Source organism: Lutjanus erythropterus, chromosome 8 (assembly GCF_056507025.1).
Source record: "Lutjanus erythropterus isolate fLutEry1 chromosome 8, fLutEry1.hap2, whole genome shotgun sequence".
NCBI classification, from domain to species: domain Eukaryota; kingdom Metazoa; phylum Chordata; class Actinopteri; order Lutjaniformes; family Lutjanidae; genus Lutjanus; species Lutjanus erythropterus.
This window is the reverse complement of record NC_139324.1, coordinates 16,548,180-16,620,268: the sequence shown is the minus strand read 5'-3', so window position 1 is coordinate 16,620,268 and position 72,089 is coordinate 16,548,180. Positions and strand designations below refer to the sequence as shown.

Genomic DNA, 72,089 nt, shown 5'->3' with positions numbered 1-72,089 from the left:
GAAGAGTTTTGATAAGTGGTTTTAGAGTCTGCCAGAGAAATCTGTTGTTTTCAGCCCGGGGTTGTAACATAGTATGACCAAGATTATAACCATCCGTTTGAGGCAATAACAGACTCATTTTTAGAGGTGTGCGTATGTGCTGAGGTGGGGATATCATTATCAGTTCTATAACTAGATTGTGAGGTCCGGGGCTTTGGTCATGGTGTTCACCCGTCTGTCCCATGAGTACAGGCCAGGGCCCCCGTCACCTCCACCTGCTCCAGCCTCCAGAGGGGACCGGGGCTAAATTTAGACCAACAAGGAAGCACGTCTGTGGACACGAAGTGGGATAGAGATCCTCCAGATTGTTGGAAAACTGGCGCCCTCATCTTTGTGCCAAGCATCGAGGGAGGGCATTTACTGCAAAAAATATTCCCCTTTAAGACCGTAAATGTACCATTTTTACATTTAAAAAATATATTTATGTGACATCATGAATTAAATTTTTAGCCATGCTAACGGCATTGGTTTTCAGGTGGCGATGTTGGTTGGTCGTTCCATCACTGTGGTCCAGACTGAAATATCTCCGCAAATATTGGACTGATTGCCATGAAATTTGGCACAGATGTTCACCGTCCTCAGAGGATAAATCTGTGACAGTGACATTTCCTCTAGTGCCACCTGCAGGTCAAACATTTTCACTTAGCCATGAACTTTTCTACCAACATTCATCATTCCCAGATGATCATGACTTCGGTATTTCCCTGACTTTTCAAGAGCCCCAGTGGGGTTGACATTTTTAGTTTTGCACATTGCAAACACATTGTCTCACTCTCCCCTTCGAAGCATGTAGGTCAATGGCTCTCAAGCAACAATATACCCCCTTTGAAATATTTTTCAGCCAAGTAGCCCATGACCAGCACAAAACATATTTGGTAGAAAAAAATACTGATGTATTGAGGTGTATGTTGCCGCATCCATTTTTATTGGGTGGACATAATTTAAAGTTGAGATACAATGAACCCTTTTAGATCACATCATCTGCCATATTGTACACTTATTTAACAATAAATGCAAAAAAAAATCCACTTCACTGTGGACTGCTTCAGCAGCTAACGTTAGCTAGATGGACCATATGATTGTCTGAGTCCAGGCCTCATTGACCTGGACCATTGACATTAACATAGAGTACAAAAGTAGTGAAAAAGTACAAAAGTAAAACTTAATAACTTGTACAAATACACAAATCATTGGCTCTGTTGATGATTTGGGTGAAATTGAATTATGTTTTCAGGAGAAAATGCTTTCTTGTTTTCCCTCTGATGTCCTCTAGGTGCTCAGTTTCAAGTCTGTGGTTATGGTGCAATCAGACAAAGAATACAGTACTGAGGTCATTTACTGAGTCTTCTGATGTTTTGTAGGGCATCCTGAGAGTTTTACAAAAGTTTGCTAAATGTTAACTGCGGTTACGTTGATTAGCTGCACACAGCCTCATGATGCTAGGACCCTACTTTATACTGTATTCCCTGTTGTCAAACCTTCGTCATTCTTGGAGGCAGTGTTTGTTCCCAGTCTCGCCATGTTCACTGAGAGCCCCCTGCCCGGAAATCATGTCTGCGAGGTTTATAATGGACTGCTGTCTGTAGCTGAATGGCTGGGGGTGGTGTTGCATTAACCGTCATTCAGCGCTACCTCATACAGTGACAAGTCCCCCCCCCCAGCTATCTGTTTTTACAGGAAACATAAATATGCAGAAGCAAACAGAATTCTCATTTCCATTTTATGTCGATTTTAACTTTATCCTACTGACCTAAACTATTGTAGCACCAGTCAGCTTATGGTGTTTTGTTCTTTGTAAGAAATAAAAGAAAATTACTTGGAGCAAAGCAGGAAAACAGGATTGTAAGCCTTGTTTTGAAGACCAGGTGAGGTGGACATTTTTTGCAGCACTGAGAGGGCTGGGCAAGGAGTTCACCCAGAGTGAGATGTGGACCCCAGCCAAAAGCTCACACTCTTTCTCTCTCTCTCTCTTTCTGTTTCTCTGCACTTCTCAAAATAAAGACTCATAGTGTGAACACGTGCACGCACACACACACACACACACTTACACACACATGCACAAGCGCATGTGCACTCCTGCCTTGCATGCACCTGTTGTCTTATATGGAACATGCAGCTCTCCCTTGAACAGGAGGTAGAGCACTAAGAATTTCCACCTGTGCGTGGGAGGTGTGTATGTGCGTGTGTGTGTGTGTGTGTGTGTGTGTGTGTGTGTGTGTGTGTGTGTGTGTGAGTGAGTAAGTGACAGATAAAGAGGGAGGCAGTAAAAGAGGGAGGAGAGCAACAGTGGTGTTTTATTAAGGGATGACTTGAATGAATTTCCCCCTTTTAAACACACCCTCTTTAACTCACTCCTCTGCCCTTCAGCCGCTCTTTGTCCACCCTTCGAACTCCCTCCTCCTCATCCTCCCCCCACGCCCCCCCCTCCACCCTCCGGGCCCAAATGTCGCCCTAACATTGACATGTTTTGGGTCATTTCATCTGATGGGATCTCCTGGGAGGAATTAGCATGTGCAAAAGAAAAGTCCACAGTTTTAAAAGCTCAGTGTTTCCAATTTGCCGCCACATGCTTCAAATTAGCCACGTATTTACTAAGGTCAGGCGCTGGGCACGGAGCCCGTGGGGGAGCCTGTGTACGGGGTTTGAGAGAGAGTGACAGGGAGAGTGGGAGAGAGAAGCAAGTTAGTTTAATTCCAATCCACTGCTGCTATGGTAATACCACAAACTTTAAGCTCAGTCTATCTAAACAAATGCACAGAAGCATAACTATTTCAACAAATTGTCATCCGAATGAAGAAGCTGAGTCAAAGTCCAGATAATATGGGCACACGTGGCTCCTTTCACACTCAGAGGGAGGGTCCTGCTGTCAGTACATTTACTCAAATACTGTTCTTAAGTGCAATTTTGATTACTTTACTTTAATAATTACATTCTGTGCTGCTTTATGCCTCTACACTCTAAGAAATAAGGGTTCCAAAAGGGTTCTACCAGAAGGGCTGAGGTTCTAGCTACCCTTTTTTGAAGAAAGGGTTTACCAATGATTCTTTGTAAGACTAAGGGTTCCATGAAGAACCCTTTTCATTCAAAGAACCCTTTATATAAGGATGAGCTCTTCAATACCTCTTTCATCAAGAGTTCTTTAAGGGTTCTTTGTACCATAATATAAAGGGTTGTTGGTAGAACCCCCTAGGTGTGTTCTACATAAAACCCTTGGAATATAAAAAGGTTCTTGGTAGATCCCCTTTGGTGGGTTCTAGATAAGACCCCTGGAATATAAAACTATAACCCCTGGGGGATTCTACATAAAATCCTTGGAATACAGCGAAAGTTCTCAGTAGAACCCCCTCAGCGTGTTTTTGATAAAACCCATGAATATAAAAAGGTTCTCAGTATAACCTCCTGTGCGGGTTCTTGTTGGCACCCTTAAAAGGTAAAAATATTATGAATTGAATCTCTAAAGAGAGTTCTGAATGGATCCATTATACTATTTATGGGTTCTCTGTTGAACCTCTATTAGGGGGTTCTGAGTGGAACCTTTCACAGATGGTTCTAAGGTATAACTGTTTATGATGGGTTCTAGGTAGAACTCTCTGAAAGGTTTCCAAGTGAAACCTTTATAAGAAGTTATATCAGGAGCCAAAAGGGTTCTCCTATGGCAAAAGCCAAATAACCCATTGATGGTTATAGTTTCTAGTTAGCACCTTTAATTCTAAGAGTGTACTTCACTACAGTTCAGAGTGAATCATTGTACATTTTACTCCCCTACATTTTATGGTGACAAGATGTTCCAGTTTTTCAGGGACAGTCCCTGTTTTTTGGTGGCTTGTCTCCAGCTGGATCCTGACCCTGAACATATCCCTGTTTGGTTTTCTGTGCGTTAAAAACAAAGCAAAGTGAAAATAATATTTTACGTGGCAAAAGGGTAGCAGACGGGGTAGCAGAGCTTACTCTGCCTTTCACTGTGTCAGAGAGTTTTGTCTCTGTTACTGTATGTCAGGTATTGTGGCAGTCTGGTTGTGATTCTTCTCTGTCTTGTATGTATTTATCAAAACAATATCACACAAGAGGGAGAGCTGTTGGCCTTTGTTGGCAGGCCGAGTCTTGAAGATAATCACAGCTGTACTTATTATTCAGTACAATAGTATGACTTTGAGTGTTATCTTGCCTTTATACAATTGTATGGGGGGCATTTATTAGTTAACAGTAATTAGCGACAACTGATTGATGAATGATTTCTCTGTTAGCTGTTTATTATTATTTTTTTTTGGCTCCATCACTGGAGTGGATTGATGCCAAGCACCACAAACAGTTTCCTGTACACTAACATTAGCTTGCTGGCTACTTTGAGTAGATCTACATGTTAGCGCTATAGAGCTTTCCAGCTTCGTTGTCTCAGTGGATCAATAAAACTGCCTCAAGGCTGTATTGAGCTTGGATTTCTTAAGAGATTGAGGGCCCCATCTTGGGCTGCTGAATTTGCTATCTTTCTTTCAGTTGCCATTTTTGCCATGTTTCCAAGATAACCAATGAACTTGCACCTGGTTTGTGCGGCCATGGGTGGGAGGTCTAAAAATTAAGGCAAAACAAAGGCGTGGCCTTCTGTGTTTGCTATCTTGTGCTCGGCACATTGGACTAAAAACCACTTGTGCCTTAAACGGGCTAAAACCTGGTCAAAGCGCAAAGTCTGTGGCGTAATTAGTCTGTCTGCAAAAGATTTCATCCAGCACATTTGACCTGAAGCACAAACACACGTCTCCACAATCACAAAACACCTTAATTTAAGTCTTCTCCCCATAAAGAAGTTTGGATTAGTAAAGTGTCCTTTGAGCATATTTTCTATCAGCAATAAAGTGTAAATACCGAAGTTAATGGTATGTGTGTGTCTCACGCTTGGCTGAGGCTCACACGCATCTCCACAATCACAAAACACCTTTCATTTATGTTAAAAAGCTGTGCACGTGTGTGTCTCAAATTATTCTCATTAATAAGAAAACAGGATTTATTATTATAATTGTAAAAGCTAATAAATCTCAACAGGCCTGTGGGTGCGTGACGGGATCACAGCTGTCAGATTGTCTTTAACAGATCAGTCAGCGTGACAGCTGAAGCAGTTGTAGTGTTTGTGTCTGCATGTTTATTGGAATCCAGAAAATCAATTATGATCTATAACATACAAAATGAACAAGACGGTATATCTGTCCATGAGATTGGCCCGACCTGAGGAGAGAAAGGTCTGTATGTTTCTCTCAGAGTCTGATGCTGTGTGGATGTACCCAGTGAATAACCTGTGCACAATTTTGCTTCAACCACACTAGCGCTCCCGGTGCACCTGCTTCTTAAAAGTGATGAAAGCTGACTTTCTGATTGGTTTATTGCATGTTCGGCCTAAACTCACCCATGAATTAATCAAGGCACTTGGGCACAGATGATAGGTGTATCCCACTGTGTGCTGCTTGTGCAAGGGCTGGATGCCCCTTTGCCCCTGGTGCAAGACAGCAAAGGTGGAATTGGACATACCTTGAATAAATTAAATCCATTGTGCTTTGTGCTTTCAACTTGCACTTCAGATCAGCATACGATAGGGCTCTGAATGTCCATGTCCAATCTTTTGAGACTCAACCCGATTGCGGACCAAACAACCAAACTGAGAGTGCTTGATAAGGCGGGTCTCAGTCCGCTTCCAGACAGACTCTGGTATAGTTTGTTTGGAATTTTAAGCCTCAGACCAGCCCACCTTCCCAACCTGTTATACTGCAAATATGGTTTGTAGAAAATGTTTGTGCACATACATTGTATTGTGTTTTGCGCATAAGAGATCTTTGCGCTGTAACCTAAGCAAACATAGTCTACCTGTCTCATCGTCACCATCACTTTCTGGCATTCGTTCTGTACCATCACTCTCAAGCTGCAAGCTTGTTTTTTTTTTTCTTAACCAAGTTGCTGAATTTGGCACATTTGGCTACATCAACATGTGAATTTTTTTTTTAATTCTGACCTTTTCAGCTTCCCCTTTTCTCTTTCTATTTTCCATCATGCCTTTTTTATGTCTTACTTGCATCTGCTACCATGTACCCCTCACTGTTTTGGGGGCACTGTTCATTGATCTCTTCATAAAATGATTCTATTTACCAACCCTGTCATTGGCCCTTGTAGCCCAACAACCAGCCCAGCCCGTCAGGAATCGTCCCGTTTCTCCAGATTAGCCACTCCAGGCCTGATTTGATGCATTCGTTTCAATAATATTTGGAAAGCCCAAAAAAGCTGCATAATTAAATCATTTCATCCCTATTCAAGTTAGAGCAGGGCCAAACTGGAGGTTAGCTGGCTTGGATGGTGGAAATCTGCCACTCTGGCCCATAGAGCATGTGCTGTATGCATTCATCTGGGTAATTTCTTTACAGTGAGAGTTGGCTTTTTCAGATTCATGAGCCACTGAGCAGCTTTCATAGAAACCAACACTGCATCCAGTTCTTGTTATAGATCCATGATGTAAATGATTAAAGTCAGACCTATTTTGGCTGTGTGTGTGTGTGTGTGTCAGTGTATTTTTGGATTTTCAAATGACAAATTACTTGTATTTGAATTAAATACACTTTCTATACCAGTAATTTGTATTTCATTTTGATAGGTTACATTTGAGGTAAGTATATGTAATTTTTAACAAGATTTTTTTAAATGTATTTGTGCCCATCTCTGCATCTAAGAAATGCAGAAGTCCATTTTGTGAATACACATGGCTCCTTTCACACTCAGAGGAAAGGTCCTGTTTTACTGCCAGTTGTTTTATTTTTACTTTGTTAAGAAAATTAGCACACTGGCTTATATTACTATTTTGGGTCATTTTAAAGCAGGCTCAATGGGGCTACATTTAGAGTTGGATTTTTTTTTAAGTAGTTTTTTCCTGGCATGACGGAATATGGGAAGCTGCAGTCTGGCTTCTGTCAGAAACCTGAAGTTTTACAAGCATATTATTAGGCATTTTTAGTTCTGGAGGCTTGATTTATTTGTTCTGAAGCCAAATGACATCCTTATCGCATCTGTTGTGTGCTCGTCTTGTTTATATCACGACTCAGTCTTGGGTGAGGCTCCTCGAGTGGGTTTTATGTGTGTGCATGTGCTCTGCGTGTGTGTAAACATGCACACGCTCTAGTGTGAGTGTGTGTGTGTGTGTGTGTGTGTGAGTGTGTGTGCAGCCAAGCCTAAAAGCATTTAAGCTGGAATGGGAGAGGGTCTGGAATCCTGGGATGACATCATTATCCATGATGTCATTTCTGCAGGGTGACTTTGGCACATGTGATCGTTTGGGTGAGGTCACACTTTCACTTCTAACTCGCTGTAATTGACAATGAAACAGCAGGTCAGTGCCGCAGATTGAACAATGTCAAATTTAGCGGTCAATTAGGTAGTCAGAACTAACCGAATTAATCATTTAATCTGCTGTAAAAAACCCCCACAGAATTCATTCTGTTTTGTAAAAACTCCTGGTCTGAGTCCTTCCACCATGAAATCATTAAACAAAATCTGGATTTGATACTTGTGTATATACATCATAAAGACTGTTCTGATGTGAGAATTTATGATGTGCTCTGTGCTCTTGAGCCTACTGCTTGCACACACTTATTGTATGCAAGTGAGGTCAAAATTCTGTTACAAGCTTGCAGATGGTTACTGTGAGCTTTATAGAATAGCAGTCATTTTCTTATTAAATGGTTCAGAACTGAAGCAATTTTTGTCATCCTTATGTGTGAAGTAGAGCAAAAAAGGAACATGCACAAATGTTTTGGCTTTGCCCTCTTACTTCAATTTCATGGTAAACTTTTCACTACAATGTGTGTCACCTAATATGTGGAAAGGAAATTCATATACATTAAAGTGGAATCAACTTATCTTTTCTATAACTTAAGTTAAGTTTTATTTATTTGGATTAATCAAACTTAAAATGTAATATTTATTTTCAGAAAACTTAAAAACATGACTTCTTCTAACATGAAGTCTTTTGACTTGAAAGGATGAGATGAATGAGTTCAATCAACTCATTAAAGAAGGTTTCTGAAGAAACATGATCCACACTCTAATTGCACAAAAGTTGGGACGTCAGAGTGCTATTTTTTTCAAATGCTTTTTGGACTATATTCAATTAATCACAGTGCAAAGACAAGATATTTAATGTTAAAACTGATTGACTTTATTGTTTTTCAAACAAAATACATATTCATTCTAAATCTGATGCCTGCAACATGTTCCAAAAAAGTTCATGACATGGGCGTGTTCCATCACCGTTTCTTTTAACAGCACTCAGTAACCACACATTTTCAATGGGAGACAGGTCCAGACAGCAGGAGACAACAGGCCACATGCAGGATGTGTGCTGGTACTGTCTTGCTGAAATAAGCAGGGACGTTGTCTGGATGGCAGCATGTGTTGCTCCAAAATCCTGTATGTACCTTTAAGCATTAATGAGGCCTTCACAGATGTGACAGTTACTCTCTCATCACAGATGCTGGCTTTTTAAGTTAGCTCTGATAACAACATGCATAGGCCTGGACACCATGATGTCCATGATTTCTGGAAGACAATCTGAAATATGGACTCATCAGGCCACAGCACACTTTTCCACTTTGTGTCAGTCCATCTCAGTTCAGCCCCCAGAGAAGTCTGCAGCGTTTCTGGATGTTGTTAATGTATGGTTTTCTCTTTACATGGTGAAGTATTAACTTGCATTTGTAGAAGCAGCGACAAAGTGTGTTTACTGACAATGTTTATAATGCTGTTTTTAATGTATTGCTGCCTGAGGGGGTCAACAGTCACAGGCATTCAATGTTGGTTTTCAGCCTTGATCACCATGTGCAGAGATTTCTCTGGATTCTCTGAAGTTTTTAATGATACTATGGAATGTAGATGGTGTGTTGAGAAACATTTTTCTTAAACCTGTTTGCCCATGCAGTTTTTGAACCTCACCCAATCATACCTGTGAATGACTGAGCCTTTCAAAGACCTTTAATACCCATTCAGAATTGGGGTTTGTTATTTGAAGAAAACATACATGATGGAAACTTGCTGTATGTCTCTAATACACTTAAAGATAAATTATGGTTGCTTTTTTACAATAATGAAAACAGTGCAAACCATGGTGAAGCTTATATTGAATTCAGTCACTACTTCCTTACACTTAAAATTTAAATTCACTAGGAGCAGTTTGATGTATTGTCTTTGTGTAAATGTTGGAACAAAGTAGCTCTAACAGGAGCAGCTGCAGCTTTAAGTTCTTATATGAAATGAAGATCAGACTCTTCAAAACAGAGAAAACATAATAATATGGAAATCAATTTTGCTTGTAATGTTCAGTTTTTGATTCAACTTAATATGTTAAGCTTATTAAACATGTTTTCTTAAAAACAACTGAATAAATCAGATTTTTATTTGACAAGAAAAGTTTATCTGTTGGAATCATTACAAAACTAACTCTTAACTTGTCTTTTCAAAAGCAGAAAACTTAAACTTTTAAAGCAGCCCGGACACTAACTTTTGAAACAAATTGTTTTTTTGTTTTTTTTTTACAGTAAACAATTTTTATTTTATTCCCCCTTTTCCCCTTGGCTGGTTCTCTTATTCAGAATGAGTAACAATGAGTCCAACAGTAAAATAAGCTTTGATTGTTTTATTACCAAGCTAACTAGCAAAGAGAAATCAGGACGGCAGAGCCACTAAAGCCTAGTCATTAACTTTACAGCACTATTACAGCTGGATGGATTATGTGTGAGAGATTGTGGTGATTGCTCAGACCACAAAGTGTAAATTTGGAAATAGACTCAACCTCTGGTCATTCTGACTGACTGAGTTCACAGTTACACTCATCTGAGTGGTTTTGTGTTGTCTGTAGCGTTGCCTCATGAGGACATTGTCTAAAAACTGTGTGTGTCAGTGGAAACATGAATCAGATTCATGTGAAACTTGTTGGCTTCAAAACTACTCACATGTTTTCCTCATGCGTCCTCCTCTGCAGGCGTGTACCTGTGGGTCATTTGCATGAACCTTTTCTTGACTACATCATTCAGCCAATAACCATCAATTTATCATAGCATGAATATGTGTACTCTCTCTCTCTCTCTCACACACACACTCACACACACACGCACTCACACACAGGCGCACATGGATAGCTTAAGGCGGGCCATCCATTCTCATTAGTACCCTGTTGCAGTCGGCTGACGGTAAACTGAGCGTGTGCCAAAGTCATAAACTTACACACCCCTCCCGCCATTACCTCATAATTATGATATCACACAAGTGTCTCATAGTGATGACATCACACCACCAGATTCACGGTCTTGCCTTTTTCGATTACATTACACTTGGTCAGTTCATGCCAAGACCCTTATCCCTGAAAAGCCAAGGACAAAATGCAGACTGTGAGTCCAATCTGGAGAGTAATTACCAATTTTACTATTGAGATGAAAGCGTCTGGTTCAGCCATTGTTGTCCAGTTAGGAGAGCTTGTTCACACTCTGAGATAATGGTGTTGGCAACCAAAGTTGTCATTACCTATAGCATGGACATTTGCCAAAACCCTCACACTGCATGAATAACACTTTCTGGTCACGAATAATGAAGTCACTGGTCTTACACACTGTCTATTCATTCATATCCCTATATAAATATTTGCTGACATACACCATTTCATGCAAAATGATTGTGTTTAAAATGCCAATGTGTTTATTGAACATGTGCGCTGTGCACCGCTGTAATGTGAAGTCCTTCAGAGCACATGAAATCATGACGAGAGTCGTTTTAGTTTAGTGGAAAAATGACAGTTCTGACATAAAAGCATAGATCCATCATGGGAACAATTTCACTAAAAGACTGACTGGTTATTTTATGAAGCAGCTGGGTCAATCCATCTTCTGAGGTAAGTTAAAGGCTACACACTGGGCTCTCAGCCATCCGGTACCTGTCACTGCTGCGTAGTCACTCAACACCAACACCATCATACAGTATGTTCGCCTTTCTGTGTGTCCTCTCATCCAGCATCTGCTTTTCTGTTCCAGCAATGATTCTCAGATTATGGAGTGTGAGAGGGCTGAAAAGAAATGAAAATGATTCAAATGCAAATCTGCTTATAAACACTTCAAACCTCATGGTTAAATTATTCAGCATCCTTGATAAGAGATGATGTGCAGTCATTTGGTATCAAAATCAAAAGTGTCCTCCACAGCTGAGAATTTTCCAAAGACAGGAGAATTTATGTCTTAAGTGGGAATATGAATTAACCACAAACATAAACATGCATGCACACAAACACGCTGTGTAATAGACTGTTCTCTTCCAAATGTGTCACCCTCCACCTTGTAGATTTATATGGAATGAACATAATGACTTTGCTCCCAAATTATCCCAGTATGCCTGTGAAAGATCCAGATAATCTTTTAATGGCCTGAGTTGTCGACCATCTCATTGCGCAGCTCATAAATCTGGGAGTGGAGAAAGCGCCCCTCGGCGGCTCTGGGTCCCCTTGACTATTTTGTGTCTGAAACTGGATCCCTTCAAAGTGAAATGGGAGACATACTTCTATCAGTGACTGAGAGGAGGCAGTGGGTCTTTGCTCTGTCCGAGAGTGTCAGTGACTTTTGAGAGTCCCAGCAGTGGACTGGTGGCCACAAGAAACAGTTGCTATAGAGGTAGTGAAAGTGGAGTTTGCAGATTTGTCTTTGTGCAGTGTTGATACATGAGATGTTCTGAAAAAACAGTAAGATATTTTGAGCTGCATGTGTATGTCCAGCCGCCTCCTTTGCACTGTAAACCCCAGTTTGCACACACATCTTAAAAGTTTATGGTAAATGGCTCGCACACAAAACTTTATTGTGTGCAGTATGTCATTTTTAGCTGGTTCAACTCAAAAATGCCAGTTACATTAACTTTGATTGAATAATGAGTCTAAAATATTTGAGTTGTGTCAAAAACACTTTGAGTTAAGTTAACTGAACTAAGTGGTGTGTGAGGGGCAGGGGCAAAAAAAAAAAAAGTCATGATGCAGTTTATCACGTCTGGTCCACTAGAAGGGCACCACAGAGAGCATTTCACCACATCTTGTCCACTGGAAGGGGGCTCAAGTGCACAATTTATCACATTTTGTACACTAGAATGGCACTCTGGAGGGCATTTGACTGTGTTTTGTCCACTGTAAGGGCACTAGAAGGCACTTTATCATGTTGTCTTGGACTATGGACCACTCTAGGACACTTTATCATGTTTTATCTACCACTGAGGCATCTAAGAGGGCACATTTGGGGCATTTGCCGCCTTGCTCCCCCCGTGAACTCGCATAAACATATGTTCAATAAGCTTTAAAGTGATGAACATTACAAACAAACCTACTTCAAGTTGAAGAACTGATAGCTGCACAATGATAATATGTGAAACTGTTCTCAGTGAATGTATTTTTTTTTTTTAAATGTAAGTGTAACTGAGACACACAGCTAGTTTCCATCATATATATTTTTTTTCAAACTATAAAAAAGATCACTCTCAGGAGAATTGTAACTTTAACAGAATGCATGCTGGGAAGTCTGCTAAAAATGCTGTGCCTGCTCTCTAAAAATAAATGCGTAAAAACACTGCAACTCTTGCTGTAATGCTGTGTTCTTAGGTTAAGTGAAAACAAATGATTTGTTTTACAGAACAAGAAATTGACAGTATGTCAACTTAAAAACACAGTGCATATTTCTATAGTCATTTTTTTTAGTTCATTCAGCTACCAAAATATATGCTAAGATATGCTAAGTGTACAATGTATGTGTTGTTAATTTGTCTTTAAGTAATAATCTGCTTTATAAACTTTAGTAAAATGAACGAAAAATCAAAACTTTGACTTAAACTTTGACTCAGTCTCACAAAGGATGAGTGAACATAAAGTTTTCATGTCATTTTGGCAATCTTAAACATCTGTATGGACTATCTACACTAACACTTTGTGTCATGGATGATTTGGGGCTTACTCTTGTAGGTGTGATGGGAATACAATCCACATTTTCTTATAATGAAGTGAAGTAAGTTTAACTTAAAAAGCCCTAAAACATTTCACCTACAGATCAGCTGATACCACCAACACTACATGAAGTTTCTGAACATTTTTAAAGAAATGTCAGTTATACCAAAACAATACCAAAGTGACACACATACTATCACAATAAATACACTGGTACTTGAGAGAGGAGCTTCCACCACAGCTCCATACTCTCATAACCGTCCAACAGGCTGCACATCCCCTGACATGACCCAACCATATAGAGCAGAAGCAGAGAGAAGAAGTGCCCTGGAATTCAGGGCTCTCATAAATAAACAAATAAACACATTTCATACACAGAGTACTTATTCTAATTACAGCCCTGGACATGTGCTGAGCACTCTCTAATTTCTCTCTGAGCAGAGAGACTTGCGGAGCCGTCTGCGGCAGACCAGCAGTCGGCAGATGTAATTACCACATCATCTCTGGTCCCTGGTACACTGAGAGAGAGGGAGACAGGCAGAGAGAGATTGATCCTAGTAAACAATAATTAGGGTTGGGGATGGTGTATTGTGGGACATCTACTCGGCGGGACAGAGTAAAGAGAGGGAAAGAAAAGGGAGAGAGGAGACAGGCAGGGATCATGGGCACATGAAAGCCTCTGGGACAGACAGTCCCCCCTGAGAGGGTGAAAGTTTAGATTTTTATCAGGACCCACACATCAGAGTCCCACATAGGGCTGCAACTGACTAACCAGTTGATTCCACTGAGCACGGCACATCTGCACCACGATTTTGATCAGTCCTCAACACAGCTGCAGCCCCCGCCAGCAGTATTTCAGAAGCGTTTCAGCAGTGGTGTGTTTTTCCCGCCTAATGCTGTCTACTCAGATTTTGTTGATTTCTTCCTCTTTCCTTGCTTTTTGTGCTTCAGCCATAAGTAGGTTAAGTAGTTGAAATGTTTCTTTTCTGTCTTTCTTCATGTTCGCAAGTCTGCATGGGGTCTTTTATTTTGAAAACTGACCGGATTCTCTCTGCTCTTGCTGTGTCTGACTTCCTGCCCACTTCATCTGCCCTGTGCAAACTGACACAGCATCTGTCAAAAATAGACTAAATGTGTATGTAAAGCGGAGCAGAGATGCACTGAGGCACTGCTGGTGGAAACACAACAATTATGTAAAATGGCAGCGATCAGTTCTGGCTGACGTGATGCACCTGTAACGTGACACAGTGGTGCCTGGAGGAATCAGGCTGTAACACTTAGTTTCCATTTAAATTCATTAGCCACTATGTTTTTCATGAACAAAGCAATCATTTAATCAAGTGATCTTTAAACTGGGGTCTGGGACCTACAGGGGTCCTTCAGTGGGTTCTATGGAGTCACAAGCAAAAGGAGAAATTAAAAATCTCAACTTTTATCAGATTTTTGGTTTCTGGAACAACAAGAGTCTTCCCTTACAGCATCTTCTCAAACTGGGGGTCTACGGTCAGTCAACAATCCATACTTCAAATGTTGTCAGTTAACAATAATTAGAAACAGGAAAAAAAGCAGGAAGTCATCACATTTGATAAACTGGAATAAGTGATTTTTGGTGTTTTTGTTTGATTGATGACTCAGATACAAAATTCCTGGTGATTACTTTTCTGCAATTTGGCTAATCAATTACTTTCACAATTAATTTCAGCCCCTGCTCTGTGGTTATCAAACTCAAAGTTGTTCAAAAGCAGATAAACAAACGATGCACAAATCTCACTTGCTAAAAACTAGTAATGCCTAATTGGTAAAATAATTTGTTCTTAATATAAAATGTTTTACAACACATTTACTGTACACATTTACAAAAGTTCCTCTCCATTTTCAGTAACTAAGATGCCTCATGGAGTTTTCTTAAAAAAACAAAGTTCTGTCTTTTGTCTTCAGTTTTTCTCACCCAAATGCACTGTTTATTAGGGCGGGTTCACACCAGCCTGTTCAGTCCCATTGAACTGAACCCTGGAGTGGTCAGTTTGTTAATGTTGGTGTGAACGACAGACTCGGACCAAACAACAGCACGAGGGGTGATGATGGACTGATGTTGGCTGAACTCTGGAGCCATTTGTTTCTGGTATGAACACCATGCAAACCAATCACAGTAAACCAACCATTGTATGAGTCATTTCATTGGGTAAAAAATGTTTAATCTTCCTATTTTGGTGACTGGTGAACTAGCTGTGTTTGCAACCAAAATGTGGACTGGCAGGGGACAAACCTGGACTCGTGTCGAATTGAGAAATGCCTGCATTATTTAATTATCCAGTTTCAGTTCTGCTGATGTGCTCTCTCCAGACAGCAACATGAACAGAATCTGACAGATATCTAGGTAAAAACTGGGCCATTTAACCGCCAACCATGAGCCTAGTAATGAAATGTCTCGTGTTGAAAGTTTTTTAGACCTTTTGAGTTTTTGCCTTTGTGAGTGCAAACTGGATCAGTTAGAAAATTGCAACAGTGCGTTGTCCTCGCACCAATTTGTTTTTGGAACTGTTCTCAATTTGTAGTAAACTGTTTAACCTGTTCAGTTTGGTCGGCTGTTTTGTTTGGATTTATTTAATCAGTGTGCCATGGTCAGTTAGTTTTACCTTCTAAGCCCATAACACACTGATCAAACATTCTCCAACAACAGAGAACATCCTAATGTTGGCAGTTGAATTGGGATGTGTGTTAAAACTAACCAGCCAAATAAATCCAGACAACACAGTTGACCTGCTGACTTCAAAAAAATGACCTCAAAATGGAGAGTGAAGAGGATATCTACTGCCATTTAGAGACTCCTTGTACTACTGCGTTTAAAGATATTAAGATATCTCCAAACACACAAGAAACATTAGAAATATTGGAAGAAAACTTGGAACTGATGGTCATTAAGATGACAACACAAGGGAGCTTTTCATCTTTGTGGTGAGCTGGAAAATGAAGACAGATCTGGTTTTGTAATCTTCTCTGGAGTTACACCAGAGCAGACGTACAGGCTGTCGGAGAAAGTTACTTATAAGACGTCCATATGCTAATTACAGAGTCTGCATGTTTCCAAGGGGCTGATTGATGGTCACTTTGAGGTTTTTGACAACAGGTGAGTATCAATTAGACCAGCTTAATCACATCACAGTCCAGTGCGTACTATATGCGTACTGTTGGGGTAATTGTCCATTTGAAAGCAGGGCAGACTGTTCAAACTTCATTAAACACAGACAAACACGGACTGAACATGTTGAATCTGACCAAACATCTCCAAACAATTTCAAACAAGGACAGACAGCCATGGCACACCAAACAAACATCTGTTTTTTGGAGAGTATTTGTGCAATGGGCTTTAACAAACATGTTGAATGTGTTTCCTGTCTGATTAAAACCAAAGATGATGCTTCTGAAAAAATTTAAAGACTAATTTGTTTTCATCCATGTTTGCTAGCCCGTAGCCTTCTTCTACCCTGGAATTTACTGCCCCAGTTCCACTTCTCTTGGTACAATATAATCAGTGGAATAGTGTGAAACCATTGGCAGGAATGTATATCGTGTGATTTGTGTCCCCAGTGGTGTACATGAGATACAACTAAAATAGGAACCTGCTCATCAAAATGTTGCTTTATAGCGCTACTTTTATGGATTGTGAATTAATTGCATAATTTTTGCAATATATATATGCATATATGTCCAAGCACAGGCATGCCCTGTTCAAACTCAACATAGGAATGTGAACAAAAGTTAAATTACATTATTTTGAAGTTGTAATAAAATTAAAACTAACTACTAATATATTAACAAATACTGGTAATTCATTTTAGATGCTTACTATTATGTACATAAGAACCTATAATAAACAGTTAGAAGGCTGCTATGGATTTGAGTTTCAGATGCTTTAAAGGTAACAAGTGTGGCAGTGGGGCCCATGGCCCCTTTATGCCCTGGAGCCATGTAGAAGGTTAATCTGGCCATGTTTAGGTGGTTCATACTTATATGAGCTCATTTTGTGTTTTGCATATGTTCTGCAAATTTTCTACAGTCAGATAAATGTAGTGGAGTGAAAGGTAAAATAGTCCCCTTTAAAGGTCCAGTGTGTAAGATTTAGGTGGATCTATTGGCTGAACATGACAGGAATGGAATATGAAATTCATAAATACGTTTTCCTTAGAGAGTAATTACCTGAAAAAAAAAAAAGAAATGTGTTATTGTTACCGTAGAATAAGCCATTTATATCTTCAGAGGGCCAGTGAGGCTGCTATGTTGCACTGCCATGTTTCTACAGTAGTCCAGAGCAGACAAATCAAATATTGGTTCTCGAGAGGGATTTTCGCGTTTGTTTTGCGGCTTTCACTGCCACCATATTTCCTTGGAGGGGAAAGGTGAGGTGAGCAGTATTTAGTTGGTTGCAGCCTTCAACCCTACCACTAGATGCCACTAAATCCTACACAAGTGTATTAAAATGCCTCAAAAGTGTACTAATGCACTGTGGCAAATGAATATTGTGATTTCTACATGAGTGTAAAATTGCTATATATTAAAAACACAACTTTTACTCCAAGCAACACAACAGTTTATGGTCAAGCCACTACGCCTTTAGGGAGAGGGGAAATACCACATTCAACTGGAGGCCTCACGCAAAGCAACTGATGCTGGGAATAAAGAGTCATCACCCTGTGGGGCGGGTGAGGGGAAGAGGAATATGACTTTACGGGAAGGCATATCTCCCGAGTGAGAGGACTGGACGAAAGAACATCATGTGTGTGTGTGTCTGTGTGTGGGTGCACATGAGGCATGTGTGCTAAAACTCAGATTTTACAAACATGCATGTGGGAATAGCATTTTGGTGATTCTTGCATTCCCGACATTCCTTCCTGTGAATTTCCAGTCAGCGTGAGGCTCACTGTTCCAGAGCTCTGACATCACGAGGGGGTTCCACTCTGCCTTCCACATTCTGCCTCCCGCTCGCTCACAATCCCACCCATATTTGGAAGTGAGAGGAAGGGAATCCCAGATGATGACTCAAAGGCGTCTGCTGCCAAGGGGAATTCTCTCCACATCTGTTTCTGTGTGTGTACGTGTATATGTGTGCATGTCTATTATTAACGTGTATCAATGTGTAGATTACCTCCTCGAGCTCCAGACGGAGTTTTCGTCTATAGGGAATTCAAAATGGTGATGTGGCTTTAACAGCTATGTAAAATGCGTGTATCTATACAGTAAAAGTGGCACCCTGAGTGATGCTGTGTTTCTATTTATAACCTGATTCTCCTGGCAGCCATGATGGTTAAAAATGCACTCTGGTGAATATGTTTGCTCTTGAAATCAGCTCTTTTCACCCTATTAATCTTCAAGATTGATGATGAACAGTGTAAAAATGCTCCCTTGGTAAAGCACAGCACATGGTGGTGGCATGACAGCTTGAGGCTGGGTCCATGTCTAAGCTGTAACTAGTCACCCTGGGTTGGACGACCACACAAATGAGGCCACAGAGATAGACACAAGGACCACGGGCTGCTCAGTGTGCTCAGCAGACTGTGACCAACCGTCTACAGCCTGCTGGTTGCAATAAACTCCTACCTCCATGGAGAAGTTTATTGGAATCATCTTATTTCTAACAAGAAATCACAAGCTGAAGATTGAATTAAATAAGGAAGCTGGAAGCAGAGCTCAAGTGGGAGACAGAAAGACCAGACATGACTTTGGTTGTATTGAAATTCTCTTTGTCGCAGTGGTGGGTAAAGCAGTGAAATTCTATAGTAAAGTACTGCCAAAGTCTAGTAAAAGTACTCCCACAGAAAATGACTCAAGTAAAACTGAAAATTACCATATGAGATACCTACTTAAGTAAAAGTAAAAAAAGTATTTGGTTAATAATTTACTCAAGTATAAGTTCATTTCCAGTTTAATATTCCTTATGAGTGTACTGCAATTATGAATGTAAAGCTAACACTAACTTAGTATCACATCAGGCTAATTGCTTCTTAAAGCACACCAATTTAAAATGCAAACAGACCACTGGTGACAAAATAAGTTAAACCTACTACTAGATGTTATGATATTAAGGTCACCCGTGAGAATGATTGCTGTGTCTTTAAGTTTATTCTTAATGGCTGCCACCATGGTTGACTGTCCTTTAAATTGGATGGAACAAGCCCATGTTTACATTTTCCCAGTCAAAGTTGCAGTAAGTATTACATTAGCAATTGAAGCAAAAAAAAAAAAAAGCAGAATTATTATTTATTTAGTTAATTTTATTTTTGATGTTGTATTTTGTGTTATGGAAACACAATGCTTTTTACCAAAGGATCCTCAACACAATATGAAAGCTCCTTCTAGGTGCTTTAATGACAATAACATCAAAGACTGATGTTACACATGAAAAATTAACATAGACAATGTTTGCTTACTAACTACATTTTCACCCACAGTGTGTGTAACTTACTTCAGTGTACTTGTGGAGGTTACAGGAGTTTTTGAAGCTATAATATATAACATTTCCACATTAAAATGTCTGAAAACTTTCATAGTCGTATGTTATACATTTTGTTGAGTTGTATACTTACATTTTCCCAAATGTTTCCAACAATGTTCAAATGCAGAGAAATACATAACTTATCTAAGGTATCGCGCGTTTCCTGCTAGCCACTGCTAGCTAGTTGGTAGTTGCTATAATGGCGCGTTACATTTACCTTGGAGGTTGGAAGTTGGAGTTGGAAATGACAACAACCGAGTTGACTATGGTCCATTTCAACAAATTGAACAAAAACATTTTTGTGCTTGACAACAGCATATCCCAGAGTATTTTGCGCATACAAACACCATAGCAACATATGCACAGAGAGTACTGTGTGTATGACCGATTACTGTAACTGAGGCACAACTGCGAATAAACAGCTTTCACTACTGTTGATATATGGAGCACCCATATTGGAATTTGATGTCAGAATTGGTGGGGTTCTCCAACTTTCCAGCTGTGGGGGGGGGGGGGTCCAGTTGAAATTTCCATGAAAAACTTTCAAGTTCCCAAACTGAATGCTTCTGGGTAAAGACAGGATATACTGGATATGTCAGAGAGTGAGGAAGGAAGTCGGCAAATGTGACTAAATGTAACATGAAAAAAAAATTATATTTCCTCGTCTGTGAACATGATTTCCGCAGGAGTCATTCAATCCATATTTTCATCTGTTATGATGGTAGTTTAACATTGAGGACGACAACTCTCATGATCCCATGCCACTTAATGTCATCAAACTTCATCTTTTGTCATGGTTATAAGATGAGAGAGACCCCTGTTGGTAAAAAATTCACATTTTGTGCATTTAAAAGCAGAGACGGTGATTTTTGGACGGCAGAGCAAGCATGTAATCATGTAACTGTTCGTTGTAGATTTTGGTTTAAAAAGTGTGGTCAGACGTGCCATGGGATTGTTGCCTCTTGTTCAGGGTTTTGCTCTGTCTTCTTTGCATCATGGTCAAAAAACAGGTGGTGATTATTTTCCACCAGCAGCTAACAACTTATAGAGGTGCTCCAACAACCCATTTATTCCTGGTGTTAAAATGTAATCTGTATCTGGATACATATTCCAGATGACAAAAAACGCATGTTAATGCAAGGTGTAAATTGTGATCAAAATGTGCTCTTATCTGCCATATCTGGGGATAGTCTGGCTTGTATTGTATTTGGATGTGAGATAGGTGTAAACACAATCTGTACAACAATTTGGATATCTGGATACAGATCCCCATTTTAGTACCAAGTGTAAATCGGGTTTAAGGTATATATGACAAATGTTGTGAAGTAAAGAGTAGTTGCTAAAAAATGTATTGTAGCAAAGAGTAAATGTACAGTTTAAAATTGGAACATGAAAAGTACTTGCTCCTTTTATAAAAACCCTACTTTGTATTTGTGTGTTACTTGTAACACATTATTACGCACCCCTGCTGTGTTGGCTGTAGAGGATAGAGGGGTTCTCGGACTGACTCTGGATTTACGAAGCCATATCGTAGCCTAAATTTAGATCCACTTTGTTCTCATGCTGGTGACAGAGGACTCAGCTCTCTGGGGTTGTCTGTGGTCCAGTGTATCAGAAAGGCTGCTGTTGTTCTCCCTGGCAGACAGAAACACAGACGTTCCCTCAAGCAGCCCAAAAAGAAAGAACGCTTTCATGGAATATTCTGTTTAGCTGCACAGACTGTTGTGTATGATACTCCCGGGACCCATAAAACAAGTAATTCACAGACAATATCTCACCCACGCTCTCTTTTGCCACAGACTACAGCAACATAAATCTAACTGATTTCAAGGAGGAGTTGAGACAGTGTTCAAAGGGTTTAGAGCATGTGTTGCTCAAATCTGGGCAAATGGGCCTGCGAGGCAACATTATTTTTAAATGTACAAAAAAAAAAAAAAAAAAGAAAGAAAAGAAAGTGATACAACTACAAGACACAAAAATGCAGAAAAAGGTGACATAAATATAAGCAAGTCTGAGAAAGATGAACCCATAAGTCACACTGCATAGACTCTAGTTTTCCTTTACATCATGCTGCTCCCCACAGGGACACTGTATGGTGATGTTTCAAAGCTCAGTCACCCAGCACGCAAATCCCTCCCTTCCTCATTACCAAAACAAGCTAATTAAAAACCTGTTAATGAGCTGTGTTGTGGGTGTCTTTAGGAGAGAGAGAAATCAACAGCTCAAAAAAAGCTATATAAACATATCAGAGGGACCCCTGAAAAGTTAAACAAATTGATGACACAGCTATAGTCATCTAGTGGGGATGGAAAGACACACGAGCATCCTACACATCCCTGTTTGAACATGCACATTAACGGTGCAGAAGGAAAAAAAAAACAAAACAAATGACTCACTGAAAACCAACTGGGACTCACAGTGTCACATCCTGAGAGAGAGAGTGAGAGATGCCCTCCTCTTACCGAAGGACAGATGGATCCCCCAATCTGTTGTGTGCCAGTCTGCCAAAGGACAACTGGTCACCAAACATCCTGCACCTGAGAGTAGAGACCTTTTGGCTCTCCGTGAAGACCAAACCATATTTCACAGATATAAGTGCACAGGAAGATAAACTGTGTGGGACGAACCCAAATGTTACCATGTTAAAAACTACCAAAGTTCTTGAGCGACCTCTAGCGACGTAACCGAGGAACTGCGTGTATTCGCGTCTACATGGGAACCCTTGATTTGCAAAACCCTCGCGCGATTTGTACGCGTCGTTTCTCCACGAGACGTGTTGTACGAAGTAGTCGGGTTTTATAATGTCCCAACACCGTGGTTAAGATTCGGCTAGTTTTGGGAACAAAACACTTCGTCAGGGTTGGGAAAAGATCGTGGTTTGGATTAAAACGATCACTCTCGCGAGAGTTTTCGCGGCTTTGGGGTTCTCTTTTATTGCATGCTTACATGACGTCACAACGGACTGTTCCATTATATTAAAAACAGTGAGGACGGGATTAATTAAAAGACTACCACCGTGTCTGTTTCAGTTCCTTTTGAACTTGTTTCGTCGGTAGAAAGTTAATATGTTTTTAAAAACGTGTTTGGCATCGTTTGTTTAAAAAAACGATGAAAACGAGCTGACGGCGCAATAATAAATATCTTGTTTTGTCCTGTGGGACAAACCCCAGGAAGAGCACAGGGAGATAGCGGCGCCTTTTCTGAGCTCATGTCGTTAGGCAACAAAGTAACCATCACTTCAAGTAGGCCGACATTGTTTTTAGCCTAAATAAGCTTTAAATTTTACATGATTAGAAAACCACATCAACAGAAATCCACCTAGTTAAGCTGCACGACACAACATGGCTACTAAAAAGAAGCGAACGCCTAATGTACAAAATGACAGTTGGGTTGTCGTTGCTGCAGGTAGGTGAAGCAGTGGGATACTACACTCAGTTTGAGCCAAGCTAGTTAGCTTGTTATGTACCTATAGCAAAGTTATTAGACCTGGGTAAATTTGTCACCGTCACATAAGTAACTACTTAACTAGTGGTAGAATTGTTAGTCATTATGCCAGCATGCCCCTAACATGTAACAGGAAAGAACACGTTGCAATGGAGTTAATTGATAGATAATTTAGTTTTTAACATTATTCAAGTCTTTAATAGAACTTAAGTTGGTAATTAGAACAGCTTAGTGTTAACATATGCAAGGTTCACATGGATAGTGTCCTACAGAGTATCCTAACATGTTTTCTCAGTGATTAGCATCAGGGAGTGGAAGAAGAAAATCACTCAGTCTGCTGCAAATAAGTTATTTTGGGGGGCATTTTCATGAGTATTTTTCCCAAGTCTGTAGTTTTACTCGCACTTTAGTATTCATTATCCTATGTACTATACCTAGATGATTTTAAAATGAAAATGGACTACTGAGTAGGCCTACAATTTAAATTAATATCCAAAACTGTCATCTGCATTTTCGCATCAGTCGTGGAAAGAGTACTGAAAATATGTGCGCAAGCAGACATACTGTTACATTACTGACAAATTACTCAAGTGCAAGTTAAACTTCTCTTTAAAAAACAAAAACAAACAGAAAAACTAAAGTAAAATTTCAAAGTATTTTACCCCCAAAACTACTTTACTTTTCAGCTGTTGATGTTCAATATCAGTCATTCAGTTGAAAGGGGTTTTTCTTACTCCATATCTTCAGTCTAAACTTCCCCCAATTCCTGTGCAGTTCTGGTCAGTGGTCATTTACCTGATACCTATTTCAATACCTGAACTTTGCATATCTGCAGATAGTACTGAGTACAAGTACTGATCTGATACCAGTGTGTTAACCAACCATTAACCAGATCACATACATTCAGACTAGTCTATGTGATCTCCTTTTGATAAATAATGTAATATTGCACTTACATTCAATGAGCTTCCCCTGAAACTGTTTGGTGGTGGTATTGGTAGCTATTGTACCAGCATGCCTGCAACTTAAATTATATGTAACTGGAAATAACACTACTAAACAGTGGGGGAATGTAACAAAGCAGGTTAATTCAAGTACTGTATTTTGGTAATTAAAGTACTTGTACTTAACTTAATTTCCTTTTATGCAACTTTATATTTGTACTCCACTAAACCCTGCAGACAAATATTGTACTTTTTACTTCACTACATTTGTCTGACAGCTTAGTTACTTGGTACTTTTCAGATTACATTTTACAGTTACCTACCTGTCCTGTGAAAACCACATATCTCCAGATTTGGTGTTTTTGAAACTGAATGTTGCTGCTGTTGACATGGCTGTTTTCCTGGGCTCATGAAAAGTTGACTTTTTAAGAGACATGGTTCTCAGATGCTACAAAACATATGATGATCTTGGAGCATATGATGGATTGCTGTAGATTAAACCACCCAACAGTATAAAAAATAGTTAAAATTAGCTTTGCCTTCAACAACTACCTCAGTAATGTATAACACACACATTAATGCAGCAGTAATATCAATCCAAATACATCATATATAATAGTAAACAGCTACACATGGATAATTCTGAACAGAGGAATGTTACACAGTAATGTTTTCTCAGAGATTAGTATACACTGTTAACTTTCTCACATTTGTTTTGTTGTCCACAGATTCATCCATTGACACACAGAAGCAAGACAGTGACCCAGCTTTTGTGAGACTAAGGAATCCCTCTACAGGTTTATCTTTTTATTGTTCATTGTTTCTTTTATTGTTATTAATCTAGGATTGTAGTCTTGCAGCTAACAATCTAATTATCCAAAGGTCTATAAACTGTCTGAAGATGAAATATGTCCATCTCAAGTTTTTTAGAACCCAAGGTGCCTGCAAATTGCTTGTTTTGTCCAACCATCTGTCCAAAACTTAAATATATTCAGCTTTCCATCATAGAAAAAGAGCAGATATTCACATTTTTGACATGTAAATCAAGGGCTTGAAATTCCTGTGTCCTTTAACCATCCTGAAGTCTACTTTCAGTTGTCCCAGACTTAACAACTATTGTCCCCTCTTTTTTCATTCTATCTAATAAATATAGCTAAATAACTTTTTTTGTTAAATGATTTGTAGTCGCACCCTAACAACAGATTAATATCGGGTTGAAATATGATAAATGCCTGCATGATGGCTTTGAGTTTCCACAGCAGTCAAATTCTGTATTTTGTGAACTGTGTTTGCAAATGTGGTAGTGAAAGTAACACTGTTTATTATTTTTGTGCCCTGCAGATGCAGCATCACTGTATATGCTGAGTAGTGGTGATGTACAGCTGTTTGAGGTCAAAGCCTTTGAAGAAGATTTCCACTCCTGGTTTGTTGGCCAGACTGTTCAGAGAGGTTGGTCCCAGTCATCATCACAGTGAAACAGCCTTATCACAATTACAAACACAGCTACAAAGGTAGCTTACGTCACCCTTAATCTCCACTAACAGTATTTGTCAGGCATAAAAGAGTTTTTGCAGTCAGCACTTATGGAAGCTTTGGTCAACTAAGAGAGTTCCATTGAAGCCAAATCACATATGCTTAAATATTTAACATGTCCAGAGGAATACTATCCATTTATTATGACAACGTACACCAAGCACAGACAGACATTGAGATAGAGGAACTGCTGATACGAACTAACCATCAGGTCTGTCATTGACAAACAAGTTCATATAGTGCAAACTGGTATGAAATATAACACGGCCAGTTTTGTAAGTGTTTGAAATGTTGATTAAAGTTACATTTGTTGTACACTTCAAAATGTTAAAAGGTTTGGTTGGTTTGGAGAGAGCATTATTTGGTGGTTTTCCATTTGAAAATGCCACCTGACAACGATATAAAGTGATAATACTATTCTACTTGTGCTGACTGCCAATTAATGTAAGTAATACAATGACTATCTGAAAGTTCCTCATATAACCCCATTTCAAATAATCTAAATTATCTCTTAAATATTCAGTGGCATTGTACTTTTCTGTAATTTTAACTGTGGTCTTGGCTCAGACTTTGGTCCTACGTTAATCCTCACATCTTTGTCTCTGTTTTACACAGATGGGAGACTTCTCTTTGTAACACCAATGGATCCTCTCTATCTAATTTTGCCTTACTTGATTAAATCTGGCAAAGAGGTAAGACACAGAAATCTTTGTTAATCTTTTCTCTGTTTTCATGCTTATCATTTTGTATGATAAGCATGAAAATGAGCATGTATTTCATTTTTTAAACTGCATCGGTAATTTTATATACTGCTATTTATAAATAAACAGTTAATTAACTATATTTTGGGGCTCCAGCATGATAAATTATTCTCAAGTTAGCTCTAGGAGGGTGAAGAGTTAGGATTTAATGTAGAAAAGATGAAAGTTTATGATGAAAGTATGCAAAAGTTATTAATAGATTGTGATGCTTGTGTTTATTGTGTAATATCGCTGCTTAAAATATCGCCTGACAGAACACCGAATCTGTTTCCGGCTGATATAACACTATACCTCCAGTATGAGTGCAAAAATGTCCTGATAGGTCTGCAGAGTGTTTAACTTAGTTTAACACAAATATGTGAAGCTAGGAAAGTAGCAAGCTTAGCTGGTATAAAGATATAAAATATGGTTTCCTACATCTGTCTTACTGTCTTATCTTGTTAATTTAGAACACACACAGTGACATGTTAAATAACATTTATATGGTGGAACTATTTCTTTATCAACAACCACACGGAGCAACATTTCAAAAGGTCTGTCTTCATAACCAGGTTGCATTGCTGTATGTCTTCTCAAAGCTAAAATGTCAGGTTGCTAATGATTTTCACCTATGCTGCATATATAGTGTGTTTGGCGACACCTGCTGTAGATTGAGATGATGTGCACAAATGGCTTCACATGTATGACTCCCTCAGTGACATCTAGTTTTGGACTTTGCTTCTATGCAGTCATATGAATAAAATCAAATATGTCTCCTTTTGAAGTTGTCAGAATGGTTAACTGGGTTTCATTTATGAACGGCACAATATCTGTTTTTTCTTTCTTTTATGTCATTTGCTGCCCAGGGGAAGTTCCAGCCTGTGGATCAAGTTGTTATGGATGAGGAATTTCCAGGTTGCTCAAGGCTGCTGAGCTGCACACGTACACTGGCCTCCCTGCACCACATTGCAGAGGAAAAAGGTGACCTTTTTAAGAAGCTAATATCATTGAACTATACGGTTATGCTGATTGCATTGTTTAAATGCTGTGTCTCACACTTCCAGAGGTGGGAACACTGAAGTTCCATCGATACAGTCAAGAGAAGACGATGAATTGGTTGAAGAAGAAGGTACTCATCACCATTATTTTATATATTTTTTCTGCAGTACAATTCCAAAATATCAGGACAAGTGTGTGTTGGTTTCACGCAGTGGATTTACATACAGTTTCTTTGCTTGTTGATATAGGTGGAGAAGACCATCATTGTGCTCAAGAAGAGAAATATCTCTGTGGGAGAGGGAGTCAAATCCACAACATACATCAGAGTGAAGTCAGAGTCCAGTGAGGGTAAGTCCCATCAACTTCAGGCCACTTCCCTGTCTACATTTCCATGCACTTAGTGCATAAAACCTTTTTTTTTGTCTGTATTACAAAACTGACAGTATCCCTACTGAGCTGTTTTCTTAAGCTGTTCATTTTATGTGCAGCTGTACACATGATTATGGAAAAGTGGAACAGCTAGAGCTGCTTGAGCCATTTGCTTCTTTTCGTCACAATAATATTTTCCCAAAGTTTTCACTGGCGACAGACTTGTTTGACCGTGTGAACACAGCCCTTTTCTTTCATTCATTCAACCGTCCTCTTGAGAAGGTCAGCATTGCAATATTTGTGCATATCCAGAAACCGGCTGCTCTCCAAGTCTTTCATTATTTTTAAAAGTTAGTGTTTCTTCTTACAACCAGAAATGTGAGTTTTTTTGTGCATGCATTTCTACCCCAGCCGTGGAAACTGTTGGCTAGTTGGTTTGTTTACAATGCACAGAGCTGACTGCAAACAGGCAAGAGGATGTGTGTTGCAAACTGCATCAAAAACCCCCATTGAGACACATATTCCGAATGTCCAAATGTGCTGTGTACATGTCCAAAGAATGCTATCTAAACCTGAATAATATCAGCATACCCTACATCTCTTAGTCAGAAAATGCTACATTCAGAGTGAGGCCTTCAGAATATCCAAACAGAATATGCTGTTTACATGACCTGCATCAAATTCAGTATATTATCTCTGAATAATTGTGGGAATTAGTGCGCATGTAAACTCTGTTGGTTTAAGAGAGTCTCAGCACATTACTGTGTGAATTCGAGTCTCACCTTCTGATGAAAAAAAAACAACATTTATAGTCCTCATTTCCATTTTTCCTACATTCCTGTCAACATTTGTATGGGTGCTGGAAACACTTGAATTTTAATATTGTGTGTCCAGGTCCAAAGTGCCTGGACTTTGCATTAAGTGCTTACTTGTATGAATGAAACTGATCTGAAGAGGTTTTTGGGGAGGGGATCAGATGAATCAGACAGATCTCCTGAATGATACCTACAGCCAATTTCCCACAGCAATTAAATTCTGGAAAAGCTTGGAAATGCTGGAAAGGTGCTTGAATGTGATTCTGAAAAAGGTGTAAGAACCCTGTCCTCTTTTTTTTGCAGCAGAAAGGATGTTGACCAATAGATGGCAGTAATATTGCATAGTTTATATCTATGAGTTATGATCTTCAAACAACAATTCCCCGACCTCACCTACATAAAACAACAACTACGTAACACATTATATTGCTAATTATTGGCAATGTCATTCTCTCATCTTTATGATACAGAGGACTACCTACGCTATGCTCATGGTCTGATATCAGAGTACATCAGTGAAGACCTGAGCAAAGCCCTCCTCCAACACTTGGAGTAAGTTCAGACATCTTAAACTTTAAAGTTATGATCATTACTGCTGCTAAGGTTTGGTGGTGATGGAAGATCGAGCATGTCTTTTATTCTACTCTACAGGTTACCAGAGCTCACAAGCCCAAAGGAGACAGAACCTCCTTCCAAGGTACATTAATGTCTCTCTCAGACAGGAGTGAAGGCTGTGCATGTTCTCTTCTCTTTCCACGTGCTGTCTTTACTGCTCTGCATGTTTTCTGTAATCCTCCACCTTGCTCTTACATTTGTTGCATATGTTGAATCATATGTTAGAGATGAAAGCCCCACATTGTTCTTGTGTGTTTCCAACTTGACCTTTCTCATTGATAGTGTGACCTCATCCCAGCTTGGTAGTGGTGTGTGCGTGTGTTTCTGTGGTAGAAAATAGGTTTGGTGCTCTCTGTCATGAAAAGCATTTCTTACTTCCTCGTTTGGCAGAAGCGGAAACTTTCAGACAAACTGGTGGAGGCCGGAGAGGACTACACCAAATTCAACAGTGCAGACTTTGTGCGGAAAGTGAGTGTATACAGAGCAGTCTGCCTGAATAGACCAAACAACAATTTGAGCAATCTGTTGATTATGAGCATTGATTATGTTGTAATGGCTAAAGTGATCATGTGTTTCCTTTCATCTCTGGAGTCTTTTTGAAGACCTTGAGTAAGTGTTAGTGCTGTAGCTCTTGCTTTCTTTAAGCTTTGTCTTGGTCAAAAGGCTTACTTTTTGGAAATGTGCTTTTTGAATTGAAGTTCACTATAATGTAATGAAATCCCTGCTGTCACGGTGCAAAGTCGTTGAGTTGTTACATTGATTTTTCTTCCAGCCACCCAAGAAGATGACTGCTGCTCAGAAGAGTCTGGCAAAGGTGGACAAGACTGGCATGAAGACTATGTCATCCTTCTTCAGTCCCAAGGTCAAAGCAGAAAAGAAATGAATGTTGTATAGTTACTGGTTTTGTAATAAAGAAAAGAAAATATGGTTGACGTATTGTTTTCATTTTAAATGTCTGATGCTTCGGTCAAGAAGAAGAGAAGTGAATTCAGTCTTAAGTTTAAAGGAGAAATATGTGATATATTTACTGCACTAAATCATAAAATTAGTGTGATATTTCACCAAAGATCACAGAAACATGCTAAATTGAAATACTGGCTTCTCTGACAACAACGCTACAGTCAGCATGTTGAAAATTAAAATTTCTTTTTTTTTTTTTGGAGCGGTACACTTTTGTTTTCAGGATAATGGGCTTAGCTCTACATTTACAAACAACTGACAGCTGTGAAACAACTGATCAACTTACAGTGTAGGACTCATCATCACTTGTCATTGTCACATTATAATGTTGCTGTTGTCTTACGCTTGTGTAACTTCTGACCTTGCAGCCTGCAGGCAGCCTGCCTCAAATCTGGGGAGGTGGGAGTGAGAAAAACAACTCGCTTCAACCATAGATCACATATTAAATACAGATTCAACCTGTTTAACAGTGTTTATGTCTCCAACTAGCCATTTGGACTGCAGTACTCAGTATTGATTGCTAGGGATTTACATATTTCTCCTTTATACCTGGTATTGCTGCACACTTCCTGATAAAAACTACACTAATATTATAAGTATTATATTATTTGTAATATTAGATTCCAGTTGTGGCTGCGTAGGATTGTTTCCGACTCTTGTCCTCCAGACGCTTCGATGAACTCCATAGTGTTATAAAGTTCAGAAATTAACATTTATACAAACAAGATAGATGTAACCATTTAAAACAAATCACAACCCGTTTTTATTTAAAGAAATATTCTGCTTCAGTCCATATTTGTTGGTGTTCTGCCTTTTGAAAGGAACATTTTGACTGCCACGCAAGCCTCTGTTGGCAGGACAGTCTCAAAAAATGATTTAATAAGAAAAGTCAAGCTCATTTACTTCAATGAATCACTTCATTCAAATTGAGGATTCTGTTCAAGGATTTTTCAGTATTTCTTTTAAGGTGATGATGTCATAAAATATAATGACAGACACTTGAAGCTTCATTTGAAAACCTCAGTAGAAGCTTTGAAAATAAAAAAATGAACATTCAGTACAGCACAAGTATTGACACTTGTGGCCAGTGGTATGTAAGCATGCAGAAAATTAGAGGTTTATTCAATATTCAGTGCTATGAGTGCCATGAATAAAAATTCCAACCCCCATTGTATCAGAAATTGAGGGAGAAATCTTTCAACACCTGCCTGAATAACTTTAGAAATATCAAGATTTCTGGATGTCTCTCAGAAATGTATTTTTTGTTTATCCATCATGTTTCAACTCATTTTAACTTCAGCAATGATGAACAGAGTAACCTTAGCTGGGTTTGAACAGCTCTGTCGACTCTGCCTTTGGCCTGAGCTAGAAACTCATTCTTAAATGAAACAGGTATTCATGCAGTACTCTGAAATATGTTTACCTTTCAGCAAGTCTTATTGCTGTGAAGGACATGCTGCATTATACTGTAGGCTTTGATACCTCAAAGGAATAAAGTCTCTCTGCAGATCTGAAACCATAAACTGTTCTCAACCTAAATTCCATGCTCATAACAATATTAGATATTTTTTCTCATTTAACTAATTTCAAAAGCACTTGAAAGAAATGCTATCGAACTGATGGGTTGACGTAATTTTGAGATGTTGGAAAGGAATGAATGGGTTTTTAAAGTTCAGCTGTTCTATATTGAAAAGCTCTCAAGGGTTTGAAATAGCATTATGTCCTTTGTCATGTCTGTACTCTTATGGTTGCAAAACATACCAACGTTGCATGCTTTACGAGACGTTTTTCAAAGTGCAGGACTCAAACCCAGTTTTAATTATTAAAATTTGAAACTGTAACACTAATCATCAGGAACTTTACTGTGGTTTATTGTGAAACAGGCAAGCATTAAAACTCTTATCAGGGGGGGAAGTAACTAATTACAACTATTCAAATTACTGTGATAAAGTCATTGTTTCAGACCATAATTTTACATTACACTATGTAATCTATTTGTTACTTTACTTAATACTGAGTACAATTTGAATTAATATTCAAACCTAGCCAATTGACTAAGGTGGCAACTAACAATTATTTTAACTATTGATTAGTCTGCCACTCATTTTCATGATTCATCAGTATAAAATGTAAAAAAAAAAAGAGTTAAAAATGCTCATCTCAATTTTCCAGAGCTCAAAGTGTCTTCAAATAACTTTTTCTGCCCAACCAGCAGTCCAAAATGCAAAGACTCTAAAAGCAAATCTGTACATTTATGATGCTGTAAATAGCAAGTGTTTGACATTTTTGAATAAAAAATGACCGAAACAGTTGATTTACAAAATAGAAACAAATTTTCTTTCAACCAGCTAATCAATTAACTAACTGTTGCAGCCCTAACTCAGACTGTAGAGTTGGAGAAACAGAAACCCCTTTCTACTGAACGCCTGCAGTTATTGAGAATGAAACATAAAAGGTTAAAAAGTAACTAATACTCTGAGTAGTTTTTCAGAAGAATACTTCATACTGTATTTTTTTTAACAGCAGTAGTTTTACCTGTAATGGAGTAACATTTCAGTAATGTAGCAGTGTTTGTACGTGAATACAGATTTTCATATCAGATTTTAATTGAGATTGATGTTAATATTAATCTGTGGTCAACATTCACTCTCTTGAAGTTCCCTTCAGCATGTCATGCAAGTATAACTGTCCGGATAGATTGTTAGCAGTGCATGGCATCCGTCCATACAAACTAGGTTGATCTCTATGTCAGTAGTGTGGCAGTGCGTGTAGTTTCAAATGTCCATCAAGCTTCACTGCTTTTTTAATTTGGGCTTGAAGCGGAGAGTCTGGAATGCACTCTCCACCACTTTGGGCAGATGGATTGGGTTCCTCTGCAGCCGCAGTCGGCTGCTCGTGGACCCGCTCTGGTTTTTCTTCTTCGAGGCGCTTTCATTGGCACAGTCATGAACTGCTTTCTGCTTGGAGTCGTCTGTGACACGGGGAACCCGCAGGACCCAGTTAGAGTGGAGGTCATGTTCAGCTGAGCTAGAGGCCACTGCGGGAGAGAAGAGCAGAGAGTAAGACGCTAAGATGAGGCTGAAAGTTGTTACTTGGAGACCAGTAGCTTAAATTACTCCTCCTCCTAATTATTTTATCTACACAATCCACCCAAAATACCCAAACTTTTAACCTGTGTTCCAGAAAACTCAGAGCTCAAAAAATTCCGACCTCCTTCTTGAAAAAGTATAATGGAACAAGTTGGAATTCCGACTTGTGAACTACTTTGACTTCATGAAGACGCAGTTGACTGGCATCAATCAACAATGGCAGCACCCTTGGAAGGCCAGTGCCTTTGAAACATAATCTATAATGGAACTGTGCGAGGAGGATGGACTTCTGAGGGTTTAATTGTGTGTACACTTGCCAAGGAAACTCATTAATTTGTCATGGTCAGCCATGTTTGTTGTTTACTTTTGGCAGTGTGCACCTTGAACAATCTTCGAACCTCTGACCGCGGTAACACAGCACAAGTCCTAGAGGAACAACACCTGGATTTGTCTTTGGTCCATATGGTGTGTGCTTTGCTCTGTAACTCCATGCTGACGTGTCAAGGCAAAGTGAAAAAAAAAAGACTAAACTGGTCTGATTTTTAAAAATGGTGGCTGAAATAAAATGCGGCAAGTACTCAACCAAATAGAAATGTTTAGTGCTGCGAGCCCCACCCCAAAGCAGGGACTTTTTGGAGGGAAGAATAATATCCCTGCACCTTCATTCAGACCCTTATTCTTTTTTTTAAGTAATGTTTTTGGGCTTTTTTGCCTTTATTGGATAGGACAGCTGAAGAGCAGACAGGAATCAGGGTGAAGAGAGAGTGGATGACACGCAGCAAAGGGCCGCAGGTGGAAGTCGAACCAGCGGCTGCTGCAGAGGACTAACAGCCTCAGTACATGGGACAGATGCTCTAGGGCCGCCCTCAGACCCTTATTCTTACAGTGGAAACATGGTTTAAGTAACTGGTATAGATATTCAACTGGCCCTAAAGTGCAGGAACAATGTGAGAATGAGTATCTTATGGATAATGTCCCGATCATACTTGACCTTCACCCCCATTCAACCAGTGGTTGAAGAAGAATAGATATTTAGACTTATAAATTTTGATGTCATAGCAGTATAACCTCAGATTTTAATAATAACACTAATAATGGCTGTATTCAGTTCATGTGTTTCAGTTCAGCTCTATAGGTGCATGCCGGCTAAGGCCGCAGTAACACATGCAAAAGCAGGGGAGACGTCCTCGCCTTCTGAGACAAACGTCCTTGCTAGTATTTGAGGCTGAGACTCCACCACTCAAAGTTCACAGTTCAAAGCTCAAAGTTAAACTTTCTTTCTTTCTACTAGAAAAAAGTAGTTCTTATCTTTACCTGCTAACAAAAAGGTCAGTGGATTATCTTGAGTAACCAGATCATGGTTTCTGCAAAGAGACACTGGTGTTGAGTTTTTCAAATGTATTTTTTGACACTTTGAGCACTACAAGCCATGTGTTACAATCAAGTATTGTTCTTGAGTAACTATACTTACTACATTTAGTTATATGACAACCCTGACCAGCTGTAAACTCGGTGGTGGAAGAAATAAACTGTGCTTGTCATTATGGGATATGAACAGCCCCTGTGATGGTTATTATTTATTATATCACAGGCTAATCTTTGTGGAAGTGTGTTGTTGCCTCTCCAGAGAAAGAGAAATAGATCAATATCACGTTATATAATGTAAAAAGTCTATAATTATAACTAGATATTTTAACATAATTACAACATGCAAAGGTATTACTTGTTCTAACATGAAAAGTTTCTCGTTATAACACTGTTATCAAGTTAAAATGAATTAAATGAACAAAAGAGATAAGACAGAGTATTAAATATAAAGTGAAATATAACATAAAGTGTGAGGAGTAAAGGCAAATAAACCCTGCCTAATAGAATAACAATATAAGTAAGATAAGTTAAGTACAAAAGTAAGCTAAAATACAAAAAATAATATTGGCAATCATATTGAAAAGTAATATTGGTGTAGGTTTTATATCACAAAACTTTTCATATTATGACAAGGTAAATTGTATATTGCTAACAAACAAGAAAGGTCCTGTTATAATGTGATAGGTTTATACATTGTATTCATATTCTGTATATGAAATCATATACTTCAGTAAACCTACATAGCTCCTTTCCACCATTGTCTGTAAACACAATCATTTTGAACGTCACACACATATTTAGTAGTTTGAGGCATACAGACCTCTAGACTCTCAAGTATATTTTAACTCCACTGGAACTGGGACAAAGAAGAAAATACTCAGACAAGGTGACGAGGACTCATTAGCATTTGACCATGAGACATTTCACATTAAATCCCAGAATCGTTCCAGTTGAAGAGAAGCTTGTCAAACTCACCTATGAAGTCCACATCTGCATGTCCATCATCTGTGTAAGGTTTGCGTAGAGGTTCGCTGTCACAGCTGGCGATGACTGCATCAAAAAACTGCAAAGTGTCCTCCTCGTCAGGGACAGGAGGGGCAGAGGGTTTGGCTTTTGATATCTGTGGTTAAAATGAATGGGAGAACATTTGGGGCAATATTTGGTTTTATATTGACATTGTGATTTGAGTTGAGACTAGATATTATTATACATTTTGGCTTTGGTATATTGTGATGTGGCATAACTGTTGTCTTACCCTGGTTTAAAAGGCTGCATTATGGTAAAGTCTGTTTCTCAAACTTTATACATCACACACCAACTCAAAATTTTAGGCTCTCCAACCATTATGACCTACATTAAAATACAGTTGTATAATCCTACCCTATCCACCTGTGGACAACTGACACAGGAGACACGTTTATTCCTAATACGATGATTTTTGGTTGACTGTTGTCACACTGCCTTCACAATAAAGCAATACTCCTATCACAGTTCAGCTCATAACTAATCATGAGTGTGCTATGTGCATTAATGTGACTATAGAGCAGGCTGATATTGACACAAAATTATTACAGGAAAGACAAAGCTTATTTTTAAATTACATTTCAGCAATCTCAGTTTTTTCATTTGAAATTTTGTAGTGTTCAGATATATCAATTTCAATTTATTTCCTTTGAAAGATTTTAGGAGATTCCTCAGGGTATCACTATAGGGAACATACTTGTTTTTAATTAATTATGTCTTTCTGGGAGTCAATATGCTAAAATGGCATCAGAATGCTTAATTCATTCTCCCCACTAACTTGGACTATTCCATGAGCAAAGTTGCTGAAGTGGTGCTGAAAAACAGAGGAAGCAGGGGAATATTAAAAGACAATACCCACCCCAGCCACAGCTTGTTCACCCTCTGGGTAGAAATACAGACGTATCCACTGCCTGTACTGAAAGATTAGGGCTGCAACTAACGATTGTTTTCACTGTTGATTAAGCTATCCTTTATTTTCTTGACTAATCAAATAGTTGTTTAGTCAATAAAATGTCAGAATATGATGAAAAATGTTGATCATTGTTTCCCACAACCCAAGATGACACCCTCAAATATTCACATTTAAGAAGCTGGTATCAATGAATTTGACCTTACAATACTCAAACCGATTGATCGCTTATCAAAATAGTTGATGATTCATTTAAAAATCAATTTGCAGCCAATGTTTATATGTTTCTCTTTTAGTGTCCTGAGTTCACATTCAGATGGGATAAAGACTATACAATATATAATAATAACAACATCAATAATTTTTTTTATGAAAAAGTCAGATAAAACAAATGACAGAAATGTCTGGCAAGAGAAATATACAGCAACAGTAAAACAGTAAAAATGTTGGATAAAAAAGGGAAATAACATAAATAACAAGTCTGACAGCAATAAAAACAGTAAAATGTAAGTCAGGTGAAAACATGTAAACAATCAACCAAAGTAGGAACACTATAAAAAACATATCATCTAGTACAATTCTAATGATTTACAGATTAAATATCTAGCCAATTTCAGTACCTCTTGTAATTTATTCAATTTATTAGGTGCAATAAACCTAAAAGCTACTTCACCTACTTTTTTTAGAAATAAATTTTTGCAGTACTATAAAAAGCTAGAGAACCGTTTTTTTTTATGACTTATTATTTATTTAAGGATCGAAAAATGGGGGGAAACAAGGGATGTTGAGGACCCCATGCCTGTGTTTGCCTCAGGACCCAAAATACCAAAATCCGGCCCTGCCTCGTGCTCTGTCCCTGATCGATGATGTCATCTTACCGGTTCTTCCTTTTTAGGCGGCGGCGGTGCGGGCTTCTTCTTCTTCTTGGAAGACACTGTGGCCTTGGCGTCGTTACTTTTCAAGTCACTCACACTCTTTGTGTACTGTCGTCTCAAAGCCACGAGTGCCTCCAGGTACTCCAGACAGTTCTGATTCTGAGAGTAGAGCCAGATCCTGTCCTCTTGTCGCTGATAGTAGTACAAGGTCGACTCGATGCTCACCGTGCTTTTGCTCCGTTTTAAAGTGGAGCCCGCCGCGTTCCTCTCTCCCACCACCAGCATGGAGGTGCTGCGGACCAGCCGGACCGTGCAGGCGCTGTGGTAGTCCTGCTCGGACCGGAGCCCGCCGCCACCATCCCGCCCTCTGTGCGCGTGATGGTTGGGACGGAACACATTATTAATCTTCCTGAACATCCCTCTACACTTTTAGGGTCACGCGCTTGTCCTTATTCCTTAGTGCTTGTGGAGCATCCATCCATATTTGTCTCTTCAGGACATCAGATACGTCCTGAAAGCTGACTGGAGCTGTGTTTGTTTTGGGAGCAGTCGCTGTCCAGGGTGCTGAACTGCTCTGCTGTGACTCCTCTTGTCTAACCTGATCTCAACATGTCTTTAATGTTATCGGATGTTGCTCAGCAACATTGCTGTAGCAACGGGTTGGTAACTCTACACTTTGATCCGCCATCACTGCCAAGCAGCCGTCCTGTGTCACATATCCTGACTTATACAAGAGACTTAACAGACAAAATGATAGATAAACTATTCTGGGCCTGCAGATTTACTGCTTTTGAATCCACCTGTTGATAAACCACGCATTTATCTTAAAAAAAAAAAAAAAAAAGATAGGCCAAGATTAAACTATTCCAATTTTAGGTTTATATGAAAACGCACTAAAGATCAAAATACCAGTTAACCTCATATGAACAGCCAGGATGTTGTAACAAACTAGGGAAGAAGTATGATGTAGATATGTCTATGGTTTCCACGTCTAATCAATAATAGATCATCTCCTCTCGTGTTTCATGCGCTTCTATTGTTGTGCTTCACTGTCGTAAGCGGAGGAAGTCTGAAACTGAAGCGAGTAATAAATGCAGACAGGGTTCATCTTGGAAAAAATCCCCGCCATAAATATAACCCGAAAGTTTGCATCACTTTCACCAGACAACTGATTTAGACCTCACCTACATAGGCGCAGATCTCAGGAGAGTTGGAGGGGACATGTCCCCTTAATATTTAGAAGACGAGCATTTGTCCCGCCTAATAAAAACATGAGAGTAGTAGAGGACTTTTATTTTGACTTGCCTGAGAGCCTTACTTTCCTTATGTTCCATTAGAGAATGGATTATATATACATATATACATATATACATATATATATATATATATATATATATATATATATATATATATATATATATATATATATATATATATATATATATATATGTATATACATATATACATATATACATATATACATATATACATATATATATTATTTTAAATAATCAAAATACACATTTTATTTTATGGGAGCACTAAGAGTGAAACACCCTCTTGATATGTGTGTATGTATGTTATTGGTATTCTGTGCTGACAAGTTGCAAATACTTTTAACTCATGTTTTATATTGTTCTAATACATTTCTCTTGTGTTGTTCTTTAACATAATTCAGTAGAAGTGTAAAACAAAAAGACTACTTTTATATTTATTTAAGGGGACATACATGAAGGGTTCCCAGTTATATTTTCTATATTGTAAGGAGGGCCTTTGTTGAGAAATAAATGAAAACCTTTGGGTTAAATAAAGACTGTATCACTATAAACTGATGCAGAACAGGCATAAACCCGTGCATAAAAATCACCAGAATGCAGAAAATTGAGTATTTGATGCTCAGACTTTTCTGAGGGAGGACTCTTAAAAGGATAGTTCAGAATAATTGAAGTGTGGTTGTTTGAGGTATGTATTAATAGTCAGTGTATTACCCCCAGTTTGGAGAAGCAGAGAGTACCAGCTTGGAAGCAATGTACTGCCGTGGACAGGATCAGCAGTAAAACAATAATTTTACCTCACAGAACACAGGAGTTGCTACCACTGCCTTGATCTGTTCATTTGTTTGCATTAATATGTGACTTCAATGAATCTGAACTAAGCTTTTTAAACACCCAAGTCACAAAATGACACAAACAAACCAACTGATCGAGGCAACAGTAGCCAAGCAACTCTGTGTTCTGCGAGGTAAAATGACTGATTTCACAAATGGAGACTGGTTGAGCAAGAGAGAAAGAGCGATATTTAGGTTATATAGCAGCAGTTTCCCATCGAAAAAGGCTGTCTGACGGTAGAGTAAAATGGTGAAAATAGCAGACATCTCTTTTTTTGTGACTAAAATATGTTTTGCTGCTGACCTTGTCCATGGCAGTTCATTGCTTAGCTTCTTACATCAGTACTCCTGCTGCTTCTCCAAAGAGGGGCCGTGCTGACTGCCATTTACTGCAGGTACTACACTGACTTTCAACAAGTACCTCTTACATACCCCACCTCTAATAATCTGAATTATCCCTTTAAATAGCCTATGTCCCCCCTGATCCTGAAACATATGCCCTTGCATATATAAGATTCATACAAAAGTTTCTATCAGATTAGGAGAAATGAAAATAAAATTAAATAAAAGCATCATCCCAAGGTCTCAGGCAAAGTTCAGCATTTACTTAAATGTGCTGAAGAGTAGGCAGACTCACAAGGAGGAAGTGATGACTGCAGTTACATAACAGAGTGTGAAGGCACACTTCTCCTTTGGCACAGACTCAGATAACAGGAAGAGTGAAGCTATAAGCTCCAAACAGAAATTATTGAACCAAAAAGCCTGCCTGCCTTCACCGTCATGACAGAGAGGTAACTCAAAAGTTGCGGTGTGACCTGTCACAAAACGAAAACAGGAATTAGCATGTTTTGAACTCTCTGTTTCCTGATATTTTGATGCCATTAAACATGACTTTCTTTTCTGCTTTTAACCTCAAGCTCACACCTGTTAATGTTTTCAAAGAAACAAAACTTTTGTGGTTTCTTTTTACAGCTTATTCTGTGTTCATTAGAGTAAAACACCTTCCACTTAACTTCACAATGTAAGGTGGTAAAATAAATATACTGTACATAGGTGGAGGGGAAGTTTGTCTGTAACAATCCTATGAAAATAATATATTAATACAATTATCAATAGGAAGATGATGAATTGAAATATATTCATGATCAACCCAGCTGCAACAGAAATGGGAAGAAAGAAAATATCTTACATTCCCACTTCCTCATGGCACGGTTATAAAAAACCTCCTTGCACATGCTGCACATGCTGGAATTGAATGCAGTACACGTTTGGTCGGCTGAGAGGTAGGAGGACATCTGTTTCAGAGGAATATGATTCAGCTTTATGAATGTTAGATTAGGTAAGGTACCCTTTGTAAATCCTCCTTTGGACAGACATCCCTTTCTATTTAGTATTTTAATTATTATTATTAGGTCAGTAATGCAGCTTTGCAAGTTGACATTGTTTGAGACATCTTTTCTTTTTCATATTTTTTTGTTGATGCTTGTGTGATGGCCATTGCAAACTAGCTGATTCTATAAATTCTTCTAGCATGTGCACTGGTCCATGTTCTGTGTGTCCCTCTATTTAAAGTAAACGCTGCGATCTCATTTGGCTCATGCGGCTCTGGAGCCACATGCTGCTCTTTAGCCCCTCTCCACTGACTTAATGTGGCTTTGGCAGACAATTACATGGAAATAAATATAGATTTTTTTTTTACATTTTAGTTTTCATTTAAAAGTTGAGAAAACTCAAAATTTCAAGGCAACATACTACGATAGATTTTTGAGTTTTGAGCCCAACTCAAGTTGTTAAGTTTTGAAGAAGTTTCACCTACTACTGTTTTCAGTTAAAACCATTTATATGTAATAATGGATTTAATAATACTCCCAACAACCAGAAGGTAGCACTGATAAGCACTCCACGTGTAAACTACAATTTTATTGCCGTCCCTCCATTCCAAATTGCATATTTTTTTCTTTTTACTTTTAGTACATACCGCAGCTACCCTTGTAAAGTATATACTGTTGCATGCAGTATGCACGCAATTGGGGCGTACTAGTTCCTCATAAAACTGCACCCTGAACTTTGATCCTCTTACTCATACACCCTTCACACAGGATTGTGGGTCAGAACTGCCAGAAGAGCATGGTGGCTTGCATACCACAAAAAGTGTCTGGATGCAGTAGGGCATTCTGGTATTTTTAGCATACTACACTTGACACGCTATGTATTGGGACACACTAAATCTGTTTCTTGTATACTAAATAGCACGGCAGCATGAGGATTTAATGCACATCTTAGGTTAGACAGTGAGATTTAGTAGAAGAGGACCAACCGGATGTTGGATGTGTGTAACCAAGCGTTGCTACTTGCTCCAGTAGTTAATACTAATTATAAGATGGCAGTTTATATGAAACACATTACGGTGATGAAAAGCAAACTGACATTGCCTGGACTGTCTTGGCAGGTAATGTTGGCCCACAAAGCTGCAAATCCAGGAAATATGTTGCGTTTATCTGTTATCCTCTGCAGTTGTCCACTATTGTCATGTAGGTCAGAAGTAAACGAGCCAATAATCTCAGTAACTTTGTTATTTAATTGTATGAATTGTGTTGTGTCATTTAATCTGAAAAAGTAATTAGTTACATGTCTAGTTACCACTAAAAGAGGTGGAATTATGCATGAGTAACATGTAACTTTGTAATGTCTTACATTGTGATATAATGTAATGTGCCATCTAGTTCTATTATATTTTAGAGAAGGCAGATATTTCTATGGTCTATATCTCCAAAACTCAGCAACTCACACCAAAACAATCTGGATGGATAAATAATACTACAGACCAGAGGAAAAAATATATTTTTGATTTTGCGGTGAAGTGTAACTTTATATGAATAAATACATTCATGATGTTAGTTGCATCTTCTCACAATATTTGTCATTATATGATGCAGGACTGCACAATGAAACACAGTTGTAGCCCTCTCCACGCTACACACACAGAAAATGTATGTCTTAAACAATGGATTAGGCCAGGAAATGTCTCTGTGTTGTAATGACTCAGCTCACAGCTTCTCGGTGTGTGTGCTCTCTGTTGCAGCCATGCTTTGTGAAGGCAGACTGTTGAGCATGACCTATGGTGGATTGGGGGAGCTGGATCCCCTCCCTCCTCAGAAGGCTCACAGTGCTTATGGGCTGCCGAGAGCAGCTGCTACCCTCACACCCGGCTCCACCAGACACGCTCCACTCGTTCATCACAACCCCCCCGAGCAGACAGGTTGTGCAGACCACAGGGGTGTTTCAGGGGAGTTGTACATTTCTCCGCTGCGGTCCTTGGATCTCCACGGAGCCCAGCCTGGCAGGCAGATCTCTCCACAGATTGAGATCCCCGCTCAGGGTTGCTCAGGTGGCGACAACCCCTTTTTGGTTCCCTCCTTCTGTCAAAGCATCTGCCAAAACTACAGCGACCTCAAAATTGTAGGCAACCAGGTGCTGCCTCTCTCAGCCAATGACGGTGAGCTCCGGGTTTGCACTGACATCCAGGCCGCCGGGCCCTTCCTCCAGTCTTGCGACGTCCACCCAGCTGAGGAGGAGTCTCCCACAGGACAGACATCTCAGGGTGGACTTCTGCACCGGCTGAGGGGAGGTTCAAACCGCTGGAGCACCCGTGATCGGAGCTTTTTGTTCCACGAGCGTGAAGGTCCGTTCTCCAACTCGCTTCTGAATCATTACCTGGAGCAGAAAGTCATGGATTTGTACCAGCAATACATGATGGAGAACATGGCCAGGGAGGGAGATTCTGACCCAGGTCCCATCTGCCCTCTGCTGGGCTCAGAGCTGGTCCTGACCAGCCTTGACCAGATCACTTTGCAGCTGAGCCGAGAAGGGAACCTGGAGGCTGGCCTGGCCAAGGACATGGTTCTCAGCTGCCTTCTGCGGGTGGCTGGTGACATGCAGTCAAGTGAGATCAGTACTCCTTTTCTGCAGATTTCAAATGAGGCATCCAGGGAGCAGCTCACAGAGAACAAAGAAGAGTAACCCTGGTGTCAAGGAACTCACTCATCCAATTCTCCCTTTCATTTGAGTTTTTATCTATCACCCACAAATAGGATTTAGTTTTTATTATCTTTTAAAGAGGTGTTGAGAGGTTGATGTTGAAAGCACATTCTGTATGTGATTAGTAATTAAAAGGAGACCGTGCTGTATTTATGCATCATCATTTTAATATGCAGTCATGTAACCAGTGTATGTGCATGCGGTGTGCTGTTGTTGCACAGTTTTCACTTTCTAAAGAACATAAAGCAGGAACTGAAAAATGAAACTGGTGTTTTCCCTTTTTTTTTCATTTCTAACAAAATAACACATCATCAACAACATCTTGCTCCTACTTGTTGCACAGCTGGCCACGTCTTTGAAATAATGATTAACACGTTGTACGTCTGTTTATCATCTCTCATCTGATATAAATGTCTCTGTGGTGAAGCGCAGAAGAACATGGTGTCCTGTCACTGATGCAAAATAGTAGAATAGTTTGAAAATCATCACCTTTGCCCTGCTTTTGTTTATTTAAATGGAACAAGCTCAACAACTTCCAGTCAACCATGTCTTTAACTTATTCTTACTTCACTTCACCGGATGTTTGACCTTCACTGTGCAGAATAATTTATGGGCAGAGTTTGACACTAGCAGGCTGTTTTTTTTACATCCATCTGTTTCTCTGTTAAAGTTTAACACGAGTTCGTGTTAGCAGGATTTTGTGACCTCACAGCTAGTTTGGAATATGCATCTTACACAAGAGCGATTTGGAAACTTGAAACAACCAACAATGGCAACATTTTTTCATAGGCACGGCCAGATGAGGCCACTGAAAGTAAATGAGACTTGTAAATTAGCATAATTAACACTCCAGTCATACCATATATGGCTGTGTTTCCCATCCCATATGTCAGGAAGTGTTCAGTCATGAAAATGGCATCAAAGACAAAAAAGAAGAATGATATGTGTTTCAGAGAAGGAAAATCTGTCAAAGAAAAGAAACTGGAAGAGCGAATGTTGTAATGCTGTCCGACATCACTGAAATAAAGAAGAAATGTCTCAATATGAAAATGACTTCAGTGAAAAAAACTCACCAAAGCCACAGTAAAGGGCAAGTGATAACTGCAGCAGGAGGAGAGAATTAAGTTTTCATCACAGAGACAGGGGACAGAATAAGTAAGTATGTTTGCCTGGACGGAGACTTCATAAATCTGCATGTATAGATACATGGCCAAAACACCTGACAGAAGACTTAAAATGTAAATTTACATTTATATTATGATTTAAAATGAAGTCAGACAGGATCATTTTGACATAACTATGACATGTAATATATTTTTCAAAGTTAAAATGTCTTCAAACAAATGAAATATACAGTCATTACTGAACAACCTTGGTTTGGATGACAGCAGACTGACTCTACAACAGGTCTGGACCACTCAGATATTGTGTTCATATTTGAAAAATAAATTCAAAATACTGGTTAAAATCAGTTCCAACTCAGCGTGTCAGAGCTGGTGTCGCTTTCATGCACACACCGAAGACCCGTTACTTTGAATATTAAAGTGCAAGTTAACAGCAGACCAGTCATGTGAGGCTGATATTAGTATGATGTAAACAACACAGCTACAACTAATAAAAATGAAAACAGACATGTTAGTTTTGTTGTAGGTGTGTGTGAGCGATCAAGCATGCTGGCCCTGCATGTTGCTCTCTTTTTTTTAAGTACTTGTACTTTTTTAATTCTTTTTTTTACCATTTGCCTGAATGTCTATTACTGATAATACATTGAACATCAATGATTATAAAGTAGATAATAGTCAGAGTAGTGCTTGAGAAGAATACTTTTACTTCTTTTTTTTTCAACACCAGTAATTTTGCTTGTAGTTGAGTAATATTTCGGTAATATAACAGTACTTCTACTTGAGGACAGATTTTCAGTACTCTTTCCACCACTGCATATCAACTTCTTGGTCATTTATATTGATTCCTATGCTTATCATAAATGACCTAATGCAAAAGCTGCAGTTTAATAAACAGTCACAAGGGGGAAGCATTATCACCTAACTTATTAACCCCACTGACTTTGACACACACCTTCTACTCCTCTATTTTCCTTTATTCCTCCTCCTCCTCCTCACTGTCTATCCCCCTTCCTCACCCGACATCCATCCATCCAGCTGATGCTTCCTATCATCTGTATCCTGCTGCCGCTAATCTATGATGTCATGAGGTCTGGGCTGTAAATCTCAGGCACGCAGGCAGTCACCAAATCTGACACTGTGTTTGTGATAATGGTTCCTCTACTGTGTCAACAAAATACAAGTTTAAGATAAGATTATCTGCTCTGCATGATTTATTTTGGGAAAATATTGCTCCAGCTCAAATGAGAAACTCAGCAGGGCTGCACAACACTGGAACTGCACACCAAAAGTGACATGTTATTTTTCACGTTTCCCTCCATTCAGAGTGCTTTGAAAGGCCCGCGACTCCATTCCAGCTCGGTGCAGCCGTGGCCTTCTGAGCCCGTGTTTGATCAGCTTCCTTGTTTCCTGTTCAAACAGAGAGCCACAGGAGGAACCTGTGTTTACCGAGCTGAGCGCCGCAGTCGGAGCCCTGTGAAGTCTCAAGGCCGCAGAGACACATGTTTGGTATTTCTGCTTCTATCTGGATTGAACATTCCAGGTACACGTTAAAGGAACCGAATCCTCACAGACCTAAACAAAAACACGCTCACATATAAATATGATTCACCCAATGCCAAGCCCGGCAGTGTGAGCATATTCAAACAGACTGATTTCCACAGACCTTGGAAAAATGAAAAACAGACCTCTTGTTCCAGCGGAGGTTAAGAATTGTTTAAAGGGCTGAAGGTAAGGCTACACACTGCAGTCTCTCTTTCTCTCTCTCTCTCTCTCTCTCACACACACACGTTGTGAAAAGAGTTTCTACCCTTGTCCCAAAGTAATATTCAAGCACTTCTCAAGCATTTTCAAGGTCCATCTTCAAGCTTTTCCAGCACCTTATAGCCACGGTAAATTACATATTTATATACTTATATATTTACTCAAAGGATTATTTCACTTCTTCATCGCATTAAATCAGATGTTATAAATAACCAAAATTATGTTTTGTGAGAGATTTTTACAGAAGGGTGACAAACAGAAGGAAGGAAAACAGAAGAAGGTTCATGTTTCAAAATGTGTCGCCTGCATACTTGACATCCATTATAACCTGGTTGAGCCAATATCACTCAAACCGTCACAAGACAAATAAATCGATTTAATAAATCTTTACTGGTTTACCTTACTGGTTTATCTAACCATGGCCTTCACCAGAATGTTAGTAGACCAACTTTAAAACACTAAAATAAATCTAGTAGGTTACCCCTCAAAATGTTATATATGCTGCTATCTACGATTTTCACAGAGGTGATACCAAAACACGCAGGACATGGTTATTGAGTGATTGTGCAGATATATGATCCATAGTCAGACATAATGACAGGACAACAAAGGGGGCACTGGAGTCTGTAGTTTACTTTTCCAAACCACTTGTAAAGTGTAGCCAAGGAACTAAGATTACAGTCGTACTTTATTAGTACACTAATAAGACATAACAAACAGTACTTTGTATGAAACTGAACAAAAACTATAATTTTTTTTTAGTAGATAGTAATTCATTGTAGTTTACAGTACAGTTCTGTTGTAATGTGTTTGTAATTACCCTCTACAAAAAGTTTAATAAGGGTCCAACAGTGGGAAATAATAAACCTTAGTTCACAGTACAACTCTTTTATAATGTGTCTCACATTATCCTCTAATTAAGTCTAATAAGGAATCTACTACTGTCGAATAAAAAACATATATAGAATTTGATACACAATACGGCTTGTAATATTTTATTAGTGTACTGCAAAATAAAGTGCGACTACATTAAATCGACATTATAAGGTAATGTTAGCTGTTATATTGTTTATTCCATAAATGAACACGCCACAGTTGAGACACAATACAAGTGCTAGCATATTGTTTTACCCCCAGCCCCTCCCAAAAATTGACTATAATTCATCCTGTGAACTCACCAGCTAAACAAACGTGTATACAACTTTTGTGTGGTGTTGCTGACTGAAAGCAGACTTTACAGGAGGCTGCTGAAAGATTTGCTCCTCGTCTCAATCATGATTTGATTTGACTTTCCATGGCGTAGCCAAACATGCCATGGTAAGCGAGGCTCGGGCCAAGTCATCTTACTTTTATGCAAAGGGCAAAAGCAATTAGGTTCTCTCTAACTTATTTTATTTTTTTTCATCTTTAAAGTACACTACTCAGTCAGAGAGTGATTTATTATGAAAGTAGTGCAATTACAATTTCAAGCAGTTTCAAGGATTTTATCCAAAATCCAAGCACTTTTCAAACCTTGAAAACACCACATTAAAATAAAAGTGTTTTCAAGGATTTTCAGCATCTGTACAAACTCTGTGTGAAAGTTTATAGACAAGCTCAACTTCACCAAATGACAGATTTCTTACCTTTCCTTGTCAATCGATTGAAAGATTCTTCTGTTTTACTTGTTTGGGTGCAAATAAAATGTGAACGGAAAGGCAGGGTATTTCTAATTTTCTTTAATTAGCAGTAGTTTTTCTCTCTACGAAAAAATGAGACTAAGGCAAAGAAATGAAGGACAACCTGTGAAATAAGAGCAGGGACAGACGCTGATTAAAACCAGTGGCAAGCAGCACTGATTTCGAAAAATTAAATAAAAAAGACAAAAAAACCCCACACTTCTCTCATGGTCTAGCGATGAAACTAACAGGGAGGTTGAAGTGTTGGCGCGTCTTTCAGAGGTTCATAAAGTAATTTCCTTGTCACAAAGAGCTTTTACCATGGAGGGCGGTAAAGGCAAGGCCACAAGATTTCATATCAAAGCCAAGGTCCCAGATACACTCTCACTATTGTGGCTTTAATGCTCTGTAGCACTCTGTGGCTTGCCTTTATTTAAAAAGCTTTCAGTATGTGGCCTTGTTAATTGGAACAGTCATATACTGTTTACTTCCTTCCTTTGTGACTGTGCGATTTAAGAACCTCTATCACAAATTTTCAAGGCCTATTGATAGTCAAGATCCTTTGAAGCTCTTAACCGGACTAGACATGGATATACACACACGTATGGACACAAACACACACATTTCCAATTATTTCTTATTACTTTAACTCATGAATTAGTTTGCCAATGAAGATAGGAAAAGAATGCTCACACAAACACCACAGTGGCAGCAGCACTTCAGACTACAGCTGGTGTATCGACACTCTTAATTCAATTATCATTTGTCCAGAAGCTGAACTCCCTCTAATTTCTTGGGTGGCCTTGAGCGAATGTGTTTTTTTTTTTCTTTCAGATTACATCTACTGGACTGACCTAATGTTCAAGTAAGTGGCAGCACGCTGGAACATTTAATGACAGTCCTGCTCTGTATCCAGCTGATTGACACAAGGATACGTAGGTGGTGGAACGGGAGAACACACATTTCCCGGTCAGTTAGCCGCTCAAGGTTGCAGGGAGCCTGCAGTGGCGCGGGTGACCTTGGCTAAGCTAGAGCAGACAGAGAGAGACCTTGAGAGACAGCAGGGCAGCAGGATCTGGCGCTCAAAGAGCTGGGGAACATAATGTGGTAATGTATGACTATATATCACAGCACACAGTGCCCACGTGACTGTGGATGGCAGCTGGCTGGAAAAAGCAGATTTTTTATCCCCTCACATGTTTATTCTTCTTTACTAGATATGTTTTCACAGTATTTTAGTGGTTTTAAAGCGATAATATGTGACATTTCTGCATTAAAATATGTAAAAACATACACATATGTTACATATTTAGTTGAGTTGTGTACTTACATTATTCCAAATGTTTCCAACAATGTTCAAATACAGAGAAATCTGTAATTTATTCAAGGTACCAGTGCGTTTCCTTGTTAGTTGCAAGAAACTCGGATGCATCAGAGTGAGAACGGAATTCAGCAAACGTGACTAAACATAACATGAATAAAATCTTTTATTACCTTGTCCACAAATATGATTTATTAATATGAAAGAGACCCTTAATGGCAGAACTTACATATTGTACATTTAACTTTATATTGATTTGTGGATCACTGAAATTTTAAGCCCTGCGTGCCTCTGCACAGGGTCACTTGCAGTGTGCAATGTGTGGATGTAATGGATTACAATTTTAAAATTATTCATTTTTGGGGGGCACTTGTATATTTATGAATATTTTCTGGGATTCTTCCTGAAATCAGATGCAAGCCTGTGTTTACATTTTCCCCACCAAAGTTACAGTGAGTGGTATGTATGCCAGTTAAAAGGAAGTAGGAAGACGATTTTTATTTAGCTAATTTTATTTTTGGTGTTTAATTTTGTAGTTATGGTGGAGGAAATAATTCCACTTTGACTCACAGGGGCCTGCAAAATCAAAAGAATATATTTCTTGTAGTAGCTTTAAGTATGCATGACATTAAAAGCAAACTACAGTATGCAGGATTTCCCCCCGAAGCACAATACATGTGATTCATACAAAAATCACACATGACCCACCACAAATGTGTGGTGACATCTGCCCTCTGCCTGTACCTTTTTATTTTCTCATTATTTTGCAGTTTTTGGGACACTTTACCAACCTGAAACATCTGTACTTGACTCATCAATCAACTATCTTTATGGTGTGTTTACAAACAGCAACTGAGGAGGTCTACCAAACCTTTCATCAAGATTTGTAGCCAATAATGCAATATCTGATCACAATGCACGCTTTTTCTTTTTTTTTAATCTTCTTTCTCTTTCTTTTTCTTTCTTTCTTTCTTTCTTTCTTTCTTTCTTTCTTTCTTTCTTTCTTTCTTTCTTTCTTTCTGTCTTTCCCATCATCTCTTGCCCATGTGCATGAATTGCGTTATATAAATGAAACTGCTTTGTCTTGCTATAAACAGTGACTTGTAGTAGTCAGTAGGGCAAAAACTCTGCTATGTGAGGTAGCAGCAAAATACAAATATAAATGCAGCACATACGTAAGACCACAACATGAATGGAGGTATTAATTAAACCCCAAGATTAATACATTAGCTTATTCATTCATATTATCACATGAATGTTTTATTGTACTCTCTAGTGCTTGCTTGCATTTTGTTACAATGTTTTTTTTGTGTTTATCTATTTTTTCTGCTGCACTGCTGCAAAAATACTTTTTTCTTATGGGACGATAAAGATCTGAACGTCATCCAGCCTCAAAATTCACATGTTTTGAACCCCATATTTGCACACCCTTAAAAAATCTTTCACAATGTCATGTAAAAGATGTGAAAAAATAAAAACAGTTTTCTTTATCTCCACAAAAAGCTCAAGGTTGAATAAAAAGGGGAAAATTCACAGGATCTCATCATTTGATGCAGGTGTTGAACTCCTCCAGTCACATGTTGTGTTTGTGCATCACAATACAAGTTTGAAATAACCCCCTCACATGTTAGTGAAGTTCACCATGCTGTTTAACACTGTATGAAAAGAGGCACATATGGAGCCAAACAGAAAAGATTAGTTAGTGTTTAAAATTCAAAGGTTTCAGTGAAAGTTTATCTTTGATTGCTCTATACAAAAGATAACTAAACAGCTGCAGGTTGCCCTCTGACATGTAGTGGAGTAGAAGAGCTGTACAAATTGCATAAAAATAATTGTCTGGAAGTGATTTCTTAGGTTCTCAATAATTTCACAGCGCTTCAGAAAAGAAGAAAGTTCAGTCCTTTCAGGTTGGCATATTAAAGGATAAAAAAAAACATTGCATTTTCAAGGCCTTACGGATCTTTAATCACACAAGTATCACAAAGCAAAAAGAAGTCAGACGGCGTGACTCACCGCCTGTTGGTTACAGAAGTCTGAAAATGAATTTGTTGTTCAAGGTATACACGTCTCAAATGAAGTATACCTCAAAGAAGAATTTAATGAGAATTTTCTCGGATGGGAATGAAAATTCATCTGTTGTCTTGTAGCTCAAAGAAAAGAGAGCATTCAAATATCTTTCTTTCTAATTTTTTTTTATCAATAATTTATTATTTTTAAATGTGTTCCACCCAACAATGTCTTTTCTCTCACCTTGGTCTTTCTCATACGTGATCTCTTCCCTGTTCTCCACTCAACCACTCATCCTCACCTCCTCCCATGGTTCATCCTGGCACGCCGACATTGTTATTAGTGTCATAATTTACCTCCTTATGCAAACATGACCCTGTCCTCGATATGCTGTAAGGCAAAATATTCATACTGTAGTCACTGTGAGACCAATAAAGAATGAAATAGGAGGGACATAAATTATTGCTCCACAGCTACAATATTTCATAATTCACTCAGTAGCCTTTCCACACATCACATCACACATACACGGATGCATGCACGTCTTACTTGTGTTTTTGGTAATGGCTTTACATAGGAAAAAAGGAGCATTATTTCATGGCGTGACATGTATTTGGATAAGATGAATAGCTCAGCAAGGACAAGCAGAGACAGAGAGAAAGGACAAGAGAGGGAAGCAGGTAAATGGGATATGTAGGTGAGGCAATCTGCATTTTGATCGCTGTTATGTCTAAATGTATTTTTATATCCAGTAAATCCTTCGTGACTCACTGGGGCAAGACAGGCACAGTGACATCATTGGAGTTATGAACTGTCAAAGTGGAGGTGGTCTTCACCCATCAGAGTGGTACCGGGGGACTCATGCTGTATGTATCTGGTAGCACATCCACACTCATGGGTTTGACCTTGGCAGCCTCTTGCTCTTCTCCTCCCTCCTCCTTACATGTTAACCCCCACCCCCCTTCACCCTCGCACCCCAGGGTCCCACTCAACCTTGGCTAATTAGCTCACATCCCAGTGGCATATGTTCAACACACAATTTATCCACAACAAGGACATTACAACTGCAGTGTCCCGCCTCTGCCCTGCCTCCCTCTCACACGCTGGAGTTGGTTTATCTGTGTTTGTTTCTCTGGGTGTGATACAGGTCTTCACGACTTATCTTAACCCTTTAATTGAGACTTTCTATGCACCTATTGTTTTTCTTTCTGGGTCATTTAACTTACATACTCCTGAGGTACTATGACAGGCTTAAGAAATGTCTAAACAGCAAAATGAGCTGCTTTTTTTTTTTTTTTTTTAAAAAACAGGGTTTTCTAATAGGGCTGGGATGATACACTTATCTGTGGATTCAATACTATCATGATGCTTGGGTGGTGATTTGATATGTATTAAAATTGTTAAACATGTGATTGCGATCCAATATTATGCTCCATTGAAATTTTTGTTTGTTTCTTTAACACTTGGCCGTAGGAAAAAGTTGAATCATATACTATATACAGAGTTTTATTTCAGCAGAACAAGCTGGTCCTGTAGCTGGTCGTTATGGAGTGCTAAAACCATAGAAATAGATTTAAAGAAGCTGAAACAAGATGGAAGGAATGTTGGTACCTCACTAACAGCATCACCAAATGAAAATTTCCAGGTAATACAATATAAATTAATGACAAGAATATATATTACACACAGTACACATAAGTTTCATCCAAACTGATTGATGTGTGAAGTGTAGCTCTCATGACTGCCTTCTGGTCTTGTACAAAAGTGAACAGAGTGTGTAATGAAATCCAAGACTGGATATCTATTACATGCAAAACAAAAATAACTTTTTTTAAATTTTATTTATTTATTTTTTTTAACTCAACTGTGCATTTTTCAATATGCTGAAAAAATAATATCCTTTGGGATGGCAGATTATGTTCTCCTCCCTTGTCTATAAGAAGCTCATTTTAAAACACCGTAAAGAAGCAGAAACTCCTACTCTACAGATCTGGAAAGATTTGATGAGATATTATTTGTCCATAGAAAAGACATTGTCTGAGGATAACAACAAAATAAAGCAATTCAGTGAGGTTTGGGAACACATATATGTTGCTTTATAAGATTTAAAACAAAAATAACTGGTGGCAGAGAAGAGAAGAGGGGGGTTACTCTGGTGGAGAGAAAGGGCACAGAACTATTGTGAGGTGTGTGTTAATGTGTGTGCATGTGTGAGTGTGTCTGAATGTTGTAGGGGTTGGTGAATTGGAATGAGAGGTACGTGAATAGCATGTAGGAATGAATGTCTTGTGTCTTGTATTTTAAATTTGTGTATATAATTGTATGGATGGAATGATGTTTTATGTTGGTTGACACCATTCAAGGACAGGTATAGAATATACATATATGTATATATATATATATATATATATATATATATATATATATATATATATATATATATATATATATATATATATATATATATATATATGTATATATTCAGCAATCAATTTCCAGAGGTTTTATGAAGTTTTTTGAGTTGTCTGTAAAATGTAAGTGTAATATTTTTTCTCCTTTTGTCATTTTTTCCCTATTTCTCCTTTTATCCTTTCCTTTTTTTGGTCTCCACTCAATCTTGGTGCTGGGTAGTGGGTTTATTAGAGTGTTTACCACTGAAAACAGCTGTTGTCTGTGTCTGGAAACGACACTGATGACAGCAATGAAAGTCAATCTGTGAAACTGTGGGACATCAAGCCAAAACCTTGAGCTAAAAAATGCTGAAGCATTTAGGAGAGCTGAGGGAGACTGCAGAGTCAGGTGATAATACTCCATGGATATGTTGCTAAAAGTGACCCTTTTCACGTTACACATAGTAATTTCATCCACTATTACTATAAAAATATCGATTAGAGCAGCTTTAAATCTGTCAGAGGAGTCAGAAGGAGTCAGTTGCCCTGTGAAACCTCATGCCTCGTAGGGGCCACTCTTCATGGTGTGAGCCTCGACCCCTGTCAGATGCCTCTCCAACTCTTTATTGCCCCAGGCCTCAGAACAGGATGAGAGGATGGTGCAGAAATCCTTTTCAACTGCTGCCTTTAAAGTGTGTACCCTTTTCTGATACTTTTTTGTCTCCATTATCATTTTGTTCCATATACAGTGTAATCTCTAACTTAATTTGTTTTTTAACTTGTAAACTGTTTAATATACTTGAGCTGAGTCTCCAAAGAATAGATTTCTGTTGGTTATAATGGGTTTAAAATGATACAATATCCATTAACTATAGTACTAAAAGTACCAACGCCATAAAAAGAACAACCTTGGAGCTCATTCAAGACCTCAGTACAGTTCAGTCATATTGTCCTGCCTGAAATTTGGCAATGACATGGTATATCCTATTTTGTTTGCCAAGGACTTTTGCTCCGGTGGTATTGACAGAGGTCTCAGATTTTTTTAATACTAGTATTGTAAGTTTGAAATTCTAGTATCATGAAGCCTCAGTAGTCTGATTCACTAGATGTAGACTGTGTATATAAGCCTGCCTATTTCAGGTGGCATTCGCAATCTGTGTGTTACCATTGTCAAAATCCCTATCGATATGGGAAAGAACAACAACCTCCGAGCTAGCAACCTACATGCTAAAAATGGCAAGTTAGCACCTGGTTACTAACGGTATGAACATAAACCAGCTAGCAGTAGTTCCCTTTTCTTTTGCAGGGACTCACCTCCCCCCTGCAAGTGTTCTAAAACAAATCCTTTCACTGACACTACTGTGCAGGGGCACTTTGCTGCATCCTGGCCTTAGCACCCAGACAGTATTATTAGTAATTAGTTTGCAGAAGTACAAATAAGCCAGAACATTTTTTCTCCCCTATAGCAAACACATATACACATATTATCATAAAATGCTAATGTGAGGAGCCAGACCGTTCTCTAGCACTGACAGAAGGCTGTAGAGAGAGACCAGACTGCTGCCTCAGCAACACTCTGCTTCGGTGGTGAGGGGCAAGAAAGCGCAAGATTTTCCATCACTGAATGAGGCATTCACCGTGTGAAGGGACACGCACGCACATCTACATTTGTAGAACAGCCAGTTGGGTCACCCTCTTTCTGAAATGCCCTGTAATTGGCCAAAGTCTCCCGTCATGGGCAAGATTTTCTACAGCTTGAATTCAGAGTCAGGAGGTGCAGATGTCCTATTTTCTCCCAGAACATTTGAATTACAATTAAACTCAAAGATTATTCTGGATTTTTTTCCCCAATTATGCCAGTAAACCTTAGCCCCAACAACTGCCCCAACTTTACTCATGAAGAAGGTCACTCATACAAAGGTGGGTACAAACACACAGAAACAGATCGTCTGATTCTGCAGTTCACCTCAGATTTTCTTTTTCATTCAGACTGGTCTCATCAGCTGAGTTCCCAGCTGCAGCGGGCAGCTCAGGAGTTTGTGGAGACCAAAAATGAGAGTAAATATTGAGCTTTAATCGGTTGGGCAGAAAAATGACTTAAAATAAATGATAATAAATAGGCAAGTGTTTGCTAACAAGGTCGCCATGTCAACTCGAACAGTGGAAATGTCAGTGTTGTGTTTCTGCTGCCCCCAAATGGCCAAAACCTGTTAACATAGGCTTGATGTTTTAAGAAAAGGCCTCCTCAGTAATCTAAACTACACAACATGATTGTAAAAATCGCTCTTGACGCTACACTGTGGATATTCATGCTCAAAAAATAGATGCACAGGGGTTTAAATGCCTCAGTCATTGCAGGTCATGCTCCACACAAAATACAAGTAACACAAAGTGACTGAACCACCAGCATTACTATTCTTTGCACCCTCAATACCCTGTGTGCCTCTGAAGTGCCTCTAGAACCCATCCAGTGTGTATTTTTGATCTCGTTGGGGCTGTATTCATAAAACCACTTAAGGAAAAGAATAGGCTAACTCCTAACTAATTCTTTACGTTTCAGTAATAAACCTAGCTCCCAGATCTCTGGAACATCAGGAGTAGTTCAGAAGACATTTAAAAGACTGATTGATATCGCGGCTGCTGTCGGCAGTTTGCACCATTACTGGGTCAACGGTCAAATGAGTTCTTTGATAACAGCACAGCCAACATAAGGTAAGTATGGGTTTTGCCTATAGATTCTATTCAGTAAGATAGATGAATAAGTAAAGCTGGATTATCTGGTTTAATTGGTGCTCATGACCCATGTCGAAAAGGCAACATAATAAAAAAAGATGAAGACATATGTGTCAACCTGAGAAATACATCATCAACACACAGGTGTTTTTTGTTGGCAGCTGGTTGCCAAGTGGTCTGGCTCTACTCAAGACTCCCATGTTTGGTTTCAGATTGACCTGAGGCTGCACTCTGAGGGGCATCATGCCCCAGACTGATGTCACCGTGGCTCATCATACCCTGTATCCACCCAAAACTGGGATCTCAGTTAATTACTGCCTTAATACAAAGCAGAAAATCATTATTTGAGCTGGTGCTTGTCTTTTAATTACAACACACATTTAAAAAAAATGCATGCATGGTTATTTCTAATTACATTCAGATAACTTTCAGTATTAAAACTATAGTTTTTGGCCACATAAACCCTTAGAAGAAAATAAGGAAGCAATATTTGCATCTCTCATAATTTCTTTTAAGCAAGAACAAAAACTTTGACTTTCTCATAGTCTGCAATCCCTGGAACTCCTTCATGACAGACAATAGTCTACACTCCAGAAAAACAACAGCATTTGGTCCATTGTTGTGCCATTCATCTGCTGCCATCAGCTCATGTTGCAGCATGATACTGCATAGTCCCATGTTGAGTTGAGCTATACACTCATTAGACATTTTCATGAAAGACAGCAGTATAAATGCCAGGCAAGTTCAGTCTTTTTAAAATAAGTTTACATCTTGCTTTTCTTTTCATTGATAGCTACAATGTGAACTAGCCAGCTAACTGTCTAACATCCTAATGTTAGTTTGGCAGACACAGTGTGAAATTAACTTTTAAATATTAACATCCACCAGCCCCTGACAGATACATTTTCAAATTCACTTGCAATAATAGTAAATCATTATTTTGTGAATCTGACAGACACTTTCATAATGTTTTTTGAGCATTTGGTTGGCGGCTTATGCAAAAACCTGAACTTATTCTTTAACTTAGTATTTGCCTCTTCATGTTAGCTTAACATTTGGGTGAGTCATTCTGGAGAAAAAAAAAAGGTCATCCAGCATCTGCAGCCCAGAGTTACCAGCAGCTTAAATGAGTTAAAGTTTTGTATTTTCAAAGTGATAACTATGAAAATACAAGGAGACAACCAGGGAGGAGCTGAGACTCAGAGCCGACAGACAGGGAGCTTTCGGGGAGAGAGCTGGAGACAAACCTGATGCTGAGTCCTTTACTGGTGGAGGGGAAGCTCAGAGTTTCTACCTGCCTGCAGCACTGACCCATGGAGCAGTCAAAGACCCCTTTACCAACAAGAGGAGAGCTCAGGGTTTGTTTTTTAACCTTTTGGGATTAAAATGTGTATTTATCTTTAGTCTTGTTTCTGAACCTGTCGGCAGCAGTGGCCCATGTACAAGCCGTCTGACAAAAAGGGAGCCTGATTGGTCCTCTTTGTTTCAAAGTGCTAATTGGCTCACATTTACAACCTCATAGACCAATGTTAGAGCTTGTTTTGGCAAATAGAAAAAACACATACAACCTAAAAAACACCTCACATAATGTCAGTAAGTTGTCAGAGAAAAATAATATGTGAATAACTCAGTTTGGACAAAAATGCCAGACAAAAACCTTTTCATTCTAAGGTGATGACTGAGCAGGTTTGGGATGCTCTGGATTGGTTTGCATAACAGTGTGTCTCAGTCCCTGCCTGTCAACAACCTGATTAACTCTGTGTGAGGTGCTGTTGAGTTACTATGGGTATCGAACGAATAGAAAACAATAAACTTACCAAAAATGTATGCAAATGAACAAATGAACGAATATAACTTAAAAACATATTTTTTATCTCAAACCTCTCTCATGCAAGGTTCATAATGTGATTGAATATCATGGCCGTGCAGAAAACAATGTCATGCAACATGTTTTATCATAACATGTTAAAACACAACCCAGCAGCAGGCTGTAATAGCAACATCATTTGTGCCTGGCGTAAAAGCTGGCGTAACATATCTGGTGCTTTGTTTGTCATAAGCAGGGTGACCTTGTGTTTATATACTGTCCTTGAACGCTGGTACAAGAGGAGAGCCAAACAGACTATGGACCATCGTATCATCAAATGTTTACCCACATTCAGTGAGAGGTTCACAGTTAAACAATGAGCAAAGCTGTGTTTGTTCAAAGGAAGGTTCTGTGTGTCACTGAGCTGTTTTTATTAATTGATGGGGTTACTACACACAACTCGGTATAAAAATAAATCTAACGGCAAAGACCATCCTTGAACAGAGGCAGAGGTTTCGATGTCCCAGGACCCATCATTTGATGACGACCTGGTATCACCAACGCTCCATCCTTACATCATGTGAAGACCACTGAGCTGTCTCCACGTATCCCCATCCCATTGAAATTATGTTTATATAATACTAATTAGCAACAGCAAGTGTGTGTTGAAGGAAATGTAATGCCAACATAATGAGGAATTATTGTTCATTAACATATATGTCAAGTTGAAAAAATGCCAATATTAAACATAACGGTACTAAATACGTAACAACATGGTTCAGATTGTGGTCTCGGTTTGTTTTAATACAGAAAAAAAGTCTGCAGTGACTTGAAACACAACATGTTAATAACATTTATCTGAACTACGATCTTTTCCTAACCTTAACCTAACCTAAGTGCATATATTGTCTAAATGTAATCTGGATGGAAACCTGGTCTGTGATGTCAGAGTCCTGCGTTTATAGCTGCCATCCACCTCAACCACACACATTCCTGTGACTTCAAAGCAGTTGATACATGGAAATAGTTTTTGAACAACAATGGAGGTCTGTTGTTGTCCAAAAACTATTGGAAAATGTAGTTTATCCCACCTACACAATCTTGCTGCCATACTTATACAAACAGAAAATATGTATCAGTCTACAATTGAGAATAGTCCCCTGAAAAATGCATTATTTGCTCTCATTTTAGTAATGTTTGCAAAAACCACAGCTGGATTACAAAATGAAACAATGCATTTGTGAGCCATTTCAAAGATTTCTGCCTTAGGGAAACAACCTGGGGCTAAACAGGGTGGGGGAGTTGGAAAGCATTGAGAAGTGGACTATACCGTTTATTCAACCAGGAGCTGCATATCTGCGCCTCCACGTTTCAGACATGTTTCAGCAGCGCAGTGTCAACCCATTAAACAAAATCTGTGCAACAAACTCAGGTTGGCAAAATGCTCTGCTTCTGAAACACTCCTGGTGGAGCATGAGGCAGTGTGGACAACGGATCAAATCTGTGTCATAGACACAATATGTCTGGTGGAATCAATATATCTTAATGTGGATCTTTTTACAGCTTATTCATTGTTTTGTTGTTTTTTGTTCTGATTTTGAGCTTTTTTGTGCTTCTTTGTGTCTTTAAGTGTTTTTTTTTTTTTTTTTTTTTTTACATAGATTTAAGTGTTTATGCTCTTTATATAATCACATTATTATCTATTTTATTGTCTGATTCACAAAGTAAATTGATATTAAGTAAATATAAAATGGTACATTTTACCTCATCACATTTAATGAAAAGTTGTCCTCTTTCTTGCTCTCCAACACACAAACACACAAACACATGCACACACTCATACACTCACTCTGCTGTAAGTTGGTGACATGAGTCCTTGGAAAGTGCAGTATTCAATTTGTAACTATTATGGAGACAAGGACACAGTCCTTTTTGTGAGCAGCCACAGAGAGAAAATGGAGGCAGTCACTATGGCAACCGCCAGAAGAGCTCCCAACAAATCAACAAACAATGCAGTACAAGACTTTTCAGGGGAGCCATTTGATGCAAAGCCTTGAATCATACAAAGTTGTCCTCTTAAGTTTCTGAGACCTGTCTTGGAGTGTCTGTGGGTGTCTAATGCCCAAGTGTTTGGTAAAAACCTTGTGTTTTTCTCCACCCTTGTGTTTCAAGGCCGGCGTGGCTCAATGTGCCAAAGAGCTGTCTACTTGGGTCATGGCAACCTCAAAACTTCATTTGTGCAATTGGCCTTCAGGAAATGCTTACTGCTGCAAAAGAATGTAACATAACAATACACACTCGTTGGAAACATTTTGTGTGTTTACTTGAGCAATTGGCCCACAGTGAAAAAGAGTTTCAAAGTATTAGTAAAGACAGATTACAAAGACCTTCCTTCAATTCAGCCAAGAGGTTGTGAAAAATCATAATGGGTGTTAAGACAAAAGTTGCACTTGTCTTTTTAAATTATTGCTTTTAAAGCAAAGATTTTATGAAACCATCATTAAGCCCTGAGAAGCTGAAGCACTGGAATTTACTTTTAATGGTACTTAACTCCGTCTTTCCTTCCCACTTTAATTCTTGCATGTGCTCTGCTCTGGTCTCATTTTCCCATGCCCTTTGTCCGAGTAAATAGCGTCTTTGGCAGTGACCTTGCTCTAAATTTCAGCACTAGACACAAAGCTGCAGCGTAGCTGATGCTGTCTCACTCTGACTGTCTGCGTGTCACAGCGATTATTTTAAGAAGTGCAGATCATGAACACATGAGTGTACGTGTGTGAACATGGACAATTGATTTGCATTTTCTTTTGCTGAAGAGACCTTTGTGTTTTGTCTGCAAGATTGTAAAAATACACTTTTACATCACAATAGTATGGTATATTTAGCCAGAGTGACCAATGTAAAGGAGAAGTCTGTAGTATATTTACTGTAATAAATCATAAAATGGCCATAATATTGCATCAGATATTAAGAAGACATGCTAAATTGAAATATTTGCTACTCTGACAACCATGCTACAGCAGTGGTGTCCTTTGAAATTTTTCATTCTTGGTTACAATAACATTTGCCAGTTCCACATTTATCTGAGTTCAAATTCAAGCCAAATGTGCCGCATGACTAAGTGTCTGGGCCCATCAGAAATCTTTAATAATATTTTGGAAGGAGTAGATGTTTATAACGATAAATCTGAGCAGTGTGTTAATGGAGTCTGGCAGGCAGATGGCAGGAAGTGACTGAACTCAAACTCCAGAGTGTCTGTTTTCAGAGCAGTGGTCTTTTGTTTTCAGGATAACTGGCTTAGCTTTACATCAACAGACAACTGGCAGTTGTTAACAGCTGATCAACTTACAGAGTAGGACTCATCGCTTGTATGGTCAAATTACACTGTTGAGCTTGTCTTGCACTCCTGCAGCCTGCCTGAACTTCCAAGAGTCTGGGGAAGAGGGGGTGTGGGGGAACAATTATATATTTAGTAGAGATTCAATCTGTTTGATAAACCATATGTGACTTTAACCACATGTTTGGACTGCAGTACTCATTTTTTAGATGTGCAATTGTTACATATTGCTCCTTTAAGTCGAAGAAGAGTCTTGGCTTGAACTCATTTGTAATGGTGATATATGGCGATTTACTAGCTGTAGACAAACACAAGCAGGGTGCTGTGTTTTGTGGGATGTGTGTAAAGTTATGGGATAGGGCAGTGAGAAGGTCTCTCCATGCTGGGCCATTTTAAACTGGGCTTGGGACCAGCAGGCACTGGGCCAGAGATGGAGTCTGCTCTATATCACAGAAAACTGAGAACAAACTGAACCTGTGAAGCTGATACCATGATTGTGTAGCTACTTTACTTGATGATAAATCTTCTAGAAAGCAGAATGATTTTGGCAGTTAGTCCAGTGTTTGATGTTTAAGCCAAATCTTCGACATGTGACAAAATCCTTCATAGTAAAAAACAAAAGAACAAGTATTAACATCCAATTTTACTATACCCACTTACTGTTTTATTTCTCCTTGAAGTTACAATCATTAAGACATTTATGAACTCAAACCCCAGTTTTGACACTGATTATGATCTGCTTTTTGCTGCAATATCCATTTACACTGAGCATTTACAGTACGTCTCTAAAAAGAGCTGAAGACATGAGGTCACGTGCATTCTCTCATTCAGCATTTCTTCCATCGGCCTCTGAAAAAAATGTGGCGTGTTCCTGGGCTTTATTTTACACTTATTTATTTAGAAGTCAAAGCCTTTGTAATTTAGAGTTAAAAATTGAACACAGGCTTTCATGAAAACTAACAGCAGTTCATATCCATAAAAGTCACCAAAGATCCCTTTGAAACTTTTTTAGCTGTTATCTCTGCCATCTAAAAACTTTAACTTTTACTTACCGTTATCACTTTCAGAAATAAAAACAAAGTCACTTCTGTGACAGGGGTATTAGTAGATGAAAAACCGTTCTGGTATGACCATTTTGAGTATGTGTGTAAAAAAACATTAATTCTTTTGGCATCATTAGAAAACATAGTTTACTGGTAAATCAATCCTGTCTTCTGACACTCTATTATAGTTTAATTTATCCATATACACCTGTAACATTGTTTAGGCCAGTACATATTAGATATTTGTTTGATTGGCAACTGCATTAAATCGCCATGACTCAGTCGCTCTTCTGTTCACGAAAGTAAATCTGTTGTTAAGCATCAATATTTATCAAACATGTATCTTTATTTCTTAATGTATGTTTCAAAAGCACATCTTGCTGAATGTATTTCATAACTTCTTTCTAATGAACTGATGTCCATTCATATCCAACCAGATGGATATATACAGTCAGTATGTTTTAGAAATATCCATAATAGGATAAACAGTAAATCCTGGAGGGGAGGTTTTACTATAAGCTCCTTTGGGCGTCTTACTTCTCCTGCACAATCCCTGCTATGTTTGTTTTTTACAGACTTATCTGTAACACGTCTTGTGTGCTAACAAAATTCTAAACTTCAAATTCTAAACTTAGACATATCAAATGAGCTTTGTTGGTTTTTATAATAGATTATGATGGCTGTGATAGCCTACATCTTCATATTTGTCTAATATTATAGTTTGCTCTTCATTTGCAAATATATGGCTCTGCTGCCTTTAGACTTGTCCATGTTGTGATTGGTCAAATTATGACAAGTTGATATCTAGCTTCATGTGACCGCTTGACATGATTTCTTTTGTTGGTAACCAGAAGATGACCTGGATATGTTGCATCTGCTTCATAATACAGGCCCCTGCTGCTGTGTGGAAAACTACTGACGTTGTGCAGAACTTCAGGTCACGGTCACTCTTTTTAACTGACTTGTTTATTAAAGCAACATGAAATTGTTTGGCTGCACTGTAAAAAAAAAAATAACACCAGTTGCTCTTCTCTTGTATTTCTGAGGAAAGTAGCCACTCAGTGAGTGTTTACCGTATTATTGAACTACACTTGTTGTTACCATGGAAACCATAGGTGTCCCCAAAACATCCCAGACCGAAACCCTACAACAATTACAATATTGAAGGTGCGGTAAGTGATTCTGGAGAAGGATAGTTGATTGTTGAGTCTCATTCCAAGGTCGTCGAATAGCAGTCCTTTGGGTTGGTCGCTCAGACCTGAAGCTTTGTTATTTGACGAACTGGGGATGAGACTCAACAGTTAACTGTTAACAGTTATCTTAATTACCTGTGATTGGTCAAAGTCTCCCATCACCAGCTAGATTTTCTAAAGCCTGAAAACAGAGCCAAGAGGAGAAGCAGAAGTCCAGTTTCCTGTCAGACCACATGAACTGCATTATGCTGAAAGGCTGGAACTTTTGCCCGATGATGCCAAAATAAACTGTCTGCCCTGACTTTAATGATGGGTTTCAGTTTGGAAAAATCTTCTTATTCATAGTGAATTCCTTTTTTGCTTGATGTTTTTAATTGTAGTAGTAACATTTTTTAATCTAACGATGAATCACAGGATATTTAGTCATCATTGCATAAACATTTTCCCAGAATGTATATATTTAGTATCTTTGGACATTTATGGATACGCACAGAAAATCTGTTAGTTAGTCTGAACAGTATTCGGCTATACATCATGAGATGGGGACTGGTGGGGTTTAATACATTAGAGAAATACTTTATTTGTTCTGTCTGAGGGAAGATGGCGGAGTGGAGAGCTACTTAAGTACATATTGCACAAATTTAATAAATAAACAAAGGAATCCGAGAGCAAGACAAAGAGCGACAGAGGACTGTAGCTGTCTTTTCAAATCTGTGCTTTTGCAACAATAATGAAATCTCTCCTTGAGACAGAAGGATTTTTATAACCTGCGCTGGCTGGGCCTTGAGCAGCAGAAGAGACAGGCTGGGCGAAGGCTGTTTATCCCGCGGTGTCCTTGATATAAACATGTGAAAAATCTCTCTGTTTTCTCTCTCAGTCAAATCAATACAAAGACATTCAGTCTCTGAACAATGTTGTAGCACTACTGCAAAAGTTTTTCATCCTGCCTCCATTCATAGCCGTGTCCTTCAACGCAACGGAGCAGGGGACACTGAGGTCCTGCTTACTGCGATTTCATGAATGTGGCCATGCACTCAATGTCATCCTTTTTCAACACCAAAGACAACCCTGTATGTAGACCCTTGTGTGGCAGTCTGACAGTATTTCTTGCATGGCTATGCCAGAGTTCTGAAAGATTTATGGTAATTCATGTCTTCTGCTTTACTTGTGCATTATTCTCTATAGTTTCTCTCATTCTGGTAACTTTTTTTTCTCTTTGTTTGCAGCTTTAACTTCTCTGTAATCACCTCTGATTTCCCTGGAGCCCCCTTCCCTTCCTCCCTGTCTCTCCCAGGTAGCAGTCAACCCTAACCTGTGATCCCCCTTAGGAGCAATTAAGATAAACCTCTAATTCATCTGCTTTATCCCGACCTGTCTGTCTCAGCCTCTCATTCACTGACCTCCACTCCTCCTCCCTTCCCTCACCGCCCCCCCAACCCCGTCCTCCTTCAGTGACAGAGGCAAGGAGAGCATTGAGTCATGACATCATAATTCACCAGCTCCTGTTTTCACGGTTAAATCAATATCAGAGTGTCCGAGTCAAGGTTGGAGGCTGGCCTTCACAGCTCGGCTCTTCCTGCTTCTTTCTCATAGAAAATCATATAAATTGTTCCTAAAATAATTAAGCCTTCAGATCCGTCACTGGCCTATATTTTTTACCGGCTCCTGTCTGATAAACAGCACTGCCAGAAAGTCAAGGTAGTGCTGAGAATAGAATTCCTTGTCTGTCTCTTTCTTTTTTCTTCTCTTTCACAATCTGTAAAAACAACCAGGCTTCTTGGATGTTTCTTTTTTCACTCTTGGTGTTGCAGATTAGATTAGATTATTGTCTGAAGTGGTTTCTTTCAAAAATGTCATTAAAATGTCATATTTTTGTAGTGGTGTGTGTCTTGAAAATGTGAGTTTTCCTGTATGGTGTGTGTGTGAGTGAGAGAAGAAGAAGAGGAGGAGGAGGAGGAGACAGAGGAGGTGCCTGACTCTGAGGAGGCGGAATATGCAGACAGTGTGAGCAGGCTGGGAAAGCGCGGGTCCAGACGGGAGCTGATATAAACGTGCTGCCCTTCACTCGGGGCTATCAGGGGTAAGAAAACAGCGCTACCTCTGCCACTGACCTCCGGAGCTTCAAAGAGACAGCGGGACGCGCTGAACTCCTGCCCATGTAGAGAGGAGCGGCCAGCGGCCATGGAGGGCTGTCGCTGTCGAGGTGCCAGCGGCCGAAACAACAACAGCATCCTCTACAGCATTTTGAAGAGTGACAGCCTCGCCGCCGCCGAGGAGCAACAACAACATCCCCAACAACAACAACAACAACAAACAGTGCAACACTTGTTCCATAAGACATCCACCACCTCCTCCTCCTCCTCCTCCTCCCCAGCCTCGCTGCAGGAGCTCCGGCAGCAGCAGCAGCAGGCGTGCTCCTGCGGCTCGACGCGGCGCAGAGGCGTCCTCCGCTCCCCGCAGGTGACGTGCAAAGCCGCCTCGGCGGTGTTGGTGAAGACGCTGCGCTTCGTGAAAAACGTGCCGTGTTTCCGGGAACTGCCGGAGGACGACCAGCTGATGCTGATCCGGAGCGGCTGGGCGCCGCTGCTCGTGCTGGGACTCGCGCAGGACCGGGTGGACTTTGAGACCACGGAGACTGTGGAGCCCAGCATGCTGCAGCGCATCCTCACCGGGTTACCCGACAGGCAGAGCGAGGTGCTGGCCGGCCAGAGCAGGGGGGCGGCCGGGGTCTCTGTGGTGGATATTGAAGCGATCAAAGCCTTCCTGAAGAAGTGCTGGAGTGTAGATATCAGTACCAAGGAGTACGCCTACTTGAAAGGAGCTGTGCTCTTCAACCCAGGTGAGGTTTTAACACATCAGAGTGATGCTGTACAGGTGGCACAAAGCTGACCTACAAGACCAGTGATATTAATTATTAATCAATTAAGATTTTAACAGATTAAAAATATAGTAATTTATAGTGTAGAAGTGACAGTAATTGCGCCTCATTTGACATTGTTTCTTTTGGCGAAGGCATTTGTTGAATAAGGAAACTTAAAATGATGCCAAAATAAAGAAAAAAAAAAAAGTTTTGTATATTCTTCTTATTACTACTATTATTATCAATTGATTGTTATCATTTTCAAATAATGGTTTAGGAAAATGCACTAAATTTACAGCAGACAGTCAAATTACTAACTAATAAAAAAAAAAATAACTTGAATGAACCTAATTAAATTGTCACCAGATTTTCCATCCAATAAATATACTACACTGGAATATGTGGTGGACCCATGCAATATAACTGAATTGAATGAATTGAATTATATTCTCTATATGTCTTACTGTTCATATATATATATAAATGTATGTGTATACATATATGTATATATATTATATATTATATCTATGTATGTTTACAAGATGATGATTCAGATAGCTAAACTTTGTGCATCAAACTGATAGTGTTAAAAAAAGAGAGAAAAAATTAACATCTGTATATATCTAATGTATAGATATGATATGATACTGATTGAGAAATTTCAGGGTCCAGTTTTAGGGGCTAATAATTGTGTGGTATTGGATTGATGCATGACTGATACCAATGCCAGCATTTAAGGCAGTATCAGAGGCATTTTCCAGTACTGATATCGGTATGGGAACAGCCTTATTTATTTGGAAATGATTGGCCTTATATTTATAGAGAAGAAGCCTATTTTGGGCATGTACTCTAAAGACAGAAATGTTTTCTAACAGAGACCTGCGTATCATTGAAATGAGAAGGTCCCATTGATCCAATTAAATAATCAAGTCAAGCTGTTGTCATTTCAGGTTAATGAGTCCTCGTCTACAGCATATTTATATGGAAACCATCCTGAACTTTTCCTTCCACTCATCTCCCTCTCATTCTTTCTCCTCTCCTCGTCTCTTCTCTTCCCCCCAGATGTCGAGGGTCTACGTTGTCTCCACTACATCCAGTCTCTGCGTCGGGAGGCACACCAGGCTCTGAATGAACACGTCAGGCTGATCCACCGCGAAGACACGACGCGCTTCGCCAAGCTGCTCATAGCTCTCTCCATGCTGAGGGCCATCAGCCCACTGGTGGTGGCGCAGCTCTTCTTCAGACCCGTTATAGGGACCGTCAACATCGAGGAGGTGCTCATGGAGATGTTCTACGGGAAGTAGGTCACAGTCCGCACGTGGACTGAGGTGAATTCAGCAGATTCAGCTGCCAGATGGACTGAGAATGCTTCAAGCTCTGATTGGATAGGAGGTGAGGGCAAGTGAAAATGAAATTAGGGACTGAATTTACAACTACCATGTGTTAAAATCTGCAAGGACTGAGAACACAGGCAGAGTATGTGTCTGTGCACGAGAGAATGAGAGACAGAAAGAGAATGTGTCGAGGGACAAATATGTTATAATAGAGGAAAAACACAAAGCAGCTGCTGGAATTCATAACTTATTTGTTTTTATATAAACTATTTTTCTATAATAAAGAAATACTCTGAGAGCTGTTTTTTTGCTGTCCTTGTGCGTGTGTTTGTGTACGTGATATCAGCTGTGCCATAACTGACACACTTTTCACTGGGGCAACTGTGACATCAGTCCCAGGCAGAATTTCATGTCGAGATAAAGTTTCTCTGTGTGTGAGTAATGATAGTGTGTCACCCTGAAAAATGAGTCACACTGATTCATATCAACTGCTGTTTACAGGCATTATTGATAAAGGTTTATTGCGTCAACTGGGCTGGCATGACTGAGTAAATAAAAAATCATACTGTGATTATTTTTACAGCTCGTGCAATTGCGATGTGATTCACAATTTGCTGTGGAAAATAAAGCAAGCTGAGCACTTATCATTTCAAGGTAACTATATAAACTCAACTAAATGTTTGAGTTTTGAGTCAAACAAAGTGAAATAAACTAAAGAAGTTTTGCTGACCTATAAACTTTAGATGTCACTTCTTCAAAAAACTCAAATCTGTGAGTGTTAGAAACAAGAAAATTGTGTATCCCCAAATCATTGAGTAAACTCAATAAAGTGAAAATGGGTTAATGTTATCAATTGGAACTATTTAATTTTCAGGCACCCTAACCATGAAAAATTAGGTTCACAGGTAACTGAACATGTTTTGAAGTTTTTGGGGTTTCTGAAACTCAGATTTAAGTTAATTCAATGAAGAAAAATAGATAAGCTCAACAAAACATTACAGGATGGCAAAACCTTTTCCTTTTTAGTTTAATTCAAACCTCAGGAGTTTGACTTAAAACTCAAAAATTTAGTTAGGACATTTGAAATTATGACTTTTCTTAACTTCTCTTTTTACGGTGATGTGAATGATAATTTTTGCATCACAATTTTAATTTTCACTGAAAAAGAAAAAAAAATCATGATGATATGACACTTGTTTGGGTCTGTACCGAACACAAATGTTTTCTTACATATGGAGAATAAGATTTGTAAGCCAGAACATCTGCAGCACTACAATACTTTAGTTACTCACACCAGCTGTTCATCATCAGGTGAGGGATTTAACAGTGGCATTGTGACTTTTAAATACTTCCGGCAGATGCCTCCCACCCTCAATAAAGAGCTTGGATTGGCTTGAGGTTTCTGACCTGTTAAAAGGGAGTTTTTCCTTGCCTCAGTCGCCTCAGTAGCTGCTCTTGGTGTGAATAATTGGGTTAATATAGAGTGTGGTCTAGACCTGCTCTCTTTGAAAAGTACCCTGAAATAACCCTATTATGATTTGGCACTACACAAATACAACTGAACTGAATTGAACTGAATACAGTTGAAATGCCACATCACACCACCAGAGTGCAACAGCACACCACATGCAGCAATTGTGCTGTCCCCATCCACCGAAACACACACATACTCCACACACAGACGGGCTCAGAAATGATGTAGTAAAAGTGCCTCAGGTAATGTTCTCCCTGTCCCTCCAACTCTGGCCATTACAGTAGAATTTTGTGGATGCAGACTAAAATGCCACCGGCAGAAAGTATCTAGAGGAAAGATGGAGAGAAAAAAAATCTGCAGAGAAAGAGCATCTGGAGACTGCACATAAAGACAAACTGCAGGTTTGTGGCGCCATCATACTGCATTATGGTTCCATTAGTCCCATAGAGATCTATGTGATGAAACACCTGCACGACATGAGTGTTTGCCTCGGACAATGGGGCAAAGATTTCCTGCCGTTTCACTACATACAGCATGACCAAATTATTTTATGAGTCCCTAAACACCTCATTCCTGTTTCCAGCATCCACAGTCCTCAGTCACTGTTCAAAGGCCAGATGGCCTGTACCTGTGTGCAGCCCCTACGGCTTTGTTTTGGCCCACACTGACAAAAAATCTGGCAAGAAGGTTACTGTTTTACATTTAGAAATATCCTGCTCTGCTCATTTCTGGGTTATGCGCTAACACAAATAAGGGAAGGGAAGTAGAGCTGCAGAATTAATGGAAATATTGTCAAAATTGCAATATGACCAAGTGCAATGTGGTGTAGTGGGAAAATTATATGTTGAACTGGTCTGGTTGTTCCTCTTAGTCACTTCTCATGTATTGTCAGGTACTAACCGGTGACTTGTCCTTGAACACACAGCTGTTCTCCCTTTGGAACAACAACTTCTGATAACACAATCACATCCTGACCCTCCCAATAAGCACTTCAGGTCCATCCTGACCCAACCTCCTCCTCCTAACCTGGACTACATTGCACTTTAAAATAATCACAACATGATATATATATATTTTGAATTAGAAAGAGATGGACAGTGATAGAAATACATGTCATCTTCTCTCAGTCAAACAGCCACTGGACCTCAACAGCTTGTTCTTGGGAAAACCTTAAAGCTGGGAGAGTTGTCATCAGCGGCTGTGCGACAGCATATGGAAGCTGACACGGTGTGTGTCTGCTTCGAGTACAGGTCGGGAGGTGGTATACTTTTCATAAATCACAAAGCAGGAGGCTTTCAGCAAGCAACAGCCTTATTAAACTGCTCTTTGATCCAGACAGGAAATGACTGTTGAGATCACAGGTATCATGAGACACATTAAAGGGAGCGTTCACCCAAAAATGAAAATTCAATCATGATCTACTCATCCTCATGCTGACTGAAGGTTGAGTTTAGTTTTTTAATCCATAAAACACCGCAGGAGTTTCACAGGAAAACAGCGGTGCGGAATCTCACAAACAATGTGTGTGAATGGTGACCAGTTTTCAAATGAAAAAACAAAACAAAACAACAACAACCAAAAAACACTCCAAAACATAAAATGCCTCCATACTTGTCATCTGGCATAATCCAAGTCCCCAACAGGCTGTTCACACACCGTCACACCATACACACCCAGTTCAGATTCTGTGTCCACCAACATGAAAGTGACTCTAAACTAAGGATCTACAATGAAGATTTAGACTAAAAACATGGTGTAAATGACATGTTTCGGGCCAATAGAAGACTTGGATTACAACAGATTAGCAGCATGGAAGCTTTTTATGTTTTGTTTTCTTCCAAAGTGAATTTTTGTTTTTGGGTGATCTGTCCCGTTAAGGTGCATGACGGAACTGTCAACAAGTCTTATTAAATAAAACATTCACCAATGCTGTACAGTTATCATGGACTCGGAAATTTGGTTGGTATCTGGTATCATGACAACAATGTGGTTGGTATCAGTAGGGTTGAGTAGTGAAGGGTTGCATGTAATCAGTTCGCAAAAATAAGTAACTATATTCAGCACAGATAACACTTAAAAATATGCGTGCTTGTATTATAGTTACACTGTTAAGAATTTCTTGATTACATTTTTGATTATACCTTTAAAATATGGCAATTTTAAAATTATGAATCTTTAATTATTACCAATTCTATGTTAGACTAACATATGAAAAGTGACATGGCAGAAGAAAAATTAGCCCTATGCAAACATGCATTGTATTGTATTGTTTACTGGACAATGAAGACGTTAATGTTAATGAGATGGGAGAAGAGAAAAAGACTGTTTGTGGAACCTTTTTTCTGGCTTCCATTATTTTAGTATAAGATGCAATATTTTCAATAATTGATTTTGAAGTGATCCAGAATATTCAGATTAGATTGCCATGCAATTTATATTCAGCAACTGACTATATTTCAGAGTAACCTGATCCAACTCTTGTTATCAGCTTAAACAGAGATTCGTAATTTGTTCTTAGTCAAGGACCCCTTACTAGATAGAAAGTCCCCTTCATTTATGTGTCTTGGAATAATTCAACATGTCCTCTTTTTTTTTTTTTTTTTTTTTTGAAACTTCTACTAAGATATTCTGAGATATTAGATATGTATTTAAAATATTTGCACCATGTCAACAGAATACCCATAGAGAGAAAGCCGATTTTCACTATCAA

At 39.0% G+C, this 72,089-nt stretch overlaps 4 protein-coding genes across 6 annotated transcripts; 3 read left to right on the top strand and 1 right to left on the bottom strand.

Annotated features, from left to right (window-relative positions):
- The first annotated feature begins 22,481 nt into the window (after positions 1 to 22,481).
- Positions 22,482 to 29,897, top strand: rnaseh2b (ribonuclease H2, subunit B). 3 transcript variants are annotated; one of them, XM_084724698.1, is made up of 11 exons: positions 22,484 to 22,916; positions 24,628 to 24,696; positions 25,241 to 25,348; positions 26,048 to 26,124; positions 27,039 to 27,153; positions 27,237 to 27,301; positions 27,420 to 27,519; positions 28,826 to 28,907; positions 29,007 to 29,052; positions 29,361 to 29,438; positions 29,743 to 29,897. In XM_084724698.1, the coding sequence occupies exons 1-11, from the start codon at positions 22,853 to 22,855 to the stop codon at positions 29,851 to 29,853; spliced, it is 915 nt and encodes a 304-aa protein (XP_084580824.1). In that variant the 5' UTR covers positions 22,484 to 22,852; the 3' UTR covers positions 29,854 to 29,897. The 3 variants fall into 3 exon arrangements, with proteins under 3 accessions (XP_084580825.1, XP_084580826.1, XP_084580824.1); XM_084724699.1 differs by lacking the exon at positions 29,361 to 29,438 and having other exon boundaries at positions 22,482 to 22,916; XM_084724700.1 differs by lacking the exon at positions 29,743 to 29,897 and having other exon boundaries at positions 22,483 to 22,916; positions 29,311 to 29,411.
- Positions 29,898 to 32,340: 2,443 nt separating this feature from the next.
- Positions 32,341 to 38,316, bottom strand: c9h13orf42 (chromosome 9 C13orf42 homolog). The gene is made up of 3 exons (XM_084724027.1): positions 37,199 to 38,316; positions 35,363 to 35,507; positions 32,341 to 32,967 (listed from the first exon to the last, which is right to left on the bottom strand). Exons 1-3 carry the CDS (start codon positions 37,610 to 37,612, stop codon positions 32,723 to 32,725), a joined length of 804 nt encoding a protein of 267 aa, XP_084580153.1. The 5' UTR covers positions 37,613 to 38,316; the 3' UTR covers positions 32,341 to 32,722.
- Positions 38,317 to 40,550: 2,234 nt separating this feature from the next.
- Positions 40,551 to 43,587, top strand: LOC146322657 (TLR adapter interacting with SLC15A4 on the lysosome). The gene is made up of 2 exons (XM_084724026.1): positions 40,551 to 40,641; positions 42,385 to 43,587. Exons 1-2 carry the CDS (start codon positions 40,626 to 40,628, stop codon positions 43,320 to 43,322), a joined length of 954 nt encoding a protein of 317 aa, XP_084580152.1. The 5' UTR covers positions 40,551 to 40,625; the 3' UTR covers positions 43,323 to 43,587.
- A 22,102-nt stretch (positions 43,588 to 65,689) lies between these two features.
- On the top strand, positions 65,690 to 68,208 carry LOC146322656 (nuclear receptor subfamily 0 group B member 1-like). Its single transcript, XM_084724697.1, has 2 exons — positions 65,690 to 66,550; positions 67,634 to 68,208. The coding sequence occupies exons 1-2, from the start codon at positions 65,893 to 65,895 to the stop codon at positions 67,873 to 67,875; spliced, it is 900 nt and encodes a 299-aa protein (XP_084580823.1). The 5' UTR covers positions 65,690 to 65,892; the 3' UTR covers positions 67,876 to 68,208.
- The last annotated feature ends 3,881 nt before the right edge of the window (positions 68,209 to 72,089 follow it).

Excerpts from the sequence above, each read along its gene's own strand:
- rnaseh2b (XM_084724698.1), top strand. The coding sequence starts at position 22,853 with ATGGCTACTAAAAAGAAGCGAACGCCTAATGTACAAAATGACAGTTGG. Across the intron at positions 25,349-26,047 it reads TGGCCAGACTGTTCAGAGAG|ATGGGAGACTTCTCTTTGTA; the intron begins GTTGGTCCCAGT and ends TGTTTTACACAG. Across the intron at positions 29,439-29,742 it reads GTGCAGACTTTGTGCGGAAA|CCACCCAAGAAGATGACTGC; the intron begins GTGAGTGTATAC and ends TTTTTCTTCCAG.
- LOC146322656 (XM_084724697.1), top strand. The coding sequence starts at position 65,893 with ATGGAGGGCTGTCGCTGTCGAGGTGCCAGCGGCCGAAACAACAACAGC. Across the intron at positions 66,551-67,633 it reads AGCTGTGCTCTTCAACCCAG|ATGTCGAGGGTCTACGTTGT; the intron begins GTGAGGTTTTAA and ends TCTTCCCCCCAG.
- c9h13orf42 (XM_084724027.1), bottom strand. The coding sequence starts at position 37,612 with ATGTTCAGGAAGATTAATAATGTGTTCCGTCCCAACCATCACGCGCAC. Across the intron at positions 35,508-37,198 it reads CGCCTAAAAAGGAAGAACCG|ATATCAAAAGCCAAACCCTC; the intron begins GTAAGATGACAT and ends TTTTAACCACAG. Across the intron at positions 32,968-35,362 it reads TGCAGATGTGGACTTCATAG|TGGCCTCTAGCTCAGCTGAA; the intron begins GTGAGTTTGACA and ends TCTCTCCCGCAG.